Source organism: Vombatus ursinus, unplaced genomic scaffold (assembly GCF_900497805.2).
Source record: "Vombatus ursinus unplaced genomic scaffold, bare-nosed wombat genome assembly UNPS02012082.1, whole genome shotgun sequence".
In the NCBI taxonomy this organism is placed as follows: Eukaryota; Metazoa; Chordata; class Mammalia; order Diprotodontia; family Vombatidae; genus Vombatus; species Vombatus ursinus.
The window spans coordinates 3,256,058-3,328,146 of NW_020951860.1; the positions used below are offsets into that span (position 1 = coordinate 3,256,058).

At 40.9% G+C, this 72,089-nt stretch overlaps 2 protein-coding genes across 3 annotated transcripts; one reads left to right on the top strand and one right to left on the bottom strand.

Moving 5' to 3' along the window:
* The first annotated feature begins 26,042 nt into the window (after positions 1-26,042).
* On the top strand, positions 26,043-51,552 carry IL17RA (interleukin 17 receptor A). 2 transcript variants are annotated; one of them, XM_027857327.1, is made up of 13 exons: positions 26,043-26,266; positions 32,038-32,062; positions 34,127-34,273; positions 35,469-35,593; positions 39,330-39,456; positions 43,736-43,783; positions 44,163-44,326; positions 44,880-44,963; positions 45,780-45,867; positions 46,017-46,028; positions 46,732-46,833; positions 48,231-48,272; positions 49,906-51,552. In XM_027857327.1, the coding sequence occupies exons 1-13, from the start codon at positions 26,132-26,134 to the stop codon at positions 51,438-51,440; spliced, it is 2,634 nt and encodes an 877-aa protein (XP_027713128.1). In that variant the 5' UTR covers positions 26,043-26,131; the 3' UTR covers positions 51,441-51,552. The 2 variants fall into 2 exon arrangements, with proteins under 2 accessions (XP_027713128.1, XP_027713129.1); XM_027857328.1 differs by lacking the exons at positions 26,043-26,266; positions 32,038-32,062; positions 34,127-34,273; positions 35,469-35,593 and adding an exon at positions 36,392-36,531.
* Positions 51,553-66,240: 14,688 nt separating this feature from the next.
* Positions 66,241-67,998, bottom strand: TMEM121B (transmembrane protein 121B). The gene has a single exon (XM_027857290.1). It carries the CDS (start codon positions 67,996-67,998, stop codon positions 66,241-66,243), a length of 1,758 nt encoding a protein of 585 aa, XP_027713091.1.
* Between the last annotated feature and the right edge of the window lie 4,091 nt (positions 67,999-72,089).

Below are 72,089 nucleotides of genomic sequence, written 5' to 3' on the forward strand. Positions count from 1 at the left end.
CAAACAGACAAATAAATAATCAAGCCAACAAACAAAAAACACCATTAAATGAAGTCAAGAGAAAACCCAGCCAGTTGAAGGTTCCAATAAAACATCAAAAGATTTAACAAAGAGATATTTGTTTATACCTGATTTCTGCCAGACTGCCTTGAAGTTTTCCCAGAAGTTTTTGTCAAATAGTGAGCCCTTACCCAGTAGTTAGATTTTTTTAGATTTATCAAATACTAAACTACTACAGTCTATGCTTCCGTATGTTGTGTATCTAATCTATTTCACTGAATGATTTCTGTATTTATTTATTTATTTTTTTTGTTACATTTTAAGGTTCAAGTTGTCTCCTCATTCTCTCCCCACCCTTCATTAGGGAAGGCCACCATTTTACACACACACACACACACACACACACACACACACACACACACACTTTTTGCTCCATCTGTCCAAAGTCATCATGTAAGGCACTCATGGCTATTGATAGCAGTATATTTTGGGTAGCACCAACTGTTTCCTGGTTTCATATGTGGGATCAGTCACAGTCCAGTAACAGCCCTTCACTGCACAGCTCCAACTTCTGCCATTGCTTGAGAAGCAAGGAGCTTTCTGCAGCTGAAACTTTACCCTGTTTTTTGACTTGCAATTTGTCTCTTAGTCCTTCATCACCCATTAGTTCTTGCCACTAGTCATCTGCAGACAACTACAGCAAGGAAGATTGGTCAATATCACAAGATTTACATATGTACTTGGCATGCTCTCTGATAAAAGTCCCAAGCTCTTCATCTATACTTCCACCCAGTACCTCAAGTTACAAATTACTCTCATATTTTCTTCTGGTATCACCACAGTTCTAGTGTCCTGTGGCATTCTGGACAAAGAGTTTGCATCCACATTAGTCTTGCTGAAATTATAAATGGCCAATGCTGCTACCCACATATGGCAGGCAGAATCCAACTTGGAACTGGTCAAGATATGTCAATGGATTATTATCAATCCACACTTGGAGTTTTGCTCCACATACATAGTCTGAATTTCTCTGTGATGGTCCACTTTAGAGTTAAGAACTCAAGCTTATACTTCTGGGGCTGTATTCCAAAGAGATCATACAAATGGGGAAAGGACCCACATGTACAAAAATATTTATAGCAGCTCTTTTTGTGGTGGTAAAGAATTGGAAATTGAGAGGATGCCCATCAATTGGGGAGTGGCTGAACAAGTTGTGGTATGTGAACGTAATGGAATACTATTGTGCTATAAGAAATGATGAACAGGCTGACTTCAGAAAAACCTGGAAAGACTTGTATGGTCTGATGCTGAGTGAAGTGAGCAGAACCAGGAGAACGTTGTACACAGTAACAGCCACGTTGTCCGATGACTAATATTGATAGACTTAGCCCTTCTCAGCAATACAAGGAACTAAGACTTCTCCAAAGGCCTCATGATGGAAAATGCTATCCACATACAAAGAAAGAAATATGGAGTTTTAATGCAGATCAAAGCATACTATTTGCTATTTTTTTCTTCTGTTATGTTTTGTTTCCTCTTTCTGGTGGTTCCTCCTATTGGTTCTAATTCTTACTTACATCACTAATGTGAAAATATATTTAATAGGAATGTATATGTATAGCCTATATCAGATTGTGCGCTATCTTGGGGAGGGAGCTAAGAGAGAGGAAGAGAAAAATTTAAAACTCAAAAGCTTATGGAAGTGATTATTGATAATTCAAAATAAATTAATTTTTAAAAATTTTTAAAAAAAACCTCAAGCTTATGAACAGGGTAGAGAGACTCATTGTCAATCAAACTTCTATTGGCAAATGCAACTGGTTTCTGGTGATCGTGGCTTTCTTTGTATAGGACAGCTCCCAAACCTTTCAGTCTGGCATCTGTGTGGAGAACAAAAAGTTGGATCTGTATAAGCCAATGCCATTGCAAGGGTGAGTCAGTTGATTAAGTTCTTAAAGGCTTTTTCATCTTCGAATTGCATAGTATTAGAGAAAAAATTATTATAGGGGTTTTCTGACCCCCCCCCACCCCAAATATCACAGCTAAAGTTTATATACAGTCATGCCAGGAAACATCTATCCTTGCCTCTATGAAGTTGTCTACTGCCTTTGTAGTTATCTCCCTTAGGCTATCTGTCATATTAATCACTTTGTGTGGCTCAGGGTCTTTCTTAGCTCTTTCCCTTAGCCTGCCATATTCATCACTTTGTTTGACTCAGGGGTTTTACAGTGTTCAGGTGCACCTTTGCCTGTTCAACCCATGTCTCCCAGGATTGTTCTCCTGGGGAACACAGTTCAGGTCCAGAGAAAATACCAGTTTGGGTCTGATAGTATCTGTATAGCACAGAGGTTATGGCCCCTGCCTTGCTTATAGATGAATTGGAATTCTTGGGTTTAATTGTGATATTCAGTCTCTCTATAGGAATTCTTCCTTTGATTAGAAGGGATCCTACCTATTTAAGTAATTTCTTCTAGTCAGAGTGGACAAATCTGAAATTTCTAGGAATAACTCCCTACTATCAATCCCTCTGGTATATTTCCATGGTCAAAATCCTCATGCAGGACTAGAAAAACTTTCTGAGTTGTATAACTTGCCTAAGTGGTCTTAATAGTACACTCTTCCAATTTTTTCACTTTTCTGCCCAATATCCTTAAAATATCATTCTTTTAAGATTCACTTCTAATATTTAGAGATCTCTATACTTTTCAACTGCAAAAGCAAGACAGTACTCCTCAATTATCTTAGCTCCCATATTTTCTAGTGATCGCTCCATGTGTGCCTATATTAATGAAACACAAATATTAATGCAATTAATAAATGTACTATGCTGCATGAATTTTCTTTGGGTGTAGGCTAGGCCAATAATACTGCCAATATCTGGTATATTCTCCTAGCAAAGAACACAGACAAGTAAACTCCAGTTTGTTTATACATTCCAGTGTGACAATCCCCATCAGGTGATGGATGTGTGTCTGACAACTCAGCAGATGACAGACACATATGCATGTATATGTATATGTATGTGTACTGTATGTATATATGTGTATATATAGACATAGCATGCCTGGACGCTAAGCACACGCATGTGTGGGGGGGTGCATGTTCTGTCCTCTAAATAAGAAAATAACAAAAGAGAAAATGTGCTTCTTCTAGATTAGAAATTTGGTCAGAGCAGGTAGAGAATGTAAATGGAAAAGGTAATTATTACAACAAAAGAGGATGCTTACATTTTACAAAGGAAATAATTTGTTAGTATACCCATTTACACTTGGACCAAAAAAAGCAGAATCTTCTTTATCAGCCAGTAAATAAGCATTTGTTAAGTACTTTATCAGATAAGAAAAAGAGAAGGGTACCACTTCCTAGAACTAAGTCCTCTTTTGTAAGAGTTAAAAAAGGGGGGAATATCGAAGGCAAAAATACCTTGCAATAAATAAGCTATCCCCACTGTACTTGCTGAGACATCACATAGCCCCCCCCACCAAAAAAAGGGGAAATATCGAACAAAATGTAGTTGGTTACATCAGTTCTTAAAAGACCACTTTTGACTATTTAAAAAAAAAACTCTTTTCAACAACAGTATTGCAGCAACAGCAATCTTATTGGATTAATATAGTATGTTTAAACAATACAAATAGTACAACAAAAGACATGAATTCAAATCACGGAAACAGTAACAATGATTTTTTTATGTATCAACATGTAACAATTAATTATACATATAATAGCATTCAGACTTTTAAGAAATATATGATATCAATAAATTCAGCAATTGCATACGAGTAAGATGAAGCCAAAACCAGTTTGGATAAGCTTGTGACACCTCAACAAATAAATAAATAAAGCAAAAAAATTACATTTAAAATTTTTTCTAGGATACAACCAAGAAGTTACAAAATTATCAGTGACTCTAAAGAAAAAAAAAAACTACTTCCTATGAAGAAAAAATGCAAACAAAAGTGTTTCCCAGAATGCAGACAAAATTTGCTTTGAAATAGAAACAGACCACAACAAAACTTTCTAATTTAAGAAATTTCCCTACCCTCAGATAACTTACCCAGAGTAACACCTATTCAAATGCAAAATACTGAGTAAAAAAATGAGACAAAAGAGATAACCTCAGGATTCACCATTATCCAAATAAGAAAAAAAAAAGTCTGAAAGAAATCCTCCAAAGCTTCTCACAAAAAAAAAAATTGTTAGAATCCAAATTGTAAATCAGTTTATAGGAAACAATTCCTATCTAAATTCATTCCACAGGAGGCAGCTAGGTGGCGCAGTGGATAGAGCATCAGCCCTAAAGTCAGGAGGACCTGAGTTCAAATCCGACCTCAGACCAAACACTTGACACTAGCTGTGTGACCCTGGGCAAGTCACTTAACCCCAATTGCCTAAAAAATAAAATAAAATAAATTCATTCCACAATCCAAGCCAGCAAAAGTACAAACAAATACAAACAACAGATCCAATATAATTGAAGAGTGGGATTTTTAATAGCAATTCAAAGCTTGAGGTTATTTAAATTAAAAAGGTATGCTAAAGGACTTGCATTAAGAAACAAATGGCTACTGAAGTAGCTCAGAACGACAGAGAAAGAAAATTGTATCAGCTTTTAGAAAAACTAGCAAAACCTACATTTTTTTGTAAAAAAAAAAAAAAGCAACCAAAAATTATATTCCTATGGACAGAGCTCCCACATGTAACAAGGCTGTCCCCCACATGTATTATGGGGTCCCCTAATATGTAGTTATACTTTTTCTTTTCCAATGGTGTAATAGAGGTAAAGAAAGTAAATGCTTGTTAATTGAGAGATGTTAGAAAAATCTGAAACAAAAATCTACTACAGGAGTGAGTGAAGGAAAGCCTTTATTATGCTTCTCAGGAGAGAAGCGGGCACAACGCATTCTAGTATGGCACGTGAGTGCTGGATCAGTCGTAGAATAAACTTTTAAATAGTTAGTAAGATCCATATTCCACCCACCAGGGCTAGGATTGGTCTAGTTCATCTGAATTACACTCTTCCTGAACTGCCCATCCCATGTTCCTCCATGTTCTGTTAACTCCTCCCACTTCATGTGTCACATGTTCAAAAATGGCAGCTATCTCTGCCCTCGGGATGTGTCAGTTAATATTTAATAAGCTTATTAAGCAAGCCAAATGGAGAAAAGCCTCTGCCCTGTGGAAGCCCCATCCTTGACCTCAACAGGTTGCAGCTGGTTTAGCCTCCAGGACTCTTTCTTAAGGAACTAGTTGTTTGCAGAATGTTTGAGGCACTTTCTAATTGGATGAGGGACTATCCACAAGATCTTGGAAGTCCTCAGAATCCCCTTGTTCTGTTCTGGAAGCCTAACTCCTAATCCTTTCTCACAAAAGGGATTTAATTTTTAAAAAGCAGTTCTCTTCATACTCTTTTCTCTTCGTATCTCACTCAGTCTCCCTTTATCTATGTGAGAAATGCTAACAGTTTGGTTCCCACAGAATGAATCAGAAAACAGAACAGGGGAGATAGCTTTATTGGTTTACTGGTTTACACAAATATGTAAACAAGATGAGGGGGAGATTGGTTTTCACAGACTCTATAGAAACAAAAGATATTGCATTGCAAACACAGATGTTACATGGGAGGTGCAGGAATATTGGGACAGGTTGGGGGTTAAAGCCAAGTAATCCTATATAACTGCTTGCTCTGCTCCTGTATAGGTGTGAGAGTTTCATGAAGGAATCTACACCCCCGTTTCTCTTGAGAATCATCAATAAAAGTATCTCTTCTTTCACTCCAAAAATTGTGATTTCATAATTGCCCAGTTAACTCTTGTTAGGGGAATTCACCGAACCCAGTCTCGGGCTAAATTCCAAATTGAGCCTGTCATTTCCAGAATGACAATTTACTTCTCAGTCCCTGCACATGATGAGGATGGGATCTACACCCCAAAAAGGAAAAACCCTGGACTTTCCCACACGGCCAAATCTCTGGAGTTCGCCTGAGGCTATAATCCCACTAATTGGCCTTCCATTGTGGCTATACCTAATCTCCCAATTCTATTACCCTTAACCTAGCCTAGCCCTCCATTGTCTTACCTCTCTATGGCCCCAGGCCACTTCCCACCCTTAATCCTAGCTAGGTTCCATCCTCCCTTGGACACTGATTCAGGTACTAGGCTTTCTTTTCCTCACAGTTGTCGTCCCCGCCCCCACCCAAGACTACTTGGCCATTCCTAGATCCCTCCTATAGTCTTGCTGTATATAAGGTCCATCTTGTCTCCATTAAAATGCTCAAATTTTTACAATTTAGCCAACAGCTCACAGGTGCTCAGATTCCTTAAGAATCTGGCCAATGTAGTGGATCTTTAATAAACCTCATCTTTGGCTGAAAGAAGGCTTGGGTTGAATTCTTTGGGGCAGGATCCTGCTTATCGTGATCTTGGGGTCCCAGCACCCCTAAGCCTCTAGACCTCATTATATGGTTCCCTGCACTGAGAATAATTGCCAAATACCAAATTCTTCTCCACCCAAGACTGGAAGGTACATAAGCCTCCCCCTCTCCCTAATCCCTTTCTTGCCTAGTGGTTGGGAGGGGGTTTCCAAGCACCTCGCAAGGCTTGGCTTGGAAGTGTTTTTCAGGCCTGACCTCTCAGGTCCCATTAGGTCAGATAGCTACAAGGTTGTCTCAAACTCAGCCTGACGCTGATCATGGACCTGGGTACACCTTCAGACCCCCTATCAGGAAGCGTAGGCCCAATCCTCTCAATTCTCTCAGAGCTAGGGACTTGGGAAAACTTTAGATCCTTCTTTGGGTTTTTGTTTTTTTGTTTATTTCCCGAGGCTTATTCCCAAATCCTCCTTTAAGGAGGGAGGGACTTCCAGCCCCCAGCGGCAAAGAATCAATCCTCTTCAATTCCCAAAGATTCACCTTTGGGTTGTCTTTTACAAAATTGGGGAAAATTTAGTTTGTCTAAAGAACTTAAAAAGAAAAGGCTGGTGTTCTTTTGCAACACTGTCTGACCTCAGTATCAGCTGGAAAATTACAAGGCATGGCCCATTTTGGGGACATTTCAGCAACTCTGTCAGAGTTAGAACAATACTGTAGCAGAGAAGGAAGATGGGTGGAGTTCCCTACATAATGACTTTTGTTGAACTTTCTTGGGACCCCATTCTCAGAAAAGATTGTAGGATGCTCAGAGCTAGAGCCGCCCCACAAATAGGGAATGGGGATCAACCCGACTTTTTGGATGACCCTCTTATGGCTCCCCATGCTAGAGTAACCCCCTCTTCCCATCCTGTTAATACCACCTCCCCAACTCCTATCTCCACCTCATTCTCCCCTGGCCCCCCCTGTTTCCCATGCCCCCCCTTCCCTTTGTTTTATCTTCCCTTTTCCTCTAGCCCTTCATATCTTGCCTTGTTCACCTTCCATGTATCCTACCCTGCATTTCCTCCCCAGGTCCCTACTCCAGAGGCGACCCCCACTCAGGTTTTGGACAAGAGCCTTGCCTCGGCACCCCTCCCCAGGCCCTTTACCCTGGGGCAAGGACTGCCCCAGTCTCCGTGGTATCTCCTCCTCTGACCCCTCCCCCTCCTCCAGTACCGGCTGATTTTTCCCCTTGCCAGCCGGATCCCCTGGCTTTGCAGTCCAGTCCAGTTCAGCCAGCATTCCCCAGTCCCTCACTCACAAGAAGTGGGACTTCCTATCTCCCCTAAGCCTCTAGACCTCTTCACACAGACTCCTCATAGAATGATATAATTAAAGGGCAGCTGAGCAAGATTCCATTGCCCCTTGAAGTATGATGTACTAGATCGGGTACTAGACTTGGATTCAGGAAGATCTCAATTCAAGTTCCATCTCTAACATTTACTGTGTGACCTTGGAAGAGTCATTTAACCTGTCTGTGCCTCAGTTTTCTCATCTATACAAATGTAAGTAAATATGTATACATACATGTATATATATATATATATATATATGTACTTAATGGTTTCTAAGATCCTTTTCAGAAATCTATGATCCTATGCTTTTATGAGTATCTGTAGTCTCTGTGGAAGAGGTTATTGAAGCTGGTTATATAAAAATAAGGTGAATATATTGTAGCTAAGGAGGTGGGATACTAGTAGTTGGGAGATCAGGAAAGGCACAGGGTAGAAGGTGGTGCTTGAAGTGCATCTTGAGGGAAATAAAGGATTCTGTCAATTGGAAGTGAAGAGAAGAGGAAGTACATTCTAGTTATGGGGGATAGCCATTGCAATGACACAGAGATAGGAAATGCATCTATCTGAAGTTTGGATTCTAAACTCATTCCACAATCCAGGCCAGCAAAAGTATAAACAAATACAAACAATGCACCTGATAGAATTGAAGGTCAGTTTTGCTGAATGGGGGATGGGGGGAGATAGTTGTTAATCATGAGGCTGAAAAGATAGATTGGGGCCAAGTTATAAAGGGCTTTACATGCCAAACTGAGGGGCTTATATTTTATAAAGAGTCACTACAATTTATTGAGTAGGAGAATCACATAGACAGCTCTGTGCATAAAGAAAATCAGCTTGACAGCTATGTAGAAGATTATATTTGAATGGGAGAAAGATTTGAGGCTAATTAAGAGACCATTGCAATAATCCATGCGAGAAATGATGAGAGCCTGAACTAAAAGGGTAGTGATGCAAGTAGAGATCTCTTGGTCAGATAGAAGAGATAAAAATGGAAACTGTTGGAGGGGCAGTGTGACGGTCATGCACTGTTGGTAAACTGTGAATTGGTCCAACAATTTCAGAAAGTAAAGTGGAATTATACCCCAAAATCAATAAACTGAATATAATGCCCACCACTATTACTTGGGCAGGTTGTGCAGTTTTCATAAAGAATAGCCCTTTGGAAGGAGACATAATTCCTAACTGGAAAGAGAATGCTGAGCCAAGACTATATGTACCTGCATGAATAAAGAAGGGATTTCTTGAAATGACTGGAGGACTTCAAAAAGATAAATTTAAGGATACAAGGCACAATTTTTGAATGACTAACAGCAGCCCTTAGAGCTACAGACATGTAGGAGAAATTGGCCCCCCATTATACCCCTAGACTTCCAGGGTCTACAACTAAGAGCAGACTTCCCTTTAGTGGGATTGTTCCCTCTCCTAGTCTGAGCTGGAATATTATCTCATTCCCAGACAAAAAGCCCATTTACTGTTATGTTTTCTTTGATCTGTTCTAATATATAAAACTTCCCCATCTGTTTACTGTTTGCTTGAATAAATGTTTTTACTCACTGTTCACAGCATTTATCCTGGGCCCCTAAAATATTGTTCTAGTATGAGCCATGCCTCCCTACTGACTTGTGTTTTGACTTCTCTGAAGATGGAGAGACTGCACAAATTCACAATCTTAACTCTCAGATGAGAGAGAAGCTAAAGGAATATTGTCATCTGGTGATGATTTAAACCCATAAGGACACTAAAATAAATAAACAAAAATATGATGCACAAGTTTACTATCAAGACCTTCAACAAGGCGATAGGGCACAGCTGAGAAATCTTGGAGCTCATGATATGTATAATGTAGTGTGTTGATAGAAAGCTACTCTATACTTAATAGTGGAGGAACTAGGCATTATGCCTGTTCAGTAAATGGTCCCAGAGACTAGTTGGCACTAGGCCCTGCAAAGTCTATCCACCACAATCACTTACTGGTAATAGGTGAATTGAACTCCCTGATGAGCAGATTGATCTGGAAGCAGAGGTAAAAAGGTAGTTACCTTCCTCCCCACAAGTCACCATCATGAAATCCCCCCAAAAAGGGAAAGTATCTCTAACATGTGGCAGGAATGAGACTTTTCCCCACTCTTAAAGGAAAAACTAGGAAGCCAATTTTTTTTCATGGTTTATTATTTTAATAAAAAATACAACAGTATCACAGGTCATATGAAACTATACACGATGACATTTTCACTGCATAGTAACAAACACTGATGCACACTTGAATTCAAAAACGGATTATCTGTAACCCTTTAAAATGCAGTCTGTTTAAAGGTTTAAACAAGTCATAAAATAAAGGATTTTTCAAATAAATTAATAACATTAAGAATAAGCAAGATGTATCTGTGATCAGTTTTTCCAAGATGGTCATTTCTTAAAGATGTTAAAATTTATTTATTTTGTAGCTGCCTTGTCTTCAACTGATTCAGGGTAAAATGTCTGAAACGTTCCCTATTTGATGAATCCCATTAATATTCTCTCTTGTCCCTTTTCCAAAAGATTTTTATTAAAAAGTAGCAATTTGGGGCCCAGAGGGGCTGTTTGAACAATCCCCAATCCCTGTCCTTGCTAAAACTCACAGAAGACGTCCACCATTTTCCAAGGTATTTTTGGGCCAATCAAAAGCTCAGGTTATCTTCTAAACCCAGCCACAGCTGTGCTTTGGGACAAGCGCTCTTATGAAAACAGTAGCTAAAGATGAAGCTAAAACAACCCTCTGAAAGCTTCCCCACAAATTTTTTTTTTTAAGTCAGGCAATCGGGGTTAAGTGACTTGCCCAAGGTCACACAGCTAGTAAGTGTCAAGTGTCTGATCTGAGGCCGGATTTGAACTCAGGTCCTCCTGACTTCAGGGCCGCTGCTCTATCCACTGCGCCATCAAGCTGCCCCAAATGACTTGGATCTTAAAGGAAAAGAAAGCTTAAACTGAAGACTAAACTAGTTTTGATTCACTTTTTGTGTGTGTGTGTGGTGATTGGGGTTAAGTGACTTGCCTAGGGTCACACAGCTAGTAACTCAGGGCCTCCTGACTCCAAGGCTTTATCCATCGCACCGCCTAACTGCTCCTTAATTCACTTTTAAAACCTCTGCCTTACGGCATTGAGGCAGGGAACAAAGAAGAAGACCACAAAAGTTAGGAACCGCCGCTACTCTGTGTCGTATGTTTCAGAGGGACCCTTCCTTTCCTCCTCCGTGTCATAACCCAGTATTTACTAAGTGCTCGCACCACGTCCCATCACTATACTAGGTGTGTTGACAGGTTATAAAGTTCTGATTAGACGTGATCCCTGCTGTCAAAGAGTATTACAACCTGGTCTCCTTGGGGCCTCATTCAACAAACAAACCATATGTTCAAAAGGGGCTTGATAATGGTGATGATCCAGCCAGCTCATAATAGCTACCACAACGCTCACCTTGCAGCAGATGGCCAATGCTTTTCATAGCCTAGCAGTTCGGGGTTGGGGGTGGGGGAGAGGATGCTGTTTCTTTAAGAAATGACCTTGGCCTCTGTTGGTTTCCCAGTGATTACCTCTCTTGAGTTTCCACACGTTTTGCCTCGCCAGGAACACACCTATCTTCAGAGTGGAGCCAATATTCCTCAGCTGAACTTGAAGTTTGCAAGAAGCAGGAAAATCCCTATGCAGGAGGGGATAAAAGGTTCGTGCAAAAGACCTAGCTCATTTGTACATTTGTAAGTTACACCAAACTGAGCTACCTGAGTCTCATTTGAAAGAATTTCACCTCTGTGATTTCTCTTTCCTGAAGAAATTAACTAGATTGAAGGCTTTGGCACAAACAGCCTCTGCCACTGCACAGAGAGACAGAAAAGCTGACCAATCAAAGACCAGATCTTTATCTCTCGGTTCTGCCCGCCTCCCTCCCCCCAACTTCCTGGTGGCATTTTTTCTACAGCCAAAGTAGCTAACATGTTCACAGCCTCCCTTCTGACTCAGCCTCTTGGTATTTTACTATCATACACTCCTTACCCCCGGCTCCTTCCCAGCCTCCTATAAATATGCTCAGGTCTCCTCTGTCCTTAATTTAAAACCAGACAACTCTTCCCTTGCTCCTGCTATTCCGTCAAGCTATCGTCTTATTGCTTTTCTCCCCAGTTGCCAGTTCCTTACTCCGTTTCTTCCCTCGTGCCCACCTCCCTTCTTAATTCATTGCAATCTGGCTTCAAAGCCCACTTCTGGACAAAATGCTATGCAATTAGAGGACCAGGGTTCAAATCTATCTCTGTTGCTTGACCTTGGAAAAATCATTTAACATCCCTTCTCACCATAAAACAATAATAATAGCTAGCATTTACACACTTCACGGCTTGTCAGATGGTTTACATATGTTATTTCGTTTGGTCCTCACAGCAGTCCTGTGAGGTGATTTCTGTACCCTTTTACAGATGAGGAAATTGAGATTGAAGAGGCTAAGAGGCCCACTTTCAGCTAGTAAGCACCTGAGGCAAGTTTGGAACTCAGGTCTCCCTGACTCCAAGCGTAGCATTTTATTGTATCACTTAAGACAACCTCTGATGTCCGTTCTAGAGCAAGATCCCTATGATAATTATCTCTCCAAAGCTACAAATCTCTTAACTGTTCAAGCACAATTTTTAACTCTGTTGACAACACCTCCTTTTGAATAATCTCTCCTCTCTGGGTTTTCATGACTCTGCTCTTGTTTTCCTCCTAAGTTTGCCTGCTCCTCTTTTTCTCATCATCCTTCCATTCACTAAGTGTAAATATCTGCCCTGGGTTCTTGTCTTTCTCCCTTGGTGATCTCTTTACCTTCCATGGGTCTAATTCTCCTCTCTATGCAAAAGACTCTTTAATCTAAACATCCAGTCCTTATTTCTTTCCTCAAGTCCTGAACTTCAGTGGTGCCTGCATTGCCAACTGTCTGCTGGACATCTCCACTTGGATGTGCTGTAGACCTCTCAAATTCAACAGAGCCGGTGGAGCTCTTAACAATAAAATGAAAATGAATGTTATGTGATTTCAAAGAACAAAGGCTATGGAAGAAAGATAAACACACCTCCCTCCTTTTTTTTTTTTTCTTAGAAAAATAGAGGCCTGCAGGTCACTAGACTATCACATATGCTCTCACATGTGGTTGTTGGGTCAGTTGGTTTTTCTGATATCTCTCTTACAAGGAAAAACTGGCAAGGTGGGGAAGGGGTATATTCAGGAAAAAAATTATGTAAAAACAAAGGACTTCAGTACAAAATTTTAGTGGGGACTTAATTCCCCCAAAATCTCCCTCTTCTCCAAATTTCCCCAAGTCTGTTGAATGCACTCCATCCTTCCATTCCCCCAGGTTTGTCATCTTGAAATCATTCTTTCATTCTTTGCATTCCCTCTCACACATACCCCATATAATTAATTGCCAAATTTTATAAATTCCATCTCCAAAATATCTCTCATATCTATCTCCATCTCTCTACTTAATGGAGTTTCTGCTCTTGGTTCAGGCCCTCATCATCTATCGTCTGTACTACTGAAATGGCCTCAGAGCTGGTTGCCCCCCTTCTAGTCTCTTCCATTTACAATCCACCCTTCACACAGGTGTCAACTATATATTCCAAAAACACAGATCTGACTTTGTCATTCTCTACCCCAAAATTCTTAAGTAGTTCCCTTTGAAAATTGCCTCTGAAATAAAACATAAGCTCCAGCCTAGCTTGTAAGCCCTCCACAATATGGCTCCCACTCATCTTTCGAATTACTCTCTTCACATATTCTCTATTCCGGTCAAACTGGCTTACTACACAGTATATATCTCCCAATTCATTCTTTTGTTCATAGAGGTGGGTCTCCAAGTATAAAATATATTTCTGCCTTGACTCCACCTCACAGAATTCAAATCGCAACTCGGGTGCTCCCTCCTATGTGACACCATTCACTATCCCCTCAACCCACTGAGTTGTTATTACCTTCTCCTTCTTGAAATTACTTATAATTATTTTGCCTATTCTTTGTATTAATTTGTACACATTTCATCCCTTCAGGCATACATATGTTTCTTTAGGGCAGAGAGTGGTTTTACATTTGTCTTCTTATCCCTAGCACTTAGCACAGTGCCTTCCACATAGTAAGCATTTGATAAATATTTGCTGAATGTTTTAATTGAGTTGCTTAATACAGTATCCATTTCTTCCTTTGTCAATCAATGAATCTACAAATGCTTAATGAACACTTCAGCCCTCTACTATCTCCCACATATAAGGCACTATGCCAGGCATTGGGGGAACAGAGATGGAATAAGATTTCAATCCCATCTTCAAGGATCCCTAGGAGTGATACAGAAGCAGAACACTGTAAGTGCAGGGAGAAGTGCTAGGAGAAATTTGGAGAGGGACAGATTGCTTTCACCTGGAGGGAAAGGAGGGCTCATGGAGAAGAAGCTGTCATTTGTAGAGCAATTTTCCCACAATGCCTCTGTTTGATGGGTAGTACAAGTATTATTATCACCCATTGCTTTTATTAAGAAATAGCCACATGTCAGTGGTCATAGACCTAGGAAATGTACAGACCAGAATGCAAATGTAGGTCTCCCCCAACTCCAAATTCTTTCTCCCAAACATAGACACCCCATTGAGCCTCCAAAGGGGAGGGAGAATGGTCTAGGTAGCTGAAAGAGCACTGGCCCATGAGTCATAAGACCTGAATTCAAATTTCATCTCTGATACTTCACTAACTTCAGTTAGGTAGAGTAGTGGGTAAAGGGTTGGACTTAGGGTCAGGAATACCTGAGTTCTAATCCTGTCTCAGACACTTATTAGATGTTTAAGTATGAACAAGTCAACTAACTTTCCTGAGATTCACTATTCTCAGCTGTAAAATGGGGATAATAATAGCACTTACCACCAGGATTGTTATTATAAGGATTAAATTAAATAAGACATGTAAAATACTTGGTATTCTCATGCCTGCAATATTCTTTCCTTATCTTTGCCTCTTAGCTTCTGGACTCAACTCACCTTCTTCAGGAAGCTATTCCAGATACTACTTAATTCTAGGGCCTTCCCTTTTAATTATTTTTCCATTTTTATTATAAATTGCATAACAATTTATAATATAATTGCATATAACTTGATTGTACATTATTATTTGTAGATTGTCTTTCAAATTAGACTGTGAACTCCTTGAGAGTAAAGTCTGTCTTTTACCTTTCATTCATGCTTAGCGTAGTGTCTAGTACATATCAGGTGCATAATAAATGTTTGCTGACTGATTGAAAAGTACAATATAAGTGTAATAACCTGTGTGACCTTGGGCAAGTCATTTAACTTCCTTGGGTTTCAGATTTCCTCATCTGTAAAATGAAGAGGTTGAACTAACTGGCCTCTGAAGTCTCATCTAATTCTAAATCTATGATGTTTGAAGAAAGAGGATATTAACAGGTAGAAAGGGATGAATTTAGGCATAAAGAATGGGATAAGCGAAGCCCAGTAATGTAAGGAGGCAGGAAAAGAATGGGAGAGGCTGAGAACTAGATTCTGTGAGGGATACCAAAGAGGAGAAATATGACTGAAACAACTAGTGAATAAGAGAAGACAATATTTGCACATTTAGCAAATAGTGGTTGAGCATCAACTGTAGCCTGAGTGTTCTAGGAAATACAGAGATGAACAAGGCAAAGCTCCTATCCCCCAAGGAACTTGACCATAGCACACCAGCCCCCCCCCTTTTTTTTGGCACATGTTTGTACACTATCTCTTGGAAGTCTGTCCAAGTTCATTTTCATGGTTTCCAGTTGCCAAGATCTTAGTTAGTTTGTTTGTTTTGTATGTTAAGCTTCAAGCCAGCTTTTATACTCTCCTCTTTCACCCTCATCAAGAAACTTCTTAATTTCTCTTCACTTTCTGCCATCAGAGTGGTATCATCTGCGTATCTGAGATTGTTGATATTTCTTCAGGCAACCTTAATTCTGGCTTTTGATTCATCCAGCCTGGCATTTCATATGATGCACCCACATATAGGTTAAATAAATAAAGTGACAATATACAGCCCTGTCATATAAACTAATCAGTTATTCATGTTCAGTTCTCAGTTGCTTCGTGGACTAAATACAGGTTCTTCAGGAGACATATAAGATGATGTGGTTCTCCCATCTCTGTGAGGATTTGTTGCATTTTGTTGTGATCCACACAGTTAAAGGCTTTAGCATAGTCAATGAAGAAGAAGGAGATGTTCTCCTGGAACTTCCTCTCTTTCTCCATAATGCAGTGAATGTTGGCAATTTGGTTTCTAGTTCCTCTGCCTCTGAAAACCAGCCTGCTCTTCTGGTAATTCTCAGTTCAAATATTGTTGAAGCCTAGCTTGCAGGATCTTAAGCATAGCCTTGCTGACCTGTGAAATGAGAGCAATTGTTTGGTAATTCAAACATTCTTAGGCATTGTCCTTCTTTAGGATTGGTACATAAATTGTTCTTTTCTGATCCAAGTGGTCACTGTTGATTTTTCCAAATTTGCTGGCATATTGGGTACAGCACTTTAACAGCATCTTCTTTTAGAATTTTAAATACCTCAGCTAGAATTCCAACACCTCCACTTGCCTTATTGTTAGCAATGCATCCTAACACCCACTTGACTTCATTCTCCAAGATGTGTGGCTCTAGATCAGTAAACACACCATAGTGGTTATTGGTAATGTTAAGATCTTTCTTGTACAGTTCTGTGTATTCTTGCCACCTCTTCTTAATCTCTTCTACTTCTGTTAAGTCTCTACCATTTTTGTCTTTTATCATGCCCATTTTTGTATGAAACAATCCCTTGATATTTCTAATTTTTTAAAAGAGATCTCTTGTCTTTCCTATTCTATTATTTTCTTCTATTTCTTTGCATTGCTCATTTAAGAAAATCTTCTTATCTCTCCCTGCTATTCTTTGGAACTCTGCATTTAGTTATTTATATCTTTCCCTTTCTCCTTTCCCTTTCATTTTCCTTCTTTCCTCACCTATTTGTAAAACCTCATCAGACAGCCATTTTGTCTTCTTGCTCTTCTTTTTCTTTGGAATGTTTTTTGTTCCTGCCTTGATATTGTAATCCTCTATCCATAGTTCTCCTGGGCAAGTCACTTAATCCAGTTTGCCTCAGTTTCCTCATCTGTAAAATGAGCTGAAGAAGGAAATGGCAACCACTCCAGTATCTTTGCCAAGGAAAACCCAGAGAGTCAAATACAATTGGAAAAACAACAACAACAAAAAAAACAATTGAACAACCTCCTGACTCTAGTTCCAGCACTCTATCCACTTGAGCCACTGAGCTGCCCCTAGGAGACAACATGCCAAGAATTACATACAAACAAGCTATATACAGGATAAATGGGAAGCAATCACCATAGGGAATTCACTGGCATTAAAAGAGATTGGGAAATGCTTCCTGCAGAAGGGGGATTTTAGCTAGGATTTGAAGGACAACAAGGAATCCAGAAGGTGACATCCCTGCCTTACACTACTGCACCTCGACCCCCAAACCTCTTCAGTCCAGTGGTACTTGCTTCCTTGCTGTTCTCCAACAAGGTACTACATCTCCGTCCCTGGATTCAGCATTGGTTGATGATCTATTAAGAACACTATGAAAGTGTTCAGCCCCTATCTCCAGGATCATGTCCTTATCGATGACCAGTGTGGCTCCATCAGCACTGAGTAGTTGAGTTGCCCATAAATAATCTTCAGGGCATTGTAGAAGCACTCTGAACTGTTGCTATCAGCATAAAACCGAATCTCACCTACCTTCTTGCTGAGCCAAGATCTACAAGGCAGGGGGTCCACTGGTCATACAAAAGCTGATTGAAATCTTCCAGGTTAGATGGCAAGAGGAGGTTATCCCTTAGGAGATCAAGGATGCCTCCACTGTGCATCTCTATTTTTAAAAAAAAAGGAACCTGGTTGTCCTGTGACAATTATTGGGGAGGGGTCCTCTCTCTTAGTCGTTGCTGGCAAGATTCTTACTAGAGTCCTCCTTAATTGGCTAGTCCTTCACTTGGAAGATGGTCATTTAAGTAAGAGCCAGTGTAGCTTCAAAAAGGGCTGAGGAATGGTTGACATGTTTTTTGCTGTCCACAAGAAGGGCCAGGAGCAGAACAGAGGTCTATACATAACATTCATCAACCTGACCAATGCCTCTGATACTGTCAGCTGTGAGGGCTTGTGGAAGATCATGGTGAAATTTTCTTGCCCAGAGAAATTCAGCAGTATTGTATGCCACTTTGGTGATGGTTTGCTTGCACAGGTTCTGGAAAAAGGATGATGCTCTCATGCTTTCTCAGTCACCAATGGAGTGAAGCAGGGCTGTGTGCTTGCTCCCATGCTTTTTAGCGTGCTGTTTTCAGCAATGTTGTCAGAAAAAGATAAAAACAGCATCAAGGTCAACTTCCATACTATAAACTATTTAACTTGAAAAAGCTACAAGCCAAGACCAAAATGTAGGGAGAGTTGGTGCATGACTTTTTGTTCACAGACGATCTTGCATTCAATACAGCCTCTAAGCCTGAGATGCAACAGAGATCAATTCTCTGCTGCTTGTGTTAATTTTGGCCTGACAATAAACACCAAGAAAACAGAGGTTCTCTACCAGCCAGCACCACACCATCCATATGTGGAAACTTTAGTTATAGCAAATGGTGAAATTCTGAATTCTGTGGATATGTTCACTTACCTTGGCAGTATACTTTTCAGGGATGTACACATAGTTGATGAGGTTGATGCACGCATTGCCAGAGCTAGCTCAGCATTTGAGACGCCCTGAAAGAAAGTGTGGGAGAGAAGAAGTATTAGGCTGCATACCTGAAGGTCTTCAGAGCTGTTGTGGTGACTTCATTGTTGTATGCCTATGAAACTTGGACCATCTACCAGTGCCATGACAGAAAATCAAAGATGATTTGAATTGTCTTAGGAAGATTCTGAAGATCATTTGGCAAGATAAGGTACCAGACACTGAGGTCCTCTCTTGAGCTAAACTGCCATACATTCAAACTACTACAGAGAGCACAACTCCAATAGGCTGGCCACTTAGCCCAAATCCCAAATATAAGTTTACCTAAAAGACTATTTTATGGAGAACCCAAACAAGTCAAGTGCTCACAGAGGTCAGAAAAAGGGGTACAAGGACACTCTCAAGGTCTCTCTGAAGAATTTTAGTATCTATTATGGAACTTGGAAAGCACTGGTACAGTACTGCCCAGCATGGCACACCTGCATCAAAGAAGGCACTGTGCTCTATGAGCAAAGCAGAAATGCAGTAGCTTAAAAGAAACATAAGATGTACAAATCTAGATACATTTCCATCCCAAATGTTCACATGGCCTATTTGTGCCTGACCTATGGTAACAACCTTTCCAGCTTGTATTGGTCTGATCAACCACAGCTGAACACACTGTACCTTGACCCTAACATGGTGATGTCATTGGTCCTCTTCAAGTACAAAGGACAAATGAAAACATATCTCTGTCTCTGTGTATTTTTTTCTCGCTATCTCCCACGCCTGGAATATTCTCCCTCCTCATCTCCATTGTCTATTTGCTAAGTATTTGTAAATGCTTTTACTTTCTCCTTAATTGTTCTTGAATATGTTGCTTTTTCAACCTCCTCTTTCAAATAGAATCTAAGCCAGTATCCATGTACAGAGATAGTTCAAATTTTCTTCAATTTCTCCCAAATTCCCCCTCTCTAAATTCAATCTCAGATTTTATTTCACTAGTCCAAACCCCTCCAAGTGACCTACACAACTTTTTTCTCTTTCTTATTTAGCTTAGGTCCTTCTCTCGTTTACTGCTCCTCCCACAACCTTTTCTCCCCACAGAAGCAAAAGTAGAATTGTGTATGTGCTAAATTGGGTGGTCAGTTCTCTCAGATTTTGGAGAAGGGAGAGGTCTGTGTGGGACAGAATAGTCAAGAGAGGCTTCATGGTGTAAGTGAGAGAAGTTGGACTTTAAAGGATGGGTACAGTTTGAATAAATGAAAGAAAGAAGAAAAGCTAGAAGGTATTCTGAGCGAAGGAACAGCATGAACTAAGGCAGGGCTTCTTAAACTTTCCATTCTCGACCCCTTTTTGCCCAAAAATTTTTTATGTGACCCCACGTATATAGGTATATAAAATAGGTATACAAATCAAACGTTTACTGATAATAAATCACAAAGAAATTTATTTCAAAACAATTCTTTGGTATATATATAATTCACCATTTATTAAAGATGAAAACAAATTTACACACTAATGAGATGAATGTTTTTGTTTATTTTTACTTAAAGAATTAAATCTTGGTGGAATATTTGATACTGCAGGGCACAGAGCATCTTAAACATTTTTCAGAGTTGATCAATATTTTAATTTTATAATTGATAATGCTGAGAATGCTGCTTCGCATAAATATGTACTACAAAATGGCAGAAGTATGTTTAAGGCCATTTCAGAAACTGTTGGAAATTCTGTCCTAATCCCAAGCCAAAATTCGTTTAATGATTTTCTAGGAAACTAAAGTTTTAAACCTGTGTCTCTTGATAATTTGGCAAATTCCTCTTCAACTTTTAATGGCAGATGACTGACATTTTTTATTTCAATTGAGTATAGTTTATGAACCCAACTTAGTTTTTTAGAATCAAAATTTGAAGGGAAGTATTTCTGAAGCTGTGTCTCCAAGCACTTCAGATGATCAATTATAACTCTTAGAATTAAATCTCTGGGAAGGTTATTTTGAATTATAAAATCATTTATAGCTGTAACATTTCTAAAGAACTATTTTCTACCCTACTCTTCCATATGTTAACTTTTTAGTAAAACTTTCAATTTTATCTTTCAACATAAATGTGTTGCAATTTTTCCTTGAAGCTACATGTTTAAATCACTGAGATTTTTAAAAAAATATCTGACAAATAACAGTTTTGAAAGCCATAAGTCATTATGAAAAAAAATAAACAAAATCAGATTTCTGCTCAGTCAAGAATATAACAGCTTCATCTTTCAGTTTCAATAATCTGTTTAAACTTCACCTCTTGAGAGCCACCTCACTTCTGCATGTAGTAATAATCTTTTGTAATCAGAGTCCAAGTCTTTCCAAAGGTTTGAAACAAATGACTGTTAAGGGCATGGCTTTTAATGAAGTTAATGATTTTGATAGCATTGCAAAGCACAAATCTACTATCTGGTAATACTTTTTTGGCTATATGTACCTCCTGATGGATTATGCAGCAAGTAAAAGTGATATGTTCATTGCCACCAGCTTTAACTTTGGTACAAATACAACATTCTTGCCCATCATTGCTCCAGCACTATCCGTACAGACTCCAATACAATGTTTCTACTGTAAACCTTCATTTGTGAAAAATTCATTGACTTTAAGATATGTATCTTCCCCTCTTATGTGCCCTTCCAAAGGGCAACATAACAATAATTCCTCACGTATGCTTCCTTCATAAATATGTTTTACATAAAGTAACATCTGCTCCGTGTTAGAAATAACAGTTGTTCTATCTAACTGAATTTCAATTTTTGGGCTGCCCTTAAGCCTGGTAATAAGCTGCTGGAATTGGTCATTACTAATTTCAGAAATTCTTTTGGATACACTATCATTTGATAAAGGAATTTCAGGAATTTCATCCCCACACTTTTTCCCATGAACTATTTCTGACATTTTAATAGCAGCAGGTGACACAAGATCTTCTCCTATAGCATAGGGTTTTTAGTTTTTGCAATTAAATAAGAAGTTTCATAAAATGCAAGTAAACACTTTTCATTGACAGGAACAAATTTCTCAAAACATTGTTTTTCTTTATTTGAAGATTTTAAAAGTTATTCAAAATATTCCTTTGGTTTATTGCAGTACACTGCATGCTTGGCATTAAGATGTCATTTTAGTTTGACTGGTTTCATGCTCTCTGAAGCCAAAACTTCATTACAAATTAAGCAAAGAGGTTTTTCCACGCCATCATCATTATTAGAAGTAAATTCATATTGCAAAAATGATTTGACATATTTTCTTTTTCATGTCAATTTAGGTGTACTACAACCTGGTAGCAAAGGCTCTGCCTCATTGTCATCAGTATTTTTACCTCTTCTGTCTAAATTTAACCACTTATCCATAACCAAAAAAAAATATTTTTGTCTTAAAATATAAATAAATATTGCTAATAATTTCTCAAATAAATACTAGTTTTAGTTTATGAAATTACATTTGTGCTTAATTTTTAAAAATTGATGTTCACACTTATATACATATACAGAGGTGATGGTAGAGAAATATTATGAAAGGGCTTCTGTCTTGCTTCTATTAAACACTTATGTTTCTGTAAAAGAAGGAGATAATAGTAATTTTAAAAATTAAACATTCTAACACAATACAATCCAAAGATATACTAATTTGATACTTACATGCTGAGGAATGATGGTGGGAAAATATTAAAAGTCTTCATTTTCAATAATTAAACTATTATGTTTCTATAAGAACAGAAAACTTTGTATGGTAAAAACACTGCTATTCAAAATATACAATAATCTAGAATCTGGGCTGAGATGTTTCTGTCAGCATTTGATGGCATTGCATGACATGACAGTAGTGCAAAGTGCACATGCCATATATTCAGAACCAAGACTGCAGTGAAATCACTCGATGCAACATAGGCAAGTGCTGCCAGAAACACCTCAGACTCATTCCACATTTGATTTTGAATTAATTTTTGGTCATTGCACATTCAGAAACCTTTTACTGTTGCCGAATTTTTGATCCCATATGGGGTTGTGACCCACAGTTTAAGAAGCACTGAAGGTACAGAAGTGGGAATAATTGTAAAAAGTACACCAGACAATTAGACCAGACTGGGAGAGAAAGTACAAGTTAACCATTACTGGCAAATGCAGCTGGATAAGCAAGGTAGGATCAGATCACAGAAAGCCTTGAAAACCAGGCTGAGGACTAGTAGAAGCCACTAAATATGAGTTTTTGAGTAGGGGATTAACATGATAAAAATAGTATTTTAGGAAGATTAATCTGGCATCAGTATGCAGGATAGACTAAGGACTAGATGTAAAGAATCTGCTTAGGAGACTATTGCAATAATTCAGAGATGTGATGAAATACTGGATTATGGAGATGGCAGTGGAAATGGGAACGAACTAATGGATATAAGACAAGGGTTCTTAACCTGTGATCTAGGAACCCCCAGGAATCCCTTGATAAATCTCAGGTGGTGAGTAAACTTGGATGGGAGAAAAATTACATCTTCATTTTTAGTAACCTCAAACTGAAATTTAGCATTTCTCTCAATAATTTTAAGACATTATTCTGAGATGCGGTCCATGGCAGTCAATATACTTCCAAAGGGGTCAGTCAGAGAGAGAGAGATTAAGAACCCCTGATACAAGAAAAGTTTGCAGAAAGGGATGAGGATGACTGACTGGACGTGAGTGATGAAGGAGAGGAATATTCTTTCCCTACCCCCAGTTCAGTTGATGTCAATCAATAAACATTTATTGAGCACTTACTATGTGTAGTGTCTGCACTGTGCTAAAGCATTGGAGATACAAATAGAGGGAAAAGACAGCCCCTGCCCTCAAGGAGCTCACAATCTAATGGGAGAGACAGTAAACAAACAAATATATACAAACTACACACAGTACAGGACAAATAGGAGATAATTCAGAGAAAGAAGGCATTAGAATTAAGAGGGGATGGAAAAAACTTCTTGTAGAAAATGGGATGGAAGCCAGGAGATCTGTAGTTGGCGTGGTGGAGGGAAACCATTCCAGTCATAGAGGGGAGTCAGAGAAAATACCAGTGTTGAGAGACTGAGTGTCTTGTTTGTGGAAGAGCATGGAGGTTAGTATGAGTGGACCAAAGAAGACCACACATCTGGAAGTGAAGACTGGAAAGGAAGGAGGGTGCTAACATAAGTGCTTTGAATGCCTAACGGAGGATTTTGTATTTGATAGGGAGCCACTGGAATTTACTGAGTACGGAGGTGACATAGTCAGACCTGCACTATAGGAAAATCAGGTGGCTAAATAGAGGGTGGAGTACAGTGAGGAGAAACTTGAGGCAAGTAGACCCACCAGCAGGCTATGGCAACAGTCAAGGAGTAAAGTGATGAGGGCCCACACCAGAACTGTATCAGTGTCAGAGGAGAAAAGGGGGCGTATTCAAAAGGTATTTTGAAGGGGAAATGGACAGGTCTTGCTTGGAAACACTTTGCGGGGGAGGGGAGGTAATGTAGTTTAAGATACTGAGGAGTTCGTGATGACTCCTAGGTTGCGAGCCTGAGGGACTAGGAGGATGGTATTCTCAATAGTAATAGGGAAGGTAGGATCATAGAAGAGGAGTGTTTAGAAGGGAAGGCAACGAGTTCAGTTTTGGACACGTTTGGTCTAAGATTCAATTAGACATCTAGTTTGAGATGTCTGAAAGGGTAGTGGGAGATTTGAGATTGGAGGTCAGCAAAGAAGTTGAGGCAGGATAGGTAGATTTGCCAGCATTACTAGCAAGTGATGGCAATTAAATCCAAGGGAAATGATAAAATCACCAAATGCAGTAGTATAGAACAAGGCTTCTTAAACTTTTCCAATGGAGAAAAGAAAAGGGCCCAGGACAGAGCCGTGTCGGGCACCAGGGGTTAGTGGGGGTGACCTGGATGATGATCCAGAAAAGTAGGCTGAGAATGAATGGCCAGATTGATAGGAAGAGAGAGCAGTGTCACTAAAACCTTGAGAAAAGAGTATCAAGAAGACGGTGATTGATAATGCCAATGGCTGCAGAGGGGTCTAGCAGAAGGAGGATTGAGAAGACGCCATTGGATTTGACAACTAAGAGAGTATTAGTAACTTTGGAGAGAGCAGTTTTAGTGGAATGATAAGGTCAGAAAACATTGTAAGAGGTTAAGAAGAGAATGAACAGAGAGAAAGTGGAGGCACCTATTGCAGACCACCTTTTCAAGAAGTTTAGCTACAAAGGGCAGATGAGGATATAGGATGAGATTTAGCAGGGATGGAAGGATCAAATGAAGGTGTTTTTGTTTTTTCCAGAATGGGAACACAGAGCATGTTTGTAAACATTATGGTCATAAGGAAGTAGAACCGGGAACCCGGTTTGTCTGGATGGACAGATGACAGACTGGGGGCGGGGGAGCTTTAAATACTTAAAGCCCTGGAGACAGCCAACAATTCGAGTCAGCACTTCTGGTGAGCAAAAGAAAGAGCTTGCAATCAGAAGTGACCCAACTCTACACCTCTTGGTGGTGAGAAAGACGAAATTTTCTCTTCTCATCACAAACTCTGTAGACTATGCCATCTAGCAACAGAACTTTCTTAAAAGAAGACTATGTGGGGCAGCTAGGTAGCGCAGTGGATAGAGCACCAGCCCTGAAGTCAAGAAGACCTGAGTTCAAATTCAGCCTCAGACCAAAACACTTGACACTAGCTGTGTGACCCTGGGTAAGTCACTTAACCCCAATTACCTTAAAAAAAAATGTGGCAATGAAAAAAGAGGCACGGTAAAGAGGCAACTAGGTAGTACAGTGGATAGTGCCCGACCTGAAATCAGAAAGACTCGAATTAAAATCCAACTTCAGACACTAGCTGTGTGACCCTGGGCAAACCACTTAACCTTGTTTGCCTTATTTTCCTCATCTGTAAAATGAACTAGCCGGAGAATGAAATGGCAAAACACTCCAGCATCTTTACTCAAGAAAACCTCCCAAAAATGGCTCACCAAGAGTCGGACACAACTGAACAGCTCTGGAGTAAGATCTCATTTTCAATCTACCCTATATTTGCTGTGTGACCTTTGAGAGATAATTTCCTTTTTCCGAGCCTCATTTTCATATACAATGAGGGGGCTTGGGCTAGATGATTTCTGAGGATTCTAAATCCTAAGAAGTGCTAGAGGAACAATGGGAAAAGAGAAAGTGGTGTGTTAAACAGGATAGGATTTGACTGTGATTTCACTGAGACTCCCAGGTGAGGAAACTCCCTCTACTAATGCAAGTTAATATCTTCTCTGCAATTTGTAAGCTTTGAAAGTGACTAGGGCCAGTCAGAATGTCCTAGATGGGACTTGAACCTAGAATTTCCTGCCTTCGAGGCCAGCTCTCTGTACAGTATGCTTCAGATTTTTTTTTAAAGCAACTATCGTTTTGTCAGTTAACTTCAACGTAAGTTTATTCTAGTGCGCTGGGGATCTTCCATAAAAGTAACTTGCCCAACCAGAGTACAGAGGAGGTGTGGCAGGTAAAGGGCGGGCAGAAAGTAAGGGAGCAGCAAACCCCGCCCCGCCGGCCCCAGCCGAAAGCAGGAAGCGGGGAGCAGTGGAGCTGAGTCCGGCTGTCATCATTGCGGAGAAAGCCCCTCCCCGCCTCGGTCCTAAGTCGCCAGGCCCCTGGCCACGGCTGCCTGGCGACCCGGGAGTATGGGGATTCTCCTCCCGGGGCCGCCGGGACTCCCGTGGCAGCTTGGGCTCCTGTTGCAGCTCCTGGTTGTGCTGTCCCCGGCCGGCTCGGCCCTGCGGCTCCTCGACACCCCGGAGCCAGTCTGCTCGCAGCCGGTGAGTCCGTGCGCCCCGCGCAGACAGCGAGGCGGGGGGCGGGGGGGGGGGGGCGCGAGGATGGACAGTCCGAGCTAGGGCAGCTGAGGGGGAGAGTCTGGGCTAGGTAGAGAGAAGCAGCACCAGGGGCCCCGGGAAAGGACGGTTTGGGGAAGGGAGTTTTGTGGCTGAGACGGGGCAAGAAGAGGAAGAAAACTCCCTAACGAGTCAACTGCCGGGACCAGAGGGAGTCTGGAAAGCGATCCTTCCGTGGAGTTGCACAATCCTAGGATTTAGAACTGAAAGAAGTCTTACAGACGGATCATCGAAACCAAGGGTTCTTAACCCGAGGTCTGCGAACTTCCAAGAGGTCTGAGGATAGATTTAGGGAGGAATGGGTGGGGGGGGGAATTACATCTTTTTAAAAATATAAGTAGTTTCCTTTGTAAGCCTGTGTATTTTATTTTCTACTTTTAAAAGCATCGTTCTATTAAAAGAGGCAGCTAGGTGGCTAAGTGGGTAAGAAAAGCTCAACTTGGAGTCTGGAAGACCTGAGTTCAAGGAAACATTTTCTAACTTAGTAGACCTTTTCGGTGGCCCTGAATTTTGACCTAACAAGTTGTGTAACCTTGGGTAAGCTGCTTAACCTCTTTGTCTGTTTCCTCATCTGTAAAGGGGGAATAATAATTGCACCTACCTCACAGGGTGTCGTGAAGACCAAAGGAGACAAGCAAATTGCAATCCTTAAAGTGCTATATAAATGTTGTTACTGTTATTGTAATTGTAATACAGGGTCCATAGGCTCATCAGACTTCCAGAGAGGTTTATAACATAAAAAAAGGTTAGGAACACCCCAAACCCAAAATTTTACAGATGAAGCAATTGAGGCCCAGAGAGAGAATGTGTGACTTGCCTGCCTTAGCAAAATTTACAGTCTAGTTGCTAAAATTATTGAAGTGCAACAAAGGGCCATTTCAACAGATATGCAGTTACAGTTTCACAGTATGGTGGATAAATGGAGCTCATTAATTCAATAGACATTTATTAAGCTCCTAATATGTGCAGGGTGTCTTTGAGAGCAAAGGGCTGCAGGGGAGTGCAAAGCCAAGTGGCAAGATAAAGTAAAAAGTGGAGGTTTTGTGAACTGACTGACAAATTGCATAACTGGGCAGGCAAATCTGTCTTTAAATTCCAGGGTCTTCCAAGGTCCACTTGGAAAGTGGAATTCTGATTCCTTACACATCAAACCCAGAAGTAGATGACCATTCTCTTGCTTGTGGTTGGCTCCTTGTGACCTTCAGTCTTTAAGGGAAAAGGGGGGAGGGAGGGAAATTGCCAAGGGCCAGCATCAGCTCAAATATCACTGAGGCACTTTGAGCCCACTGAGGTGTGACTTAGAAGTGATGACCCAGCTGTGGTTTTTAAAACCATTTTTGAGAGCTCTCCTGCCCACTGAATATCTCCAGCCCGCAGGTGGATCCCCTTCCTGCCCCTGACCCGCACCCTGTGGTATTAACATGGGGTGTTTGTTAAATCTAATGTGCCGAGCCTGCAGGAAATGTGACACACCTAAGTGTCAGTTAGTGGTCTGTACTTTGGAGAGTGTTCTTTTTTTAAAAAATAACATTGTTCAGCCTATTGCACCACATACATAATGAGGAATATCTCACAATTAGAGATGGGAGGGACTTCAAATATAATTTAGCCAATCCCCTTGTTTTATAGATAAGAAAACCGAAGCCCAGAGATAAAATCACGGTAAATGACAGAACTAGAACTGAAACTCAGGTCTTCTGATGCCAAGTCCAATACTCTTTTCACTGTTCTGTTTGGTGTCTGAGTCAGAAGATAGGAATTAAAATAATGGGAATTCTTCTTATCTGAGCTGGTAGATGATTTGCCAGCTGAGAAGCAAAAGGCATTGGTCATTTGGGAAAAGTTTGGGTGTTTTAAAGTAAAAATATGAAGGATTTGAAAAGATGCTTTTATAGGAACCTCTGTGATTAGCCAAAGCAAAGAAACATTTTCTAACTTAGTGGACCTTCTTGGTGGGTTCTAAGGCTTCCTTATGAAATCTACAGACTCAGCATTCATTTAACAAACATTCATTAAATACCTATAATACACAAACCACTAAACACAATGTGTGTCGTACAAGGTGTTGTGAGCGAAGCTGTTGATAGAGAACCTTATAATAGAATAAGGGAGAAAAGACATATACATGCATGGATGATGTATAGAGGAATATCAAGAGAGAAGAATACGTAAGGATCAGATCAGAAAGAACCTTAAATGGCAGACTAAAGAGTCTGGACTTTATTTAGTAGACAATAGGGAATGATAAGCAATTTTTGAACAGGGGAGTCACAATGGTGAGTGAGACCAGAGAGAAGTACTCATTAGTCAACTTTTAAGCTCTTCTAGACGCATTTCCCTGGGATACTTGTCAGGGAAAAGAAAAGGGTGAAGTCTGTCACCTATCTCACACCCCTCTGTGGCTAGATAATACAAGTGTAATTATCCCCCTTTCAAGTCAAAGTGGTTAGACTCAACTTGGTTATGTGATATACCTAAAGATACACAACTGAATAGTGCTAAAGCCAGGATACAAACTCAGCACTCCTAATTCCAGGTCCAGTGCTTCCTAAGCTTACATTTATCTGGCTCGGAAATGTTTTCCAGTGGTGGCGATGGTTTTGTATGGAACCATTCACATTCTCAAATCCAGCTGTTTTTACAGAATACTATGTTCAAGACAAAGTAGTTTGTAGCCGTGGAAGAAAATAGAGTTGGAGGTGTCATTCTCTGTGTTTTACGAATAAATCTCATCTGGTGATCAAACCCACATCTTTGGCCTTGCCAACACCGTGCTCTGACTAGGCTAACCATTAACCATTCATTAATGTAAACTGTGTAATATAAAACAATAGCTAACAAATAAAGGCAAATAAAACAAGGTTTTTTTTTTCTCTCCTCTCCTTTAAATCTCTTCCGCCACAAGTTTTAAAAAATGCCTTGCCATTTGTTGATATGACTTCTTTTAATGTTGACCTTCTCTGAGGTAGGGTGATATGTGGTTTTTTCTGATGCTGCTATTCTTAAAGAATAGTCAGTTTGAGGCAGATGACCCAATTCTTTCATCACTATTCACTTATTTATTCAATGAACGTTTATCAAGTGTCTACTATGTACAGAGCATTATATTAGATGCTGAGGAAGAGTAACAAAATTATACCATTATTGATATACAGTATTAAACATGGAGGTGGGAAAACAAGGGTTGAAATCAAGAAACAGCAAGTAGTTCTGTTTGGCAGGAATAATATAAGATAAGACAAGGAAAGGCAGATTAGATTGGAGGCAGATTATAGAGAGGCAATTTGGTTAGAGGAGAGAATGTGTATGGGACCAGAGAGAGATTAGGCTAAAAAATAGGTAAGCAGTTTTGATCCTAGAGAACAGATGATGAAACACACCTCCCTCTTATCTGTGGAGAAGTGAGGGAGTGCAGATATAGAATATTTCCTACACTGTCAGGCTGTTGCTGTGTCCATTGATTTTGTTTATCTAAGTCTTCTTTATTTGAAGAGTGGGTTTAATGTGGAAAGGGGGTAAATAGAGAAATGATTGTTGCATAAATGCAACACACACTTACAAAACTTGAAAGAGAAAAAAAAATAAAGACTGTATAATCCAGATTGTGAGAGGCCTGGAATGCCGGGTAAGGAATTTGGTATTCATTCCTGGCCTGAGAGACTCATCTTCCTAGTCCTCTCTAGCAACTGCTACTGTTGGCCACTCTCCTGGTTACTATTTCCCTTCTGGGTTTTCTAAGGATTGATGTCTCCTGGTTCTCTGATTTACTGATTCATCATCTGAGTCACACTCACTACTTGTGGGGTGTCCCTCAAGGCTCTGTCCTTGGGCCCTCTTCTCTCTATCCTCTTTCACTCGGTGACTTTTTGACTTCCTTGTGTGCAGTTCCTGTCTCTATGCAGATAGCTTTGAGATCAGTATTCCCAGATCTTTATATCTAAGTCTCTCTTCTAAGCTCTCGTCCCGCATCACTAACTGCCTATTAGGCACATCCACCTGGATGTCCTGTAGGCATCTCAAATTCAACATGTCCAAAACAAAATTCAGTATCTTTCTCTCAAAACCCATGCATTTTGCAAGCTTCTCTATTGCTGTTAAGAGCACAACTGTCCTTCTAGACACCCAGGTTCACAACCTTGTGGTCAGCCTCAGATCCTAACTCCCATTCCATATATCCTAGCACTTGCCAAATCCGGTTGTTTCTATCTCCACAGTATCTCTCAAGTCCTCCACCTCCTCTCCATTCAGGCTGTACCACCTCAGGCAAACCCTCTTGGCCAGACTATTGCAATAGCTTCCTCATTGGTCTCCTTGCCTCAAGTCTCCCCTCTTTAGCATCTTCCACACAGTGGCCAAAGTAACTTCTCTAACATGCAGGGATCATGTCACACGGCCCACTCCACACTGCTTAACAAACTCCAGTGGTTCCCCAGTGCCAGTAGGTTCAAATACAACCTCCTTTGTTTGGCATTTAAAGCTTCTCAGAATCTGGTTGCTTCCTCTCTTTCCAGTCCTTGCACTCTGCTATCTAGATATACTGACTCACTCAATTCCACATAAAGGACACTCCATTTCCAAAGGGTTTTGTGAGCTTAAATGAGATAATTGGATGTAAAGCACTTTGAAAACCTTAAAGAGAGACATATCAGTTATTATTATTATTAATTATCATCATCATCCTGTCACCAGGCTTCTAGTCTGGTGATGACCATTCTCTGAGCCTTCTAATGCACTCCTGCTGAGTTCAAGCAATGTTTATAGAGCAACACAGGTAAATGGTTTAACAACCAGCCCTCGGTGGGAGGGGGAAGAATCTATGCACACACACTTGTAAGTTAAATCTGCCTTATTAACACTTCCTTAAGTCTAATCAATCAATAAAACAAAAATCAAGTTTTAATTTATAGTGAGTACTGATTTCTTTTATTTTTTTCTTTTTTTTTATTTTTAGGTAATTGGGGTTAAGTACCTTGCCCACAGGGTCACACAGCTAGTAAGTGTCAAGTGTTTGGTCTGAGGTTAGATTTGAACTCAGATTCTCCTGACTTCAGGGCTGGTGCTCTAACCATTGCGCCACCTAGCTGTCCCTGCAAGTACAGATTTCTAAGATATAAATGCTCACACTGAAAATTTAACAGCTTAGAGCTGGGTCCAGCACACCTCTGTCTCTTATCTCCATGCCTTTATGCTTGCTGTTCCCTATCCCTGGAATACACTCCCTTCCCATCTGGTTTCCTTCAAGATGTAGCTAAAGTAACAATGTCTATTTGAAGCCTTTTTAAAATTTGATTTCCTTCCCTCAGATTCTTGTCCCCTCACCTCCCATCTAGTATTTTGTATACAATATGTCCTATATTTTGTGTATACATGTTAACTTCTCCATAAAATGTAAGTTCTTAGAGGATAAGGACTGTTTCACTTTTTTCTCTATATCTCTAGCATTTAGCAAAGTGTCTTAATAAATACTTGTTGATTGATTGGTAACCACACTGAAATAGTGACGTGTCTCTGGCCATTTGTCTTGCTTCAGTTGCCATACCTGTCCCCCTCATTGTCTTAGACACTATGCAAAGAAGACTAGTAGGTAATGCAGCCAGAGCTGAGAGAGAAATTTCATTCAGGGAATCAAGAAGGGGGGGAAATCTCAAAAGCACTACAATTTTTTAGCTATAATTAACTTCTTGTTTTTCCCACAGGGGCTAAACTGTATTGTCAAGAAAAGTAAGTCATTCTTTTCTTTTATTTCCTTTTGGTTTATTAATAAAATGATAATCACTTGCTGAGTTCTGGCAGCAGCACTTTGGCTTTCAGGCTTACATACGGATTACAGTTAACACTAGAGAGTATCCTCAAGCTGGTACAAGTATGCCTTACTTTAAGAATGCCTCCTATGCCAGTATGAACTTCACAAACAGATTACAATTATTATTAGCTTAAAAAAATTCGCCAAGTCTCTTTTAAAGAGCTACTGCCCAAGTGAATTTAAAAGATTCAATTTAAATTCATTTATTAAAATCAATTCTTATGTGAAGTATACCTATGATTTTGCTTGTTTTGTTTGGAACTAGGGAGAAAGAACTTTTCTGGAAAGAGTTCAGGGATTTTGTACCATCAAAGCTCTTAAAGGAACTTTGTCTCTCCCTGGTCTAATCTATTCACAGCTTCCCAATTGGTATGCCCAAAGTACAGGTCTGACTCTGTTGGTCCCCTGCTAAAGAAGCTCTAGTAGCTCTAGGACCAAATAATAACCTTCTCTGTTTGGTACTTAAAGCCCTTCCCTGACTCCAAACTACCTTTCCACCCATATTACATGCTAATCTCCAGGTTCTCAGAGCTCTGTGGTCAGGCCAAACTGGTCTTCTCACTGTTCTTCCCATACAACATTCTAGTTCTCATCTTTCCCAACTCCATGCTTTTACATGGGCAACACACACTCCTCCACCCCTCCCTTAATCTCAGACCCTTAGGATATGCTGGACTTGAAGTCAGAAAGGCCTGAGTTTGAATCCTGCCTCAGACACTTAAAGTTTGAAACCCCGAGTAAGTCACATAACCCCTCTCAGCTTCCAGATTTCTCATCTGTAAAATGGGGATAATAATAGCACCTGCCTCACAAGTGACTATGAAGATCAATGAGATATCCCACCTATTAGAATCTCTAGCTTCCTTCTACACAATTGCTCATCTTTCTCCCCGCCCCCAAATTACCTTGTATTTATTTTAAATATACTTCTGTGTGCATGTGTTGTTTCCCCCTCAATAGAATGTAAGCATCTTGAGGCCAGGGACTCTTTCATTTTTGTCTTTGAGAATTCACTACCCCACACACTTGTCCATTCCCTTTTGATTGTTAGTTCTGATTGTTAGGAATACTCCACCTCATATTAAGCCAAGTTTTGCCTCCCTATAACACCATCTTATTTTCTTATAGAATAAGTCAAGTAAACAACCAACATTTATTATGCTCTTACTATGTGCCAGGCACTGTGCTAAGTATTGAGAACACAAACACAAGCAGAAAGAAAGACAGTCCCTGGTCTCAAGGAGCATACTTTCAAATGGGAGTAGACAGCACATAAAAGGAAGCTGAAAGCCTGAGGCAGGGAAGCCACTTGGGAGGAAGAGATGAAGGTCTGTGGTTGTGGTGGGTCCAGGATGGTAGAAAAAGTCCAGAGAGCCAGGAGTGCAGCCTGGAGAGGAAAGAAGAAGACATGGCTATCCTGGCTATCCTACCTAAAATGGAAGTTTTGGGAGAAACCAGCCAACCCAAATGTAGAGGGTGCTTCCAGTGTAACTCATAGTGCAGGGATGGAGTCATCATCATCATCATCATTTTTATGTAGCAGCACTTAAAGTTTACAGAGCACTTTCTATAAATTATTTCATTTGAACTTCACAAGAACACCAGGACCGGCTGTTGTTTAAGTGACAACATTTATGATATGTTCTCCCCTCCTCAGGACCATTAAGTATTTTAAAACAGTGATCACATGGCCTGGAGCAGTCAGAAAAATCAGCTCCCAAACCAATTAGATTTAGGATCATAGATTTAGAGCTAGAAGAAAATGTAGAGGTCAGTCAGTACAATCCCTGAAGTTTACAATTAAGGAAACTGAGGTTTAGTGACTTCAGGGAAGTTGAGGTCACATAGATAGTAAGTGGCTGAGCCAATGCTCTGACTCCCATTTTGCTCACCCTGCCACAAATTTCTCTATTTCAGGCAATTTGGTCCTCCCTGCCTGCCCTCTTGCCAGGATACAAACAAAAGTTTAACTCTCATTGCAGGTACCTGCCTGGCTAAGAGTTGGCTCGACCCTCTCAACAGGACACCCTCTGGCCCAAGAGATGTCAACGTCTCCTTGGGCTTTGAACACAGCAAAAATGGATACCCGATTCCTGTGATGCACATTGAATGGAAAGTGCGAACAGATGGTAAACGAGGGGATGATAGTCAAAAACATTCCAAAGCCACACATTTTCATTCCTGAAATTAGAATTAGAATTTTGGCTTCTGGTTCTGGGTTCTGACTACTGAGTCATAGGATTATAGAATTAGAGCCAAAAGGGACCTCAAAGGCCATCTGGCCTGACCTCATTGTTTTCTAAATGAAAACTGAGGCCCAGAAGCAACTGCCCAAGGTCATACAGCTCATTAATTTTCAAGCTAAGAGTGGAACCCAGATCCTCTGATTCTCAATCCAGCATTATTTTCATTAAGTATTTATCTACATCTTTGTTCATTAGTAACACCGATTTATAAGTAAGTTCTTCAAAGCACTACTATATGAGAAGCATTGTAACTAAGTGGATTCAAACCTGGCCAAGGCTTGGGTTCAAGATTCATATCTAATGCATACTGACTGTGCCCTGGGCAGGGCTTTTAATCTCTCAGTGCCCCTGAACAGCTCTCCAAGACATTGGTAGAAGTTTTCTTAGTGGAGTTCCCTATACCAATGAAATCACAGTTCTGGCCCCCTCCAAAACAACTATCGCACACATTCTACAATCCCCCCATGGAAGTGACACTAATACATTGACGCTTTGCTGAGCCAGCATGAAGTTCAGCCTTGGCAAATGGTCAATGGTTATTTCCCAAGAAGTCCCTGGCAAATAAATACCAAACATTTACCAACTACAAGTAGCCCATATTTTTGTTTTATTTTATTTGGCAAGGATGGTGGTGGAGAGATGTCTTCCCTTTCCCCTAAAAGAGAGGTAGGTCACTTTTAAGGATGTGTATCATGAGTCATCCCCCAGCTTAGGAAAGGTAGGGCTTATTATCTCGAACTAGCCACTGACTTAGAAGCAAGCACTCCCATCTTGCCAGAGAAAGCCCAAACTTTGTTGCTCAAATTATTTGCCTGCTCGGGGAGGTCCAAAGAGCTTCGGTTCAATGTAGTTTGTTTCTTTTGTTACTCTCTAGGGAATGAGGATTTAGAAAGCAGGAGGGATTGAAGCCCAAGTGTGAGCTGAAATAGTTAAACCGGAAATTAAAAGTTAAGTCAGACCGGCAGGATTCTCATAGCACTGACCAGGTGTTGTGAAGGGAGGTTGTCTGTGGAGGGAGGGGAGGTGTGGTGAGACAGAAGAAAAATGGTTTGTCCCTCTTCCTCCTTGTCTTTGGCAGGCAGCATCCTGTTTCTTCAGGGCGCTCAGATTTCAGTGCTACAAATGAGCACCAACGAGCACTTGTGTGTTGATTTTATGTTTCTGAACCAACTCGAGCAGCAGCTGGCACCGGATTTTAATAGGGTGAGAATTTAGTGTTGCATTTTCCTTGTGTATCCTGTGACCAAAAGATTTGTCTCTGTGTATTTTGAGTGGTGTTCATATTTTATTTTTTGAAGTAATGAGGAAAACTAATTTTAGGGGTAGTCCTTTCATCCTAATCAACACATTGGACTCAGGGAAGAAGAATAGCTAAATAATTTCTGTAGGAAGCCTGATTCTTGATTGACTAAAAGTAAGCCTGGTTATAAATTGGATGTATGACCTTGGGCCAGAACTCCTAGGTGACCCAAGCCCAAATCAATCAAGGACAGTGTGGGATAGGGAAGATGGGATTCTCATTGGAAGGCAACATAGCAGATTTGCCAGAATGTTGGTCCATAGTCAGGAAGACCTATCCAAAACAAAGACCTATAAAGCAACTTCAGCTGTCTCCATGGTCTAGGCTATCCAGAACCTAAAAGAAGGTTAAAAAAAAATGAATTCAATTATCCTGAGCTCACTTAGCACTGCTCCCCTAACTTCTCACATTGCAAGCTGTACTAGAAGAACCAACTATACAACCCAAGGATAAAACCCCACCACCCCATACCCATACCATACCCCACCCCATACCCCTTCCCTCTTCCCAGGTAACCCCTCCCCTTTCCAGTGCCATGGAAACTCCACCAGGCTACAAAAATTTGCTCTATCTACAACAAATAGCCTCAGAAGCAAAAGCCAACCAGAAGCTACAACCCAACAGCAACAGCACAACAAAGCTCCAAGCCAAAGAACTAAGGAATAGAGGAAGCTGGAGTGGACACCAGGACAGGACACCAACATCTTGTGTGAAGTTGGGGGTTGAGAACTGTGCAGCACTCTACCAGCACTGACCCAGAAGTCAGTTGGGGCAAAGACCTAGGCTTGTGAACCCTCAGTCTCCTCATCTATAAATGGGGATAACAGGAAGTATGTCACAGGTCTGTTGTGAGTACCAAATGAGATAATATATAAATGTTCTTTCTACCAATGAGGAGAATATTATGCAAATGCTCCAGGTTTGAAGTCAGGGTTACATATATAAAGTACTTTGCAAACCTTAAAGCACTATATAAGTAGTAGCTATTATTATTATTATCATTATCATTATTATTATTATTATTATTATATGGGGGTAGAGCACAAAGGAGCTAACACTTCTGGCGTAAAGAAGAGGATAGCTAAACTGAGTAGCTTAGAAAGTTTAAGTACTTCCCAACCTGGCAGTGGGTAGTTGTCTTTACCACACATATAAAATTACCTTTCTCTGGTGAATTATTTCTGAATTTGTACATTTTCTTTTCCCTTGTAAAAATAAGCTCTAGAAAACACACTGTTATGGTTTGGCATGTGTGGCAGGTAGATTAGGAGGGAAAGGGAAAGAGAAGGCTGCTGTCACTAGGCATTCAGTTATAGGAGCAGCAACAGAAGAGGGGAAGATAATCAGGAATCAGAAATGGCAGATCTCTCAACCTGGGGATCCAAGCAGGGTCGGGGACCTAGAAGAAAGAAACGAGCACATGTTAAGTGCCTCCTCTGTGTCAAGTATTATGCTAAGCACTTTAAAAAATAACATATTTGATCCCCCCCAACAACCCTAGGAAGTAATTGCTATAATTATCCCCATTTTACAATTGAGGAAACTGAGGCAGACAGGGGCTAAGTGACCTGCACAGGGTCATAGAGCTAGTAAGTGTCTGAGATGGGATGTGAACTCGGGTCTTCCTAACACAAGGCCCAACACTCTTCACTGAGCCACCTAGTTGGCTCTAGGCTCATAATGCCATAGAGTAGTCGTTCTAGTTCAATTGAAGTTCAGTAATCGTTGTAAATATTTAGAAGGTAATGAAATGTGAAAACCCTGGAGCTAGGTCTCCTGAATTGGTTCCAAAGAAGAGCTAGTATCTCAGGAAGAAAGCTGGTCAGCAAGTCCTTCACATATGACTAGAAGGTGAACCCTACCACTGGCTACAGGATAAAGATGGCGAATTTAGGAAAGTATAGAAATGGATTCTTCACACCACCAATATGGATTCCCTCCTGCACCCCCAAACAAAGGTTCCATCGAGCTCTTCTAGGATTCCAGAGAATACAGAATGTTCCTCACCTGGTAACATTGTGTGCTGTACCCTTTCATGCATCTCTTTACTAAAATCACACTGAAAGGAAAACAGGTTAGGAGAATAGCATTATCTGCTCAATTTCTTCCCACTCTTGTTCCCATTTCTGATTAAATGGGGGTTTGGGAAGGGGAATGCACTGAAGAAAAGAACTCAGGCCAGTACAGAGCTCCTGCAATGCATGGCTTCTCTAGCCATGAACTCATAGACATGAACGTTCCACCGCTGAGCGGGCTGCTCAAAATTTGATGACTTCATCAGTGGTTTGTGACTGTAATTTGATTTCTTTGAAGCAAGCAGCTAATTGCAAAACTGTTTAGTTATTAATGAGTGAAACTTCCCACATTCCAGGGGACTAAGGCTCCTCACTTTTATTTTGGGGGAGGTTAAGGGACTTTTCTAATATCCATGACAAGGCCAAAAATAGAAAACAAACCTGATATCCTCCAATCTGCCCTGGCTACTTTGGATTGCACTGCTTTACTGGTGGTGAGATCTCTAGTACTGCTGCTTAGATGAATGGCAATAACCCTCAAGGTCACAGGATTTAGAGTGAGGTCACCTCCTATGACCTGCTAGAGCAGTTAGGAAGGAACTTTCTCATCTAAACCCTGAAGGTGCCTGATTCCCAAGAGGAGTTTGTGTGTATTCCCAGTCTTACCAAACTCAAGAAATTCTCAGGCCTGGCCCCCTCTCTAAGAGGTCGGAAGGTATCTTTCTTATTGCCCCAGTAACTCCCCATCTATTAGTCCTCTGGGTCTGATAAGGATGGGATCTGGACCCCGAAAAAGAAAAACCTTGGATTTTCCCATGTGGCCAAATCTCTGGCTTCACCTGAAGCCATAATACCATCAACTGACCTTTCATCATGGCTAAACCCAATCTCCAAATTCTCTGTTACCCTTAACCTAGCCCTCCATTGTCTTACCTCCCTATGGCCCTGGCCATTTCCCACCCTTAATCCTGGCTAGGCTCCATTTTCCCTTGGCCACAGGGTCCAGGTCCCTGGCATTCTATTACCTCACAGTCCCTGCAGACTATTGGCCACTCCTAGATTTCTCCCACAGTCTTTCTGTATATAAGGTCCATCTTGTCTCCATTAAAGGGCTTAGATTCTTAAAACCTAGCCACTGCTCAGATTTTTATCTGAGCCAATCTAGCCAATAGGTCACTAATGTGCAGACTCTTTAAGAGTCTGCCCAATATGACGGATATTCTAATAAACCTTGTCTTTAGCTGAAAGAAGGCTTGGGTGGAATTCTTTCGGGCAGGACCCACATGTTATGATTTTGGGGTCCCAGCACCCCTAAACCCCTAAAACTCAACAGGCCCATGAAGCTATCCATTGCAATAGCTGCATAATAGTTTGAGAGTTAAAGGTGATGGGATGAGTTATTTCATCTCTTGCCTCAAATTCTTCTCTACCTTGTGGCTATTGGAATTCCATACCCATAAATAATTCCCACTGCCAGACCAAAGCTTAAAAAAAATAGATTAGTATCTTTAGAAGACTTGGAGGGGATGGGTGGGGGGAGAGGGGTGATTTTTTTTTATCATGGATGGAAAAGATATTTGACTATAGTGCCTGCCCCTTTACCTCTCTTCACTCTCTTTTTCAGTGGCATTTCGCCTTCAATAACTTTGTGGTGGAGCCTGGTCAAGAATATGAGATAACAGTGCATCACCTGCCCAAACCAATGCCTATTGGAGATCCAAACCATGAGTCTGAGTTTTTCCGGGTGCCTGGTAAGAGACCTCCCTGTTCAGGTGCACCTTTCCTCACTCTATTTTCAGGCTCTTAAGAAGAACTTGCAAGTTGTTTAGACTTTAGCTCCTCTACTCAGCAAAACCCAAACAATTACTGCTATTGTCAAGCTGAATCTCCCTAAAGAAGAAAACAAATGTCAAAGATGTTGGATTGTTCTGCAGTGTCTGGCTTGAAGCTTCATCCCCCTCGGGGCAAGCTGAACCCCTTTCTTAATTATTGAGAAACCAGCATTGGGCAGGAAGGATCCCAGGAGAGTTGTACATATACAGAAATCCCTCTTTCCTTTTAGGGAGTAAAACTAACTCCAGGGAAACCAGCACAAAAATCACCCAGTGTCAGCATATCTTGAATAAACTGCCATTCCCTAATCATAATAATGGCAGATGTTTATCATAGCACTTTAAGGTTTGCAGAAAGGGTCAAATTAGATGACTTTGAAGGCACCTTCCAGCTCCAGATCCTATGTATAGTCACAGCTCTGTGAGGTAGAGTTTTTTTCCCCTTTAACATATATTTTTATTTTGCTAAATATTTCCCATTATATGTAAAAAATTTTTAACATTCATTTTTCTAAATTTTGAGTTCCAAGTTCTTTCCTTTCTTCCCATCCCTCCCCCATCTCTTGAGAAGGCAAGCAATAGGATATCAATTATTCATGTGAAGTCATGCAAAACATATTTCTATATTAGCCATATTGCAAAAGAAAACTTGCATAAAAAACCCCCAAGAAAAATAAAGAAAGTAAAAAGTATACTTCAGTCTGCACTCAGAGTTTCTTGGTTCTCTCATGGTGAATAGCATTTTTCATCATGGGTCCTCTGGAATTGTCTTGGATCATTGCCTTGACAGTTGATCATTCTTATGATATTACTGTTACTGTGTACAATGGTTCTGCTGTGAGGTAGGTCCTACAGGTACTATTTTCACCATTTTTCAGATGAGGAAACTGAAGCTCAGAGAGGTAAGAGGTCATCACACAACTATTAAGTGTCAGAGGCAGGATTTGAACCCCAATCTCTCCTGATTCCATTTTTCTTGCCGCTGAGCCCTGCTGCCTCCCACCTAAGTCCATACATACCATAAAACCATAGGATCACCTAGGTAAAAAATAGCTCCGGACAAATTTCAAACTTACATCTCCTGACTTCAATAATATTTCATACCTGGACAATTGCGATTGATTCATAACTGGTTTCTAATTAACACATGTTTATTGAGTACTTACTCCAGACAAAACACTGCCCCTACCTCCAATCCATCTTAAATAGATATCTCCCAGAATCATAGAATTATAGAATTTAAGAGCTGGGAGGAACCTAAGAAAACATCTATCTAGTTCATCTACTTCATGTCACAGATGGAGGTGTTAGAAAAATCTGAAACAAAAATCTACTTCAGTGAGTGAGTGAAGGAAAGCCTTTATTACACATCCCACAAGAGAAGTGGGCACAACACACTCTAGGAGCACGTGGGCACTGGTTCAGTGGTTCAATCAATTTTTAAATAGTTAGTAAGATCCATACTTCACCTACCAGGGCTATGATTGGTCTAGTTCATCTGAGTTACACTCTTCCTGGATAGCCCATGGCATGTTCTTCCATGTTCTGTTAACTCCGCCCATTTCATGGGTCCCATGATCAAAAATGGTGACTCTGTCGGCCCTCAGGGTGTGTCAGTTAATATTCAATAAGCTTATTAAGCAAGTGCAGTGGAGAAAAGGTTTTGCTCTCTTGAGGCTCCATCCTTGACAACCCCACAGGTTGCAACTGGTTTAGCCTCCAGGGCTCTTTCTTGAGGAACTAGTTGTTTACGGAAAGTTTGGAACACTTCTGATGAGTTGAGGGACTATCCACAAGATCTTGGAATTTCTTATACTGTTGTGGAAGCTTAACCCCCTAAAATCTTTCTTACAGAGGAAACAGATCAAGAGAAGAGAAGTGATGGGTCCAGGGTTGTATAAATGACATGCTATTTTGCACACATCAGCCATCACCTTCTCAAAAAACTTTGGTTTCCCATTGCTTATGCTGCCTAGGTCCAATGCTTAGCCAGGTACTAGAGATGCCTCTGCCCCCCCCCTCCCCACTCACAGACACACACACACACACACACACACACACACACTTTTGTCCCAGCCTTCTCCAAATTCATCTCCTGCCTCACTGCCTTTCACTCCTGCTGTACCCCCTGTGTGGAATTCTCTTTCTTCACATACCAAAGTTCTCTCTTTACTTCAAGAATTAATTCAACTCCACCTCCTGTGTAAAGCCTCCCCTGACCACTCCAATCACCAGTGAGCTCTCCTTCTTCTGGATTCCCGTACCACTTATTGCTGGCACCCCTGTTTTGCACTTAGTGTATACTAAATATTATTGTAATATACCCTTTTTTAATGCACAACCTGATTTCTCAGCTAGATTTTTAAGTTTCTTTGAGAGCTCAGGGACCATGTCTTATGCCTGTCCATGCCCTTATGGTCTGGAATGTAGAATATGCTCAATGTTTGTTAATATTAATGTTGAGCCCCTCCTTTCTGGAGTACCTCTTCTTCCCAACCCCTTCCCCAGTACTAAAGAGGGAACTGATGTGGTAATTCTTTTTTTTAAAATTTATGGAATGAAACAAGCATTTCCATAACAGAATAGTGAAAAAAAAAAAAAGATGATTGCATATGAAACTGCAAATCTATTACGTACACATTTTGTGTGTGTGTATAAAAAATGTTTTTATACATATTTCTGTTTATTAGTTCTTTCTCTGGATGCAGGTAGCTTCTTCCTTCATATATCCTTTGTGGTTAATTTGGGGATTTATCATAGTCAAAATGACTTATTCACTCAAAGTTGTTCTTAAAACAATATTGCTGTTACTGTATACAACATTCTCTTGGTTCTGCTCATTTTTTTTGTGCAAGTCTATCCATGTTTTTCTAAGAACATTGATCTTATCATTTCTTACAGTACAGTAGTATTCCATCACAATCATATACCACAACTTTTTCAGCCATTCCCCAATTGCTGGGCTTCCCCTCGATTTCCAGTTCTTTGCAGCTTCTTGTAGCATTTCCCAAGTCAAAGAGAAAACATTGAGGTAGTATGGAGGCTGAGGAGGAGAAAGAAATAAGGAATGAAAAAGTGAGAAGATTACTACCAAGGAATCAAAGGCTTTCCTATTTTACTAACAGTACGTGAAGGCAATCTAGAAGGCAAGAAGCTCTAGAGATGGACTGGAAAGAGTCAGGTCTGAAATGATCTCAAGAAAAATAGCCTTGAATAAAAACTATCTAAAGACTGTGGTTAAGTTAGGTTAGTCCAAGACCCTCTTGGTTTACCCTCCAAAGAGTCTTCCATGCCCACCAGCTGGAGCTAAAAACATAACTAGTACTTTTACTCTAAGAGGAACTCTTTAATCCCAAAGAATTTTGAGGGGTTCATCACTGAGTTGACCTCTCTGACATGGAATTCCTAAGCAGACAGTTTTTCCTATAAAGAAATAGGTTGGTACTAAGTCTGTATTCCAAAGCAATCATAAAAAAGAGAAAAGAATCTACATGTACAAAAATATTTATAGCACCTCTTTCTGTGGTGGCAAAGAATTGGAAACTGAGGGAATGTCCATCAGCTGGGGAATGGCTGAACAAGTTGTGGTATATGAATGTAATAGAATACTATTGTGCTATAAGAAATGATGAGCAGATGGATTTCAGAAAAACCTAGAAAGACTTAGATGAACTGATGCTGAGTGAAGAGAACATTGTACACAGTAACAGTAACACTGCGTGATGATCAACTGTGATTGACTTAGCTCTTCTCAGCAATACAATGATCCAAGACAATTCCAAAAGATTCATGACAGAAAATGCTATCAACATCCAGACAAAGACTATGGAGTCAGAATGCAGATTGAAGCATATTATTTTCACTGTTTTGGGGATTTTGTGGCTTTTCCCTTTTGTTCTGTTTCTTCTTTCACAACATGACTAATCTGGAAATATGTTTCCATGATTGCACACGTATAACCTGTATCAGATTGCTTGCCATCTTGGGGAGGGAAGGAAGAGAGGGAGAAAAATTTGGAATTCAAAATCTTACAAAAATGAATGTTGAAAACTATCTATACATGTAATTGGAAAAAATAAAATACTATTTACAAAAAGAAAAAAAAAGAAATAGGCTAATGCTCCCAGGGTTTGCAGTTTGAAAGCGTCTGCCTCACAGCCTGATACCTAATAAACTTTCTTTTCTTCCTCCTTTGAAGACTGCAGGGACCCCAAAATGAGAATGACTGCCACCTGTGTGAGCTCAGGTAATTGCTGTTGTTCTCCCCTTTCTGGGGTTGTTGAGGTTTAAATTTGAAGTGGGGGTGGGAGATGAGGGGGTCAAGTATGCAACCCCTGAAAAGGTGCCTAATGATCATCCCCTCTGCCTCTTCCCTGATTTGTTTAATTTTTTTCTGAGTTTTATTGGTGTCTTGTTTTTTACGAGAGTCATTTCCTAAAGCAGTCCACCACCCCTTTCAAAACTTTCCCTTGTAACAAAGAAAAAGTTAAACAAAACCTAGAAATGCAGCAATTACATCAGATAGTGTGTAACATTCTCTGCCCATAATCTTCTACCTCTCCATGGAGAGAATGGCAGTTCTTTTCATCTGCTGTCTTCCTGGCCCCTTTCTGCACTTCCTGCAGGAAGCCTGTGGGAGCCTGGCATCACAGGAGAAAGGCTAACGAACAACTCCCTGCTTGTGAGTTTTAACCTGTGGAGTGAATCAACCACTTATAAGATCCTCGTGAATGGTTTTCCAGACACAGAGACCAGCAGCTGTTATGAAGACCTTCAGTTCATTACCCAGGTAACTTCCCCTTTGAGACCAGCCCCAAACCGATTACACCCGGATACCTTCCTCCATCAATCCCAGTGCAAAGTGTGCTGGACTGAAACTAGGGAGACCTGGTTTGGAGTCCTGGCCTTGCCACTTGTTATTAATGTTTAAATACCCCTTTAAGGTTTGCAAAATGCTTTAATACATTATTTAATTTGATTTTCACAACAACCCTATGAGGCTAGTATTATTATCCCCATTTTACAGATAAGGAAACAAAGAAGTTAACCAGGTTAGTGCAAGGTCATATAGTTAATAAATGCCCAAAGTAGGATTTGAACCCAGGTTTCCTGGCTTATAAGTTCATTTCACTACCTCTCTTATTAACTCTGTGACTTTGGAGAAATCATTCCATCCACTAAAGCTAAATTTCCTCATTCCTAAAATAAACAACCTGTCATCACATCCCCAGCCCCAAAACTTCCACTGATAGCTGTCCTTTCCTTTTTTTCCCCCTATGCCCTTCCCTAACCTATCCTACCTTTTCTCTCCATTGCCTTTTCTTCTTCCCTTCTCTCCCCAGCCTACACAAGAAGATTTCCACCATCGGATAAATGTTACATTCCCCTTGCAAAATGTGAATACCTGCTGCCAGTACAGTATACAGGTGAGACCCTGAGTCCAGGGAATGGCCCCGTCAAAGACAGCGGTGAATGGGTCGTACCTTCCTGCAGTGAGGGTCAGGAAGTTAGAATGGTCAAAGGGAACTCTGAGAATGCAGTGTTGTTCTCTCTCCAAGGAGAGAAGATGGATTCTCTGCAAATAAGGTGCTCTAAAATTTTCTCAGTGCTCCTTCTCTACCCTATTTGCTTCCATCCCAGAGTAATCTACCGCATGGGCTTTAGTTGGTTGATTTGGGGTAGAAGATCAGGTGTAGAAATTCTCTAAACTTGAGAAGAGGAGCCTTTGATCCTCTTCTGCTTGCTGGGAGATCCTGATAGAAGAGTTACTTGGAAACCCTATAGTACATTTCATAGCAGCAAAACTTTCCATTGCTAAATTCAACAGACAATATTGGTTCAATTTGTTCAAGTCAAATCACATGGCTGTTATTTCCCCAAGCAGCAGAAGGGCACACTTGCATGTGCAATCACCTACATTTTTTGTGTTGTTTTTGCTTACCCATTTTGGGACTTTCTGCAATTTTTGGAGGGAGGTTGCTTGTGTTGTCTTTGTGCTGTTCTTGCCCACATATTTGAATATTTGTGTGGGTTGGACATTAAAATTTATGGTATGCATTTTTTTTTCTAAACTAAAAGAAACTCTCTTGTAGCCAATTTCCTGTTCAGACATTCCCTGAAGAGTCTCTTGTTTGCACAAGGCCAACAGTAGACGGTCAGTCAGCTAGCATTTACTAAGTGCCTAGGTTACTCCAGGTACCCAAGGCTGACTGTCTTCTCTCTTGTTTCTCTGTTACCCCCAGATCCAGCCATTCTTTCAGAGTTGCCATAATGACTGCCTTAGACACGCACTGTCCATCCCTTGCCCAGTGCTACCATCGCCAACACCCAGTAAGATGGGTCCCTTCCTAACTGAGTCATTGCTGGGAGGCATGGGGAGGGGCTGGAAAGGGACAAGAGTTTGGGCAGATTGCCAGCCTGTATTCTGGATAGCTTATAACTTTTTTTTTCCTTTTGTCCTTTCTTTCTTCATTTCGCAGCCTGCGCTCCAGGTAAGCGAGCCTAAGTCTTGTCCTAGAGCTTTGCACAGGGACACAAACGTATCATGTAAGTAGCTACCTTTTGAGACTGAGACAGTAGAGGAACTAGGTGACCCTATAAGTTATTTGAAAAACACTACCACCTTGCCGGCTCTATGGCCTGTTGGGGTGCCCATTCCCCTTGCTGTGTCAGCTTTCTCACTTGCAAAACTCAATCCAATAAGCATTTATTAAGGGCCTCCTATATATGGAGAGCGCCATGAAAATTGACATGTGACACTGTAGGTCCTTGCCCCCTTATAGAGCATACAGCGTAATGTAATAGAAGCCCCCCCCCTTTTTTATGCATTTGAAGGTTTTACAAAGCACATTCATCACAACTCTGATATGATACAATTATTATCGCTTGCATTTTAGAGATAGGGAAACTGAGGCTATGAAAGGTGACATGGTCATAGAAATAATAAATACTAGAGCTGGTACCACAAGCCAGATCTCCTAACTTTGGAGTTCAGTGCTCTTTCCACTGTATCAAACTTACTCTTGCAAAATGTTGGAATGTGGAGTTATTAGCATCTGTACACGCTGGTATGGATCATAAACATTGATTGATTGATTCAGGGAGGATAGACTCTGAAAGACCAGGAAGGAGGGGCACCAGGGTTGTTAGATAAAGTCCTTCCTTCTATCTCTCACTGGTTTCCTTTTGCCATAGATGATGTGTCACTGTGGATTTATTGGTTTATCACTGGCATATGTATCCTGCTGGTGGGCTCTGTCATACTCCTGGCCATTTGCATGACTCAGAGGAAGCCTGGTAAGGAGCAGAGTAGCTGAGGCATTGAAATGCCCTTAGCTTTTAGTTTTGTGCTTTGTTTCATCTATTGCTGTCCCCCTTTTCCTTCTTCCCACTGCCCCAGGGCTAAGCACCCTTTGTGAGGCTGAGGCCGGGTTACCCTTGACCAGAATCCTTCACTCCCAGATCAGATAGAGGCCTCCTCTCCCTCTCTGTCTCCTCCCCATGTCCATTGACCACAGATGAATTCCCAACAAGTCGTTACTAGGATGGAGTTCCCCTAGAGTAAAAGGTCAGTTAGTCACAAATGAAATGCTATAGTTAATAATCACTGTAATTAAAACTGAGGATGAATATTTGAGATTCTCACAGTGTTCCTTGGTTAGCACTACATATACTCTAAGCAAATTAAATACTGGGCCTGAAGTTCAGAAAGATTTGATTCTAAGTTTCCTGACCAGTCCCCTTCCTCTATGTCACCTGAACACATCATTTTACTTTTGTAGGCCAGTTTCCCTTACCCCCCCAAAAAGGCAGGAAATTATTATAATAAGAGGTTAATTATTGAATAATAGGTTGTCTTGATTATCTAGTTAGGATGACATCCTGATCCTTTAGTTCCCAATTTCTTTTTTATTATAATAATTTTGACCACTTCCTCAGGAGTGAATAGATGATAGGATAGAAAATGCTGTTCTGTCCCTTTTGCCCAGTATGAACAGCCCTGGGGGTGGGGGAGGGGGCTAAAAAGGTAGAGAGTGAAATGAATGTCTTAAATGTTTGCGTTGGTTTTTTCATGGACATGGGTAATTCTATGTCCTCTCTTGGCAGACATGCCTATTAGTAAGGGATGATTTTATTTTTCTTAAGCATTGCAATCACTGTGGTTTAGGATTGCTTAAGACTATTTCCCTTCCTCTTCTCAAAAAATATAAGGAGGAAATGTCAATAAAGAACTCAGCAAAGACTGCTTGTAAACATTTATTTATCTGTACAAGACTTAAGCTCTTAGCACGGATGCTTTCGGGGAAGATACACTCCCTGAAGTGCACATTCTGTAATATGTGGGATAGGAAGAGTACGTCTACAAGGGAAATTAGGTTGAATCTGGACTTGGTCCCAGATTAGGGCTCAACATTCATTTATTTCATTGTTCTAGGCCAAAGTCAGGCTTCCTAGGTAGCTCCTGCCACACCTCTTCCCCCCAGAATTGTGTAAAGCTTCCCTGTGGTAACCAGTGATACATTCCCCTCTTAGCTTTTCCACCAGTTGGGACTAGGGAGACAGAGGTGAAGGCGTGAGTGCAGGAACTCTCCCATCCCTATTTTTGCCATACTGTGTCCCCTCTTCCCTTCTAAGAGAGCAGTTCTAACATAAGACAAAGTCCTTTGTTACTCTAATTTATTGTTTCATTTTAGAGTTTTCCTCTGATAAACCTGAAAACGACACCAAATACCCTGGCAAGTACCTCTTTTTTGTTGTTGTTTGTTTGTTTGATTGGTTTTTGGTCTTTGTTTTGGATTAGGTGATTTTTTTTCTTTGGGAGGGTAGATTTTTTTCTTAAGAGAAGAGCAATAGGAAAGCTAATTCTTGTTATGTTTTGGGTGTAACAGCCAATCCCCTATCACAGACCATTCTAAAATCCCTTTAAGAGAAGTCTCACAAAGGACCCATTCCTCATAAAAATCCTCAAGATACTTCCTTGTATCCACAATGGGATTTCAGAAACAGTGGCTGTCCTAGGCAGCCCCAAACATCAAGGTAGAGAAAGAATCATTATAGAGAAAAAGCAAGGTGAAAGGATTGTATTTTCACAGAATCCAAGTTGGAAGAATTTAATTCAATTCAAATCAACATTTATCAAATACTTATTACATAGGAGGCACCATGCTATGTATTGAAGATACAAAGACATAAACAAAACAGTCCCTTTTCTGCCCTTAAGGAGTTATTTTACTGATAGAATACGACATGTATACAAACAAACATAATACAAGGTAATTTGTGAGAAGGAAGAGCAGAAAGAGTACCAGTAATGAAAGAAGGCTTCAGAAAGGAAATGCTTCCTAAGCTGAGCCTTGAGGCAAGGTAAGGATTCAGAGAGGTGGGGTATAATCAGAACATGTGGAATCACCTGTATGAACCCTGAGACGCAAGAGACAGAACATTTGGTTCAGGGAACAACTATTGGTCTCATTTGGCTACAACACAGATTGTGTAAAAGGGAATAATATGAAATAAGGCTTAAAAGATAAGATGGAGCCAGATTGTAGAGAGCTTTGATCACCACATTGAGGAACTTTTTTTTTTGTATCCCAAAGAATATCCCAGGCCCACCAAAGGTTTTTGAGTAAAGGAGTGACTATGGCCAGAACTATGCCTTAGGAAGATTTTTTTGGCAGCAGTATATAGGATGGGTTGGAAGGGCAGAGAGATTAAAGGCAGGGAGAACAAGTAAGAGGCTATGATACCTGTCTAGGAAAAATTTTGGAAGCCATTTGGTTCAACCCCTACATAAACAGGAATTCCCTCTATAACATTCCCAACAAACTTCTCTTTGAAGTCCTCTAGAGATCTAGAATTTACTACCTCTAGGGACTGCCTACTTTTATACATCTCTAATTTTTTTCTCTTCTCTATAATTTCAAAATCTACCTCTCTGAAGTCTCTCAAGAGAAGTATCTCTGCATATTGAATATGTTCCATTTCATGAGCCTTCCCTCTGATTCTTTTTAAAATTATGACCGTGATGAAGTATAAAGTTAAGGGAGTATGATGAGTACTGAAACTAAAGAAGAGAGGCGGCAGTTTCCTGAAAAAGACAAACATGTTTGATTTTTTTTTAAGTTTCAGTGCATTTGTTTTGCCCTAAAATGTCATTATTCTAACTACAAAAATAGGCAAAGACCTCTGTTCCTCCAGTATAAATGAGCTCCCTTGGTGCTACATAGTACAAAGCCTTAAGCATTTGGCAGTCTCAACAGACAGACTGGCTCATGAGCTTGGGCTCCATATTTCAGCCAGTGGTACCAGCATTGGAAAGGATACCAATTTAAACTATTGAGGTGGGGGGACTATTCTTTTTTCTTTCAGATATTGCACCCGTGGACAACCAGATTCCTCCACCCTTAAAGCCCCGGAAAGTCTGGATCATTTACTCAGCTGATCACCCCCTCTATGTAGATGTGGTAGTCAAGTTTGCCCAGTTCCTCATCACTGTCTGTGGTACTGAAGTGGCCCTGGACCTGCTAGAGGAGAAGTTGATCTCAGAGGTGGGAGTCATGGCTTGGGTGAGTCGACAGAAGCAAGAAATGGAGGAGAGCAATTCCAAGATCCTCATCCTGTGTTCCCGAGGTACCAGAGCCAAGTGGCAGGCAATCCTTGGCTGGGAAGAGCCTGCTGTTCAGCTCCGGTATGACAAGTGGAAACCTGCGGGGGATCTATTCACAGCTGCCATGAATGTGATCCTTCCAGACTTCAAGAAGCCAGCCTGCTTTGGCATGTACGTGGTCTGCTACTTTGACGGCATCAGTGATGAGGCTGATATCCCTGACCTATTCAACATCACCTCTAAATACACACTGATGGAGAAGTTTGAGGAAGTTTATTTCCGTATCCAGGAACTAGAGATGTTTGAGCCAGGTCGAGTGCACCGGGTTAGGGAGATCACTGCTGAAAACTATCTCCAAAGCCCCAGTGGCTGGCAGCTCAAGGAAGCAGTACAGAGATTCCAGGAATTTCAGGTCAAATGCCCCAACTGGTTTGAACAGGAGAATCTCTGTTTAGAAGATGAAGACAACTTGTCATTGCTGAGTGGAGAGATGATTGAAGAGTCACCATTACCACCAGGAGGGAGAATAGTGAAACAGGTGCCTCTGGTACAGGAGCCTTCTCCTGGGGAGCTTTTGGTGGTGGACCTCTTCATTAATGAGGAAGAAGGGGTCTCTAGACTAGACACTCAGTTTCTGTCCCAAGGGGCTACCGTCACCCACCAAACAGTCATCCCCATAGAAGAAGCCCAACTGACTTCTGTAGTGGAGCCCTTACATAGGAATGGTGATAGTAAAGCCAGGAGACAGACAGTGGTAGGTGAAGATGACATGGAATGTGTCCCACTGATGGAGACCAGTGTTCCCCATCGAAATAGCATATTCCTCCTCCCCATGGACTCTGAAGCTTCCCCTCTCTCCAGTACTCCAGTTCCTTCCCCCAACTGCCTCCCAGCTCCAGTGAGAGAACAGCTAGAGGGCTTAATGTACTCCCTCTTCCAGCAGAGTCTAAGCAACCCAGGTGAGGAAGAATGGGAAAGACAGCAGCTGGTCTTCAATGACCCTTATACACCCTATGAGGAAGAACAGAGGCAGTCAGTGGAGTCTGATCAGGGCTACATCTCCAGGAGCTCCCCACAGCCTCCTGATGGGTTTATGGAAAAGGAGGAGGAGGAGGAGGAGGAGGAGGAAAAGGAAGAGCAGGATGCAGAGATATCTACAGAGTTTCTCTCTCCCAGTGTTTTGGAGAATCTGAAGAGCCTTCAACAGCAACTGTTATTCCAGGAGATACAACAGAGCTCTAACTGGGGCTATCTAGATGGAAGGAGATTATCTACAGAATTGCAGCCATCCTATTAAGTGTGTTATAGGTCTGCGTCATCAAAGACAGTGAGAAAGAGAATGCATACCTATAATTCTATCTTGATTCTAATGATGAGAATCTCAGGAATAAATTTTTCTCTCTTGCAAATGTAAGTGTATTCCTCCTAAAATTACCCCATGTAAACATGTGTAACTCTTTCCCAGTGACTTGGCACTGAAGTACCAATTAATTTCCAGTGATGAGCTATTGCTGCCTATATATGGGGGGGGGGGGAATATTGATAGGGAAGAGGAAAAAAAAAGAAAGATATAAAATACCAAAAGGAGAGAAGTCTAAAACCCTCAGTTCTGTTTCTGGTGTTAATGTAAGCATAAAACAACTAGGTGATGGGAGAGGGTTCCCTTCTTTTCTGAGTTGCAGTAAGAAGTTTTTCAGATAGTCACTGGGATGGATCCCTAGATTTGCAGCACCCTGAGATAAATTGAGATCTGGACTCTCATAGTGTCCCACTTAAAGACTTAAAGTCCCACAGCCAAAGAACTACAGGTGTGAGAGGCTAAGGAGTGTTTGACAGTGCAAAACCGCAGACTGATGTTAACTTAATGAGGAAAACCTTCTGAGGAAAAGTCATCCCACAGACTTAAGTGTTCAATGTGTATTTAATATTACCTTCCTTTCAAACCAGAATGGCACTCTGAGGCTCCATTCTTGCACTGACCCCTTGGAATGGACTAGAATACTCAGAGGACAGTAAAGCTGCAAGGTGCCATAAAGATCATCTATTCTGCTTTTTTTGGGGGGGGGGCCTAGGCAATTGGGGTTAAGTGACTTGGCCAGGGTCACAGAGCTAGTATGTATTGTGTGTTGTGTGTCTGAAACTGGATTTGAACTCAGGTCCTCCTGACTTCAAGGCCAAGCTCTATCCACTGCACCACCTAACTGCCCCAAGATCATCTATTCTAACCATTTTTTTTAGGAGATATGGAAATTGAGACCCAGATTGCTGAATTGCCACTATTACTACTACTACTGCTGCCCACTTTTACTCCCCCATGAAGGTTGGGTCACCATAGGGTGACTGGTACCTTTGGTTATAGGGTTTGTATTCCTAATATTATAACTCAAGCACCCCACCAATGTGGGGTCATACAGTTGACCTAATTAATTAGCTTTTGCAACAATGTTTACTAATGTGGTGTGATCAAATAGTAGATACAAACATTTCTCCCATAAACCTGAGTTATACTTTTTCACAAGTACATAGGAAGAGTTGGGTCACACTCATACAGCACAATGGTGGTGAAACACATGAGTGGGATACATATGTGGCAAAGGCAATTCACACTTCCTGGTATGAAGTTCCTCCCTCATCTCAGTTTTGTTCCACTCAATTATGTGGCAACAAGAAGAGCAAGGTAAAATCTAGATGTTTATAGCTTCACCTTGGCCACATCACTCTTCACCTGGAGCTATGTCTATAGCTTCTTATTGGCTTCTTGCCAAAAATCTCTCAGATTGCCAAAATTTCCGTGCAATTTTCCCCAGCCTCCTCAAGAAGCACATATTGTCATATGTTTCTATATTGATATCATTTGTCAGGTTTCTCCACTGCCAGAACCATAGTGATGATATGCTCTTGGGCTGGAAGCATAATTGTGTCCTGTTTATTTCTTGTTCTCCTTTATTTTGGGCCATTTCTTTATTTAACACACCACCACCCACAGGGCTTTCCATCTAAATGTCAAGCAATACTGAAAATTCCTTCAGACATAATTTTTCCTCAATCCACAGCACTAGCTAAGAGTAAAGGGTGCTACCAATTTTTCTCTCAGAGTTCTTTGACCCAGGACATTCCATAGCCTCTGCCCTTGGTCCAAGTCATCAAAGTTTTATGAGTCTTTTTGTATACTTGTACATTTACTGGTGTATTATTTTGAATGATGGCAAATAAACACCTCAATACTCAAACTGACTCCATGATTTTTCCCCAGAATGATGTCTGCTTCTCTCAGGATACATTCCTTCCCAGGAATGAATTTCATTTCTCCAGTTAACTTCTCTTGGCAGGGAGCCTTGGGCCTAGGTCTTGACAAGAGCATTATTTTAAAATGTTTTATTTTATTCCTAGTTACATGGAATGACAATTTTTAACATTTGGGGTTTTTGAGTTCCCAATTTTCTCTCTCCCTCTCTCACACTCCAAGACAGTAAGCAAGTTGATATATTATATATATGACAAGAATATTTATTAAAAGTGAGCATGATCTAGCCATACCAGATCTCAAACTACATTATAAAGTAATAATCATAGAAAATAATCTGATAATGGCTAAGAAACAGAGTGGTGCATCAGTGGAATAGATTAGGTACACAATACACAATAGTAAATGACCATAGTAGTCTAGTGTTTGATAAACCTAAAGAGTCAAGCTTTTGAGACAACTCACTATTTGAAAACACTGTAAAACAGTACGTCAGAAACTAGGTATAGACCAACATTTTACACCGTATACCAAGATAAGGTCAAAATGAGTACATGATTTAGACATAAAGGATAATACCCTAAACAAATTCGGAAAGCAAGGAATAGTTTACCTGTCAGATCTATGCAGAAGAGAAGAATTAATGACACAGAGCATTATGAGATATAAAATAGATAATTTCTATTATATTAAATTAACAAAGTTTTGCAAAAACAAAATCAATGCAACCAAGATTAGAAGGAAAGCAAAAAGCTGGGAACAATTTTTACAGTATCTCTGATAGAGGTGTCATTGGTCAAATATATAGAGAGCTGAGTCAAATTTATAAGAATACAAGTCATTCCCCAACTGATAAATGGTCAAAGTATTTGCACAGGTAGTTTTCAGATGAAGAAATCAAAGCTATCTATAGTCATATAAAAAATGGTCTAAATCACTACTGATTGGAGAAATGTATATTAAAACAACTGAAGTACCACCTTACACCTATCAGATTGGCTAATATTACAAAAAAGGAAAAAAAATGTTGAAGGGGATGTGGGAAGTTTGGGACACTAATGCACTGTTGGTGGAGTTGTGAATTGATCCAACTGTTCTGGAGAGCAATTTGGAACTATACCCCGAGGGCAATCAAACTATATATAACCTTTGATTCATCAATACCATTATTAGATCTGCATCCCAAAGATATTTTTCAAAAGGGGATAGGGTGGGGGAAGACCTATTTATATGAAAATATAGCAGTTCTTTTTTGTGGGTGGAAAAGAATTGGAAATTAAGGGGATGTCCATCAATTGGGGAACAGCTGAATAAGTTGTGGTACATTATTGTAATGGAATACTATTGTGCTTTAAGAAATGATGAACAGGATGATTTCGGAAAAAACTGGAAAGACTTACATGAACTGATGCAAAGTGAAGTGAACAGAACCATGAGAACACTGTAATAAGTTGTTACTTGTACAAACTAGTACAATAACAGCAATATTGTACAATAGTCAACTGAATGACTTTAGCAACCCAATGATCGAAAAGAATTCCAAAGGACTCATGAAGAAAAATGCTATCCACGTCCAGAGAAAGAACTGATGGAGTCTGAATGCTGATCAAAACACATTATTTTAAACTTTTTTCTTTTTTTTTTTTTTGGTCTGTGTCTTCTTTCACAACATGACTAATACGGAAATATGTTTTTTCAAGATTGCACATGTATAACATAATCAGATTGCTTAAGGGAAGGGGGAGAAGTAGGGAAGAGAGAATTTGGAACTCAAAATATAAAAAAAAAAGAATGTTAAAAATTGTTTTACATGTAATGGGGAAAATATATATATATTTTAAAGTGAGCATGACATTGGCATCATCAAAGAGCATTCATTGAGTATGTTCAGGGATTCAAGGCGGAGGCAAATTCTCCTGGTTCTGTTTCTTGTCATGTGCTCACAAAGCTTTCCTAGCCATTTTCCCCCCTTTTAAACAAAATGACATTGGGATATTTGCATTACATGGTATAAGTAACATGTTTGCTCCCAAACCCAAATTTTCAATCCTATTTTTAGTTATATTATCCAAAAGTGTTTTGAGTACTTTGTTAAAGGAGGATGATTAAATAAAAATTTTTAAAAAGAAAAAAAAAACTTCCAGCCTGCCTGAATGGAGACAGATGGCTCTACCCACAACTACTCCAGGAAAAAAACTAAATTCACACCACGTCAAATAACAGTCAAGAAATACAATAAGAAACTATGGCAAATTCTTCCTGTGCCATTCAAACATCAGCTGGAGCTTGTAGTGGCCTTTTAATATTTGAGCAACCAGAAAGTCATATCAGTGTCTTCTGAGTCAATCACTGCTCAAGGAAAGTTTCAGCACATTTCAAGGAAAAGAACTAGCTCAGTCCACATGGTCCAGGATGCTGGTAGATATCTCCTGCCATATCCAAGGTAGGGTGGGAGGAGGAAACTTAATATTGGGTAGAGCTTCCTATTTTAACATTTTTTCTTATTAGCTAAGTGCAAAGCTCAGTAGTTTTCAAGTGTTGTCAAGTACCTTCTAAACTTTAGTGAGCTCACTATAATTCTTGGTGCTTCACCCTGTGAAATTCCATCATCATCAGGTCATTCCTTTGGTTCAAGCAGTGCATTCCACAAGCCTCCCATTATAAATTATAAATACACTTGAGTGAAGAGGTTGCATTAAGCTATTATTCGTCAATAAGATTGAAGCGTAAATTTCTTTTTCAGAACTTCTGGCTAGAAGGACTAAGACAATGTGAGAGCAGAGGGTGCTTGAGGATGAAGGTAAAAGGGGTAGGGGTGAATACTGGAAATTGGTACTGATCAGTGAGGAGGTCATCTCCACAGAATTCACAATTTTGCCCATAGCACAGTCCTAACCTATCCTACTCTGGGTCTCCTTCTTTTCATTATTAGAACCTTCCCCAAAAGAACTGACCTAGAAAGGAAAGAAAATAAAATTAAAACCAGTCCCTGCTTTTCAACAGTTGCCTTAGGAGTTGGTTAGGAGAGAACATTAAAACCAATAGCTTATCAAACTGTAGCTTTCCCTGGTCCTTATGGAATAATACTAGTTGACAGTCATCTAATAATGTAAAGAAGCAGTGTTTAAATTGGTGTGGGTGTCTCAACTCTTAAAGGGCTGGACTTTGGTTTTGCTGAAAACCTAAAAAGACTGCCTGCTAGCCATTGTACCCAAAAGTCAAGGAGGTTTCACACTTTCTATCGCTGGTAAAAACTTCAGATTAAGGAGGCGTAGAGAAGGGTGGAGCACACAAATTCTTTTTCTCTAGTCTAGTCTCAGACTCTCTTGTTAGCTGAGCTTAGAAAGAAAAGACATTCAAAGTCTATTATGATGGTGAAGAAATGTCTTCTGTGTTGAAGTCTCTTAGTTATTTAGTTAAAAATCAGAAGTCTGTCTGTTCAGACCTCAATGCCAAAACCTGCTTGCCTGGTGACAGACCATCCTAATTGCAGGCAAAATATCTCAAATTTGATTAGTTGCAAGGGTTAGCCTTGAAAATTCAAATTCATAAAGCAATGATAGCTATCACAGTAACTTTTGAGAATTTCATGTGAGAACAAGAACAGGAAAGATCTTAAAACAAGTCACACTGTAAGCATGTCACAAATCTCAAGGTTTTATTTTCAGAACAGAATCTAATTTTATTTTTAAAAGAAAAAAATAAATTTGTGCTGGATGCTAGTGAAGTTGCCACTTCCCTATATCTTGCAGGCCCCAGCTGCCACCACCCTTTCATGATCACACTTGGTATCAGAGAAAGACTAGAGCTGGAAGGGAGCTTAGAGCTTATGTAATCTAACTCCCTCATTTTACAAATGAGGAAATTGAAGCCCAGGGATAAGTGACTTTGCCCAAGGTCACACTGCTAGCTAGGTGATAGAGTTGGTACCAGAACTCAAGTCTGCTGGACTTTTTCCCCTCCACCATGCTGTTTGATAAGAGGGGAGGGGAGGGGAAGGAAAAGAGTCGAAGGGAGGAAAGGATATAGCCTAGATAAAGATTCCCCGGGACCTTTCTGGACTCTAATCTGCTCTCCTATTGTTGTTGGGTCTTTTTCAGTGGTGTCTTACTCTTCGTGACCCATTTGGGTTTTCTTGGCAAAGATACTAGAGTGGTTTGTCATTTCCTTCTCCATCTCATTCTTACAGATGAGGAAACTGAGGCAAACAGGGTTAAGTGACTTTCCTAGGGGTCACACAGCTAGTAAGTGTCTGAGGCCAGATTTGTACTCAAAAAGATGAGTCTTCCTGACTCCATACCCGATGTTCTATACACTGAGCCACCTCGCTACCCTGATCTGTTCTCTTAAGATCCCTTATATGTATTTGGATCTTTCTCCTCAAGCTATCTCATAACCCTTTCACAACCAGATGCCTAAAAAAAGCTGCCTTCACTTGTTGCCTATACTTTCTCACCTCCCACTCACATCTCATCCCCTTGCAATCTGGTTTCCAACTCCCCACTAGTCAAATGAAACTGCTCTTTCCAAGGCCACTGATGATCTAAATCTAGTAGTCTTTTTTCTTGGTCTTCAAACTTCCTAACTTCTCTGTAGCATTTGGTACCGTTGAAAATCTCCTTCTTCTGCATGCTTTCTACTCCCTGGGTTTTTCAGTCAGTGTTGTCATGGTTCTCTTACTAACCTGTTCCTTCTTTGTTTTCTTTGTAGACCTATCCTCCGTATACCACTCCCTTTCCCTAGATACACCCCCAGAGCTCTATTATGAGCCCTCTCTTCTTCTCTGTACCTTCTCTCTCTCTCTGATCTCATCAGCTCCCAGGGTCTTAACCATCATTATAAAACAGATGATTCCCAAATCTACATATCCAGTCCTCATCTCTTTCCTGAGCTAAGGTTCCACATTTCCAACTCCCTGCTCCCTTCCATTCCCTCCTCTAGGTCAGTTCTTTTGGGGACTCCCTCTAGCAGGGAGTCCATCTGTATGCCCCATAGGCATCTCAAACTCAAAGTATTCAAACTAGACCTCATTATCTTTTGTCCTAAACTGATTCTCTTCCTAATTTCTTTATTATTGTTGAGGGCACAATCACTCTTTCAGTCACTCAAGCTTACAACTCAGGAGTCATCCTTGCATCTTAAATCTCTTTCACAAGTACACCTCTATCCAATCAGTTGCCAAGTTTTGTCAATTCCACCCCCCTCAAATTGTCTTGCATCTACCCTCTTCTCTCTATACCACCATAGTCCAGGCCCTCATTCCCTCTGCCTAGAGTCTACCAGGGGTGGGGAACCTGCGGTCTCAAGGCCACATGTGGCCTTCTAGGTCCTTGGGTGTGGCCTTTTGACTGAGTCCAAGTTTTACAGAACAAAGCTTTTTATTAAAGGGATTTGTTCTGTGAAGTTTGGATTCAGTCAAAGGCCCACACTTGAGGACCTAGAATTTACTCTAGACTCTAGACTATAACAATAGCTGGTCTCCATGCATAGAGTCTCTCCTCTCAAATCTATTCTCTGTACGACTGATAAATTGATATTCCAAAGCACAGATATGACTATGGCACTCTCTTGCTCAAGGACCTTAATTACCTCCACATTGTGGTATAAAACACAAACTCCTCTGTTTGGCCTATAAAGGCCTGGCTCCAGCTTATCTTCCCAATCCACATTATCCCTCCTCATATATTCTATACTTGAGTCAAACTGGCCTACATTCTGTCCTTGTACACAAGACTTCATTTCCTATTTCTGTGCCTTTACATAGGCTGTCCTACCTTACCTCCATTTCTTGGAACATTTAGATCCCTTCAGGATTCTATTCAAGCACCATACTCTTATAGAGGCCTTTCTTGACCTATCCAATTGTTAGTGAACTCTTCCCAATCACTGTGTATTTTGCAGATCTCCTCTATGTACTTACCTATGAAATATGTATTTACCTGTTGTTTATCTCTAGTAAGAATATAAGCTCCTTAAGGACAGAGAGAGGTAGTCTTGTATTTGTATTCCCAATAACCAGCACAGTGCCTGGTAATATAATCCTTGCTGATTAATGGAAACGATTCTGATCCTTTCCCAATATGGATTTCAGCAGACCAAGTTTAGAACTTGAAAGCATTCATTGCTGGTTTGTTTTTGTCCATGATTTATGCCTATACCCATGTTCAGACTATCGTTCTTTATACCAAGAGTTTACAACTTATGTATTTTAGAGTGAAACTGATTTAGGATTTTCTGTTAAAATTCTGTCCCTTTAAACTAAGTCTTTTATTGTGGATGGCTAGTGTCTCAGTGTAATTTTTAGTTGTTCTGTCCTCCTCTTCTACCCTTCCCCATTCTTATAGCAGTGAAAAAAGCAAGGAAATATATTCCTTAATTTCCATCACTCTTTTTCATACATCCTTCTTTAAGATCAAACTTGATTTCATGCCTTATCTCCTCCCCACTTATACATATGTATTTTTCTGTTTCTATAGCTATGCTCATACTATTCCTTTCACCTAGAGTGCCATCCACTCCAATCCCTAGAATTACCCATCTAATTTCTTCAAGGACCAGTTTAAAAAATGCCACTTTCTCTCCCTTAAATAACTCCTTGATCCTTCTAGCCAAAAGTAATTTCTTCTCTAAACCCCTAATTTTCTATACCTTACTGTACTTTCATGACTTTATTATATAATTATTCATTTACTAGACTATAAGCTCCATGGCAAGGACTGTATATTATTCATTTCCATATCTCCTGCCCTTGGTAGCACCTAGCACAAGGCTTTACATAGATAATTTATTTAACAAATGTTGTGGGTTCAGGAATTCCTCAGCCTTTTTTTTTCCCATTCTGTGGTTTTGTATCAAGTTAGCAGAGAAGAAAGAAAGATAAGATTTGAACTTTGAGAAGAAATATTTTGAATGTCAAGGATTGAAAAGCAGAAACTTAAGAGTCGCTAATATCTTGGGAAAGTTTGGAAGGTTTTTCATAACACTTTACTCCCCTGGTTCTTTTTCTATCTCTCTTACTGCTACTCTTCTGTCACATCTCTTTGAAGATGCTGCCTACAACTTGATCTCTGGTCAAATGACATAATGTGTGTGAAGTGCTTTGCAAACTTTAAAGTGTTATAGAAATGTTAGCGATTAATAGCTGGCATTTCTATACTATGTTAAAGTTTGCAAAACACTTTTACAAATATTTACATATTACCTCATTTGATCCTCACAACATCCCTGGGAGGGGAATGAGGAAAATGAGGTAGGAGAGAGGTTAAGCAAATTGCCCAGAGTTACACAACTAGCAAGTGTCTGAGGCTGGATTTCAACCCAGGACTTCTTGTCTCCATGGCCAAAATTCTATCCCCTACATAACTTAGAAGAATAATAGATAGCATTTATGTAGGGCTTTAAGGTTTGCAAAGTGCTTTACAAACATTATCTCTTTTTCTGAGAGGTAGATGTTATTAATTAGTATTAACTGTTACAGTTCCAACCTCTGTCCTAAACTTCAGAACCACATCTCCAACTGTATCCATCATATTTCCACTTGGCAACTCAAATTCAACATGTCCAAAATTAAACTCACCATCTAATCCTGAAAATTTGCTCTTTCTCTTAACTCTCCCATTTTAGTAGTACTACATCCCCAATCATCCTGATTAAGAAATATCTTTTACTACTCCTTTTCCCTCATCCACCCCTACATCTGTCTTGTTTTGGGGAGCCCTAAGAGCTTCAGATCCCCCCTTATATCTCATAATCCTTTCTTCATTCTCTCCTTCTTTGAGTTACCTTTTTACTTCCCTTTCCACAATATCTGGAACATAAGAGACACTTAATAAATGTTTATTGATTGATTAATTGATCATTTAGGCAAGGCCAGGCTTGCCTGGGGTAGAATAAGGTGTCAACTATCAAATGCACTCAGAAGAATGAAAGGAAAGACTTTTGACTGTACCTTGCTGGAAATAAGTAGTCTTTTTTTTAAACCTGAAGCAATACAAAATGATTTTCACGTTCAAGCAACAGGACATGCCTCCAGATGCACAAAACTCCATCCACGAGAGGAGATTCCCTGGAGTAAAGGTATGGGAAGGAATCCCTCTATCTATTAGCTTCTTATTTTAACATTTTTTTCTTGCTAACTTGATGTGAAGCTCAATAGTTTCAAGTGTTGTCAAGTGAAAAACCCCAAGAATTTCACCAGGGATACAGGAGATGTATTTCTGATGTTGTCTCATTGCATAAATACAAGCATCCCTAGGATGTAAGTGAACAGTTGCATTAAGTTATTGTACCTTACTAACATCTGTCATAGGAGCACTCTTGACATGAATGACTCCATTCTGAATTTGTAATGAGCACACATACTCCAAGTCCTTGTATGTAAACAACTTGAATATGTAAGTCTGATAATCAAATGTTTATGACCAACACATCTGGTAAGCTTAACCAAATGATTTGCTCATACGAGATGCCAAGTCTGTTTATCTGGAAGGAGGAAGGTGAAGGAAAGCACTTTACAATGTAAAGGTGGGGTGACTGACTTACTCAACACCACCCCAACTTGATATAGGTAATAAAATGGTTGCCCAATTACAGACATTGGATTAAGTAGGGAAAGGCTTTGAAAGCCATTTGATGAAATAAATATGATGCTAGACAAGAGGTCTGTTCCAATGTCTACTTCTATTACACCTTCTAGGTATAGAAGCACCAAATTATCCGGGATGAGAGGTTTTCCAGAAATTGGAGCAAGTATAGTTTTCTAGAATAGCATTGAAAAGAAATTAGCTTGGTTGGGGGTGGGGTGGAGGAGGTGCCTTATTCAACTTCCACCAATAACGCTTTTGGTTGGAGGGGAATTCTGCAAGTTTCGAGGGTTTGGAAGATTTTGGACTTCCTACCTTCCCACTAGTGTCCTGCTGGAATCCCTGGATCAGCTGGTAACACTGCTGTAATTAGAAGCCAAGGATAAATGAACTCAAATTCATCATACTTAAAGGGAACTTCTTGAGTATCCCATAAATTGGAGAAAAGGATTCCAGTAATCATGTGAGTTACCCCTTTGTCATATATTTGTCTAGATACCCCAATTATAAGTTGAGAATCAATTTAATCAGTTAGCCTTAGTTAACTTTTAGGAAGTAGTGTTATAATTGGGGTAGGGGGGAGGAGCAGAGAATACCAGCCAGGGCTTGAGACAATAACATTAAAGAATCACCCATGAAGGGCAGCCAGGTGACACAGTGGATAGAGCACTGGCCCTGGAGTCAGGATGACCTGAGTTCAAATCTAGCCTCAGACACATAACACTAGCTGTATGACTACTCTGGGCAAGTCACTTAACCTCAATTGCCTTGCCAAAAAAAATCACCCATGACTCCCAGGGGTACTCCTAGAATCACAAGAAGGAGATGGGAGATGTATCTAGACAAATTCTGGGGAACCCAGTTCATCAGTGGGAATGGAAACTAAGATGAAGGTACCTCAGAGCTTACATGGGCTACAACTATAATGAAGGTGTGGATGCCAGAAGAATTCAAAGCATTTTTGCAATTGAGAAAAGATGGCTATTTGCTTGGACACAGGATGCTCTGTCTTTGGTTGAAGTTTTCTTGGGTATAAATATCCTTTACCCATGTCCAGGGAGGTGGCAGCTCCTTCACATCCATTCTAGCATCACATCAGAAAAGCCAATAGTATTCCAAGGTTTTATAGTCACAATCACTCACAGCACCAAGATTGTCCAAATGATAGAAAAAGGATAGGAATAGATACCAGTTGCAAAGCTGACCATGGCTCCATTGCAGTTGTCCGTTCACAGTTACTTTATGTATCAGAGAACTGTTTTCTTCTGGAAAAGCAGGAGATAGGTGTGAAGAGATGAAGGAGAATTGAGGAATGCATATTGTGCTTTCTATGGTAATTCTGGGACCAAGGTCCCCAGCCCTTTAGCAAATGGGATTTCAAGGAGTTAGAAATGCAAAAGAAGAAAATAATACTTGGTTCTAAAATTCAATAGCCTTATAGTAGAGTCAGTGATAGGGAGGGCAGGGAGAGCAAGTAGGAAGAGAATGACAGAACTATCACCCTTTCAGACTCCCTCTGCCATATCCTTCTCATCTACTCTTTATCAAATTCCAAGGGGATTAGAAACTTTGTGCATATATGTGTGTGTTTGTATATATGTACATATATACATATATATACACACATATATCCTTTTGTTTTGAGAATGTTTTAGTGGAGGCTTCCTGCAAAACCAGGCCCACTGGCACCATTTCTTTGAGTTAGTGATAGATTACTTGGCTCCTGCTTTCCCCTCCACATGAGAAGGGATAGAAAGGAAGAGTCTAGGAAAAGCCTAATAGGTAGTAGTCATTATAAGCCCCTAACAGCAATATACTTTGTGCTTCTACTCAAAACTTCAGAAGTATCTTTTGTGAATGCATATTAGGTTTCCTATGCCTGTTACCCATGTCCACCCATCCTAGGTACTTTCTTATACTAAATCACCTTTCTAAAGAATTTTAGGATGGGGGCTTTAGTGAGTCTGTCCATAATAAGTCAAGAAGGGGAAGGGAAAAGAGAGTTCCTATAATGCTCTCTTTCCTCTTTCCTATTCCATTTCATTGACAGCTAGCAGTTGAGGGAAAGAGAGGCTTTCCCTCACCTTGTTCCCTACAACCTCTTACCCCCCACCCACCAAAACAACAACAACAAAACCCCTCAAAATATCAGATTCAACAAGTCCATAAACCTCACCAATCCAGGTAAGCCCTAGTTGTAACAAGCCCCATTCTTCATCAATCATCACAGGTAGAAAATAAAAAAAAGGTGGCCCAGAGAAATATTGACAACATTGTTACCCACCCTTACCCCAACGTATCCACTCTCATCTCTCAACCCTATCCTATTGAACTCACTCCATTCTTGACCCAAGCAACACAACCCTTTCTGATCCACCAAAAACTCCTGGAAGGGGCACTGGCAAGAGGGCAGTCTCCCATACTCCTCCCCTTAGGAAAACCAATTCTACTTCAAATATCTACACACACACACACACACACACACACACACACACACACACCCCAAGAACTCAAGACAATCCATTCTAAGCCACAACCTGGTATAAACACATACATGCCACAGGGAAAAGAAGAGTTCTGGTGGCAGAGGGGAATAGTGGGACTAGTGGCTAATATTCCACAGATCCTGTTATCACTGGCACCAAGTCAGCAGGATCTAGAGACAAAATTAAATTCAACTTTCTCCTTTTTATTTGTGTGTTTGTAAGCAATATCAGTGCTTACAATCACAATGCAAGGAAGGTTCAAAACACAGAGGTAGTAATTCTTACTCACCCAAGAAAGGGTGGTTTGGTCCTTGAAATGTAAAAAACCACACCCAGAGCTGGAGAGGAGAGCAGGACTGGGAAGGGAAAGAAGGAAACATTTACCCTGCCTGAAAACAGCTAGATAGCTCCCAGGTGCTCAGCTCACTCAGGGATGCATAGCCATGAGTTCATTAAACCATAGGATCTAGAACTGGAAGGGAATTTAGGGATCATATAATCATACATTTAGAGCTGGAAGGTGACTTAAAGGCCATCTAGTACAACCCCCTCATTTTACAGATGAGGAAACTGAGGCTCAGAAAGTTTAAGTGACTTGCCCAAGATCACACAGGTAGTAAATAGCAGAACTGGGAGTTGAACCCAGGTCCTTCGCTTACAAAGCTAGCATTCTTTCCACTGCATTACCAATCTTCATGTATATATTAGGAAACTGAGGCCTGGAGAGGCAAAGTGATTTGCCTAAGGTCACAACAGTAGAAATTAACAAAGCCAGGCTTTTAACCCAGCTCATCTGACTCTAGATCCAGTGTTTTCTACTCAGTCATGTTCAAGTAAGAGTGGGAAGTTGAGGTGGGGGGGGGAGTGAGCAAAGCTCATTCTTTCTTGTCTCTTACCAACTGATAAGGGTCACCTGGTAAGTGACAAATAGCACACACACATACACATACACACATTCATTCACTAACATGTACTACAGCCATCACTTATAAAAATCAAGAGCTGGAAGGGATTTTTGAGATCATCTAGCCCAACCTTTCACTTTACAAGTGAGAAAACAGGCCTGAAAGGTTAAGTAGCTTGCCCAAGATAGCAAATGGCAGTGCCAAGATTCAAACTCTGGTTATCTGACTCCAAGGCCAGTGCTCTTTGTACTACACACCTCTGTCTCTATTTGCAAAAAGTTCATCAGAAAAAGAGAAGAGAACAAAGTGGTTGGGTCCAACCACAGCATGGGCATAGGTTATCACCAACCATAGCATGGAAGGCCTCATACAGGGAGGACTGGTAATTCTGCGATCAAGACCAGGGACAGAGTTGGCCAAGGCTCAGTTTCCTCTACTATTATTTCCCCTCTGTTCCACCTTCCCCAATAATGACTGTACATGTACATGGTTTGTGTGGGAAATCAGGTCTATTGGTGGGGATGGGGGAGATGAGGAGCAAGAGTGGGAAGCAGATCTTCAGCTTGTTAGCTGTTCCTTTAGAGACTTGAGTCTGGAAAAGAAAAGATGAATTTGCAATAGATTAAAAGGACCCACTTTCTTCACCATCTACTGTGCCTCACTCCAGGAAGCAAGTCTCTTACAGGAGAACAATAAAATGGTAGTTGGAAGGTCAACTTCCATGGCCTTCCTTGTATAGCAGTTCTCCATTCCTAAGAATGACCTGAACCAGATCTAGATGAAGGAAAAGTAGAAAGAACAAATGGGAATATGGATGGGAAGTAGAAAGTATGATAAGTCAAGGTATGAGGGAGATAAAAGAGAACATTCTTCTCCTTCCTTAGTTCTGGGAGGAGACCACCAGGGTATTGACATAGCCATGGGGTCCCGTGTCATTCTCTGGGATGCAGTGGCCCAACTGAGAACCTCCCTGAGGGGTGGGCGGCGGTGGCGATGGGGGCGGAGCTGGGGGAGGGGCTCCGTAACCTCCTCGGATCCTGTTAGGGGAACTCAGACTCCCTTGGCCCCAACAGCCCTCCAGGGCTTCCAATCCCCGGCAACCAAGGAAAAAGAGGTTCTTGAGCATGAAGACTGAGAGCGGCTGCTGGTAGCTCACCACCAAAAGGCAGCGCAAGGCCAGCAAAGGCACGTCCACCAAACAGCCAGCCAGCAATCTCAGGAGCCTGCTACACCCTCCAGCCCCAGACCCCCAGGAAGGGGCACTGGTGGGGGTGGCGGTGTTGAGTTCATAGAGCCAGAGCACTGGAGAAGTGAGGGTCAGGAAATAGACAGAGATGAGCAGGTAACGAAGGTGGGAAGGCAGAGGTACCCGGCCTTCTAGCATCAACTCCACCAGGGTGAAACTGTCCAGTAAGTCTAGACAAGTGCCCAGGAAGCAGCCAGCGGCTCGGTGCTGCTGGGGCTGCAGGAGCAGGGGTCCTGCCGATCCGAGAGGGGCTCCTGCCTCACTAATAGCTCGTACCAAACCGTAGAGCAGGGGCGCAGACAGCGCCATAGTGAGACGAAAGCCCGTGGTACCGAATGGCGCTCGTAGTTCGATGAGGTCCAGGATGGACGTGCCAAGTATCAAAATCACCTTGGGCGTGAAGGCAATGGAGTAGATCAGCCAGGCCAAGTAGGCAAAAGCGAATTCTCCCCCGGACCCGACAGAGTCCAAACCATCTCCCAGACCGCCCCCACCACCGCGGCCCCGGACTTTGCCTCCAGCCCCAGCTCCCACAGCTGCGCCCGATGAAGCAGGCAGGTGGAGAGGTGGGGGTGCTGAGTGGTGGTGGTGCTGGTAGTGGTTGTGCAAGCTGGCGGCACTTCCTCCTCTACGGCCACGGCTGTTCTTAGCAAAAAAAATGGCCCAGCCAACCACGACCACCAGATCTGTGGCGATCCAGGAGCACCAGTACAGATCGGTGACAGTGATGAGATACAAGTCTAGCAGCCCACCTTGAGCCAGCAACAGCACCACGGACAGCGCCTGGTAACCCCACTTGCACTCAGAAGTAGGGGCACAACAGCCTCGCCGACCCCTGGATGAGTGGCCGCAGCAACAGCAGCAGCAGGAGCAGCAAGAGGTGCCGCTGCCACCGCTGGGCCCACTGGGCCCCCCGGATGAACGGCCCCCTGGCCCTCCAATGGGTCCCGTTCCACCCACACCAGCAAAATCCACTGCAGTCATGCTACAAGAGGAGGTGGATGTGGACTTTGAGGAAGAGCAGGAGAAAGAGGCGGTGTGATCGATCAGCTGAGCGCCTCCCGGGGCAGGGGGCTCCAGGGGGCCAGAAACTGTGGCGGGCACCAGGGGTTTGCTAATACTGATGCTCTCTTCGTCTTCGTCTTCCCGCTCCACTCCCGTGCTGCTGCTTGAGGAGCCGCCGAAGCTGCCGCCTCCCCTGCCTCGTCTCCTTCCTCCTCCCCTGCTGGTGCTGCTACTGGTGCTGGTGCTGCTATCCTTAGAGCCCCTCCGGCAGCTGCGGTAGGAGCCCCCGCGAATAAAGAAAGGCTGCAGCTGGGAGGCGGTGGGGGGCGGCGGAAAGGAGCCGGAGGACGAGGAGACTGGACTGTGGTTTCGGAGCGCTGAGTGCATTGTCTTCTGAAGAAGTGCTTCTGGGGGGCTCCCCAGCTGCTCCTTCCCCGCCAACCCCTGGGGGCGGCGAGGCGGCGGTGGGAAGCTCTGGTGATCTTCTCGGCTTCCTCCGACTCAGCTGCTAGGTCTTGCAACTGGACCAGGTGGCTAAAAGATCCAAACTAGAGCTGCCGGACTGGCAAGCTGAGCCAGAGAGTGGGAGAGAGTGGGAACTGAGGAGACAGACGGTGATGGGCGGGGGTGACGGTGGAGGGGGTGTTTGCAAAGAGAGAGCCCTGGAAGGGAGGGAGAAGAGGAGGAAGGGAAGAAGAAAGATAGGCGGCAAGGAAACCAGGACTGGATTCAGTGAGGAAGGAAAATAACAGAGAAGAAAGAGAATCATAAACTTGGTTTGCTGGATTTATCTTGGGAAAGAAAAAGGCTGAAATACGACATTGAGGATAGGAACTGGAGCAGCTAGCATAGAGACCCAAGGTCCTTAGCAAACCTGCTGAATCCCTCTATTGGAAAGGAGGAAGAGAAGGGAACAAGCATTTTTAAGGTACCTATTATGTACTACTTGTTTTACAAACATTATCTCATCCTTTCCTCACAACAGTATGAGGCAGATTCTATGATCCCTATTTTACAATTGAGGAAACTGAGGCAGTGAGAAGTTAAGTGACTCACCTAGACATACGGCTGTGTCTGAGGCTGGATTTGAACTCAGATCTTCCTAATTTCCCAGCCAGCACTCTATCCATTTTACTATCTAGCTGCCTCTAAGAGGCAAAAGTAAGGCCAGAAAAGTGACTCTTTCCTCTTCCCCAACATGAAGTTTGAGGGGCTAAAAGCTTCTCTAGTACTTACAGTCTACCCTGCATCCCCCACCAGATGAACAAAGCACTATGAACTCAGGTCAGGCCTCTGGATGGGTGAACAGGAGAATATACAGAAAGGAGAGGAAAGAATTCTATTCATTTCACGACAGCGAATTCTTTCAAGGCACTGTGCTAAGTAAGCTGTGGGGATACACAAATGTGTAAAATGTGCAAAAGGAGCTTACACTGTGTGGTAGGTGCAATAATTTGAAAAGAGTGAGAATATTAACCACGAGATCTTTCAACTTCTACACTTTTGTGGGAGAAGTTTGTAGAAGGAACCAGAGAAGAAAGAAGGCCTTGAACTGAATAAGAAAGTATGAAGAAGACTTAGAGGAATTTAGACTTGTAAAGGCCAGATCTTAAATTCAGAGAGGAAACTTTTTGAGAAATTTGGAAGAAATTGAGGAAATATCGGAGGGCAGAAACCTCTAGGTCCAGATTCTACTTCTTCCTTCTGCTGGAGAAAATTGCAGGAGAAGGAACAAGGGTAAGGAGAAATGACCTGAAGAGAAGGCACCAAAGAAAAAGAGTAGCTAGTTGGCCAAATAAGGCAAATAAAACAAATTGGTAAAATAAACAAACTAACAAATAAATAAATGACCTGGTATGTAAAACAAGTTGTTGGAACAAATAAGAGGGAAGGGAAGTAGTACATAGTACTATAGCAGTATGTAGTAATATGTGACTGGCACAAAGGAAAAGAAGTTGGGTGTGGTCAAGTTATTATGAGGTACTTAAAGGTTGTAAAGGTCTTAACAAAGGTGTTTAGGAGGGGAGGAATAAACGCAAATCCCAAAAAATCTCAAACGTTTGGAAAGTAGAAAATTTTGTATTATTTTACATTGTGTATGATATTTGTAAGTAGCCATGGCCAAAAGACTGCGATCTATGTTCCAAGAGTAGGCGGGTTTCCCTCTTAGAAGAGGTGAAAAAAATATAAGCAACACATTTCCAGATTATCAAGGACAATGAAATGTTACTTTAAAAAAAAAGGGAGGGGTTTTCAATGGGGGAAAGAAGTGATGGAAGGGAAATGACCCTTATCACTAAGTTGAAGAATGTCACTGAAGGAGAAAAGGAAGGAAAAAGATGAGAGTACACTAGAAAATTACAAACAAATTTGGAGCTCTTCGAGGAGAGGGGAATTTGATGCTTTGAAGAGGAAATATCTATTTTTGTCCTCCAAAAAAAATGGTAGATTCATGGAAGCCAAGTGGCTTCCAACAAGTGTCAGAGGCAAAAGAGAAATGGAGGTTGGTAACTTCCTGTTCACTGGTACTGAAGCAGCTATTAGATGAGCTGACAACAATGGAGAGATCTATTGTTTTCACAGAGCATTTATCCAAGGAGTACCAGAGAACCTTCCCAGACATAAAAATCTCGTGATTCACGTGGAAAGAAATGACACCGCCAGAAGGAACTAGAAACAACTGCCAAAGATTATGAAGTCTTGAGAAAGAAACTGAAGACTATAGGGATACAAATTTTGTTTTCCTTGCTGCTGCCTATTAAAAGCAATGTTTTCAGAAGAGAAAATTGACTTGGGAAAGAAAAGACTATGTCTGAGAATGACATTTGGATATCTGGACCACTGCTAAAAAGAGAGATGGTAGACTCCTGGCCAGGGGTGGAGTGTGTATTTTCCTGGAGTTTAGCAAGTCTAATCAAAAAGGCTTTAAAATAAAAGGGAAGGGGGAAAGCCTTCAAGCTAGATACTACAGACAGTAATAATAATGAATGAAGAAGAATAGTAGTGGAGGGGTCCAGAAGTCCATAAGAGACAAAATTCAAGAAAGGAGCCAATAGTAAGAACCATGGCTATAAATAAATGACCAAAATTCAGGCAAGAGGTACTAAGGGTCCTAATGCAAGGAAGAAAAATTGGATGCTAAGCTCAGGGATACTAAGATATGGAGAGATGAAATGCATGACACGAATATGACTGTGGATGAGTATGCCGAATTTAAGAGAAGGTAGGAGAAGGAGGGGAACATTACTTATTAAGAAGGTATCTCATATGAAGAAATCTAGGATCCAGATGATAGAAGCATTGTGGAAAGTATTTGGGTGAAGATCAATGGAGAGAAAGAGAAGCAATTTTATCATTGGATTTTACTACCAACCACTGGGAAATAGATGAGGATTTTAAGAAACATAAAAACACTAGCACAGAGACATGGTATAATACCAATAAGAGACTTCAATTATCCAGACATCTGCTGGAATTTTCCCTCTTTCTGCCAAAAGCAAAAGTGCTAATAACTTCTTGACTTGAACTAATGATAACTTTATCCTTTAAAAAGTTGAGAAATCAACAGAAGAAAATCTGTTCCAAATATGATTCTCACTGATAGGTTAGCACTGTGCCTGGCACATAAATGTTGACTGATTAATTGATTTAGCCTTGGAATGAAAATGATTGGAACCCTGGAAGAAAAGGAACTCTCTCTCTCCTACAATTTTTGATAAAGAAGGAAAAGAAAGTTGGGCATAGTTGGACAAGCATTCTAGATTTGGGAAAAGCAAATTTCAGAGTTCAGAGTTCAAAAGATAGGTAGGATCACACAGACTAATTCTATAGGTAGAGTTAGCCCAAGAAGGATGGGGAATGCTCAAGAATAAAATTCTGAAGACATAAAGTATAAACAATTCAGAGGAGGAGGGAAAGGGGGAATTCTCTAAAGAAATTGATGTAGATACACAGGATATTTCACCAATTAACTTGTAATTTTAAAAGTACATATACAGAAAATGGCAGCCAGAGTAGGTGACAGGATGAATACAAAAGCGTGACATGATATTAATAAGAACAGTCTAAAGAATGTTAAAGCTCAGAATGAACAAGGCTGTCAAGGAAAGCTTGAGGACAATAAAAAGTTTTTGTTTAGTAATAAATCATAACACAGAAAAGAAAGGTGCTCAATTCTTATTTTGTTTATTTTTTCTTCCGAGGAGATTGACCTTTGTACTGGAAATAACAGGAAAAAAAAAAAAAAGGTTCATGGGAAGCTGATGTCCAGGACAAATTAGGAGATTGTAAGAAAGTACCTATTTGCCCTTGATGAATTCAAGTGTCCTGGCCCAGATGAACTTCATCCCTGGGTACTGAAAAAAAAAATGGGAGATATAATTGCTGGGCCACTGTAAAAAACATATGAAAGATCATGGAGAATGAAAGATGCACTGCAGGACTGGAAAAAGGCAAATATCAGAATTCTCCTCCCCCCA

Coding starts and splice junctions, on each gene's coding strand:
- IL17RA (XM_027857327.1), top strand. CDS start 26,132: ATGGGGATTCTCCTCCCGGGGCCGCCGGGACTCCCGTGGCAGCTTGGG. Junction 43,784..44,162: donor TGCCACCTGTGTGAGCTCAG/GTAATTGCTGTT, acceptor CACTTCCTGCAG/GAAGCCTGTGGGAGCCTGGC. Junction 44,327..44,879: donor ACCTTCAGTTCATTACCCAG/GTAACTTCCCCT, acceptor TTCTCTCCCCAG/CCTACACAAGAAGATTTCCA.
- TMEM121B (XM_027857290.1), bottom strand. CDS start 67,998: ATGCACTCAGCGCTCCGAAACCACAGTCCAGTCTCCTCGTCCTCCGGC.